This window comes from Acanthochromis polyacanthus, chromosome 20 (assembly GCF_021347895.1).
Source record: "Acanthochromis polyacanthus isolate Apoly-LR-REF ecotype Palm Island chromosome 20, KAUST_Apoly_ChrSc, whole genome shotgun sequence".
Taxonomy (NCBI): domain Eukaryota; kingdom Metazoa; phylum Chordata; class Actinopteri; family Pomacentridae; genus Acanthochromis; species Acanthochromis polyacanthus.
This window is the reverse complement of record NC_067132.1, coordinates 22,481,565-22,552,282: the sequence shown is the minus strand read 5'-3', so window position 1 is coordinate 22,552,282 and position 70,718 is coordinate 22,481,565. Positions and strand designations below refer to the sequence as shown.

The 70,718-nt window shown below is 38.6% G+C and overlaps 5 protein-coding genes across 6 annotated transcripts in view; 3 read left to right on the top strand and 2 right to left on the bottom strand.

Moving 5' to 3' along the window:
* LOC110952607 (delta-type opioid receptor-like) overlaps positions 1-5,656 on the top strand; it is an 11,435-nt gene extending 5,779 nt beyond the window's left edge. The window contains exons 3-4 of the mRNA XM_022196222.2: positions 1,003-1,355; positions 2,554-5,656. Coding sequence (XP_022051914.2) covers positions 1,003-1,355; positions 2,554-3,083 — 883 coding nt within the window. The 3' untranslated portion in view covers positions 3,084-5,656. The remainder of the gene's footprint in view (positions 1-1,002; positions 1,356-2,553) is intronic.
* A 1,933-nt stretch (positions 5,657-7,589) lies between these two features.
* On the top strand, positions 7,590-12,069 carry chmp5b (charged multivesicular body protein 5b). The gene is made up of 8 exons (XM_022196224.2): positions 7,590-7,756; positions 8,877-8,981; positions 9,458-9,504; positions 9,601-9,694; positions 9,775-9,846; positions 10,035-10,143; positions 11,528-11,643; positions 11,740-12,069. Exons 1-8 carry the CDS (start codon positions 7,688-7,690, stop codon positions 11,785-11,787), a joined length of 660 nt encoding a protein of 219 aa, XP_022051916.1. The 5' UTR covers positions 7,590-7,687; the 3' UTR covers positions 11,788-12,069.
* A 42-nt stretch (positions 12,070-12,111) lies between these two features.
* On the bottom strand, positions 12,112-16,507 carry fastkd3 (FAST kinase domains 3). The gene is made up of 7 exons (XM_022196223.2): positions 16,289-16,507; positions 14,195-15,673; positions 14,022-14,107; positions 12,817-12,991; positions 12,660-12,729; positions 12,469-12,583; positions 12,112-12,360 (listed from the first exon to the last, which is right to left on the bottom strand). The coding sequence occupies exons 2-7, from the start codon at positions 15,642-15,644 to the stop codon at positions 12,262-12,264; spliced, it is 1,995 nt and encodes a 664-aa protein (XP_022051915.2). The 5' UTR covers positions 15,645-15,673; positions 16,289-16,507; the 3' UTR covers positions 12,112-12,261.
* A 4,936-nt stretch (positions 16,508-21,443) lies between these two features.
* myl12.1 (myosin, light chain 12, genome duplicate 1) lies at positions 21,444-24,820 on the bottom strand. Its single transcript, XM_022196225.2, has 4 exons — positions 24,775-24,820; positions 22,886-23,085; positions 22,320-22,481; positions 21,444-21,973 (listed from the first exon to the last, which is right to left on the bottom strand). The coding sequence occupies exons 2-4, from the start codon at positions 23,067-23,069 to the stop codon at positions 21,801-21,803; spliced, it is 519 nt and encodes a 172-aa protein (XP_022051917.1). The 5' UTR covers positions 23,070-23,085; positions 24,775-24,820; the 3' UTR covers positions 21,444-21,800.
* A 5,013-nt stretch (positions 24,821-29,833) lies between these two features.
* myom1b (myomesin 1b) lies at positions 29,834-67,472 on the top strand. 2 transcript variants are annotated; one of them, XM_051940666.1, is made up of 36 exons: positions 29,834-29,948; positions 34,553-34,710; positions 34,884-34,976; positions 37,193-37,281; positions 37,511-37,552; positions 38,942-39,103; positions 39,211-39,372; positions 42,938-43,079; positions 44,151-44,350; positions 45,148-45,201; positions 45,296-45,420; positions 45,533-45,716; positions 47,063-47,237; positions 48,080-48,201; positions 51,856-52,278; positions 54,331-54,527; positions 54,613-54,739; positions 56,388-56,572; positions 56,657-56,771; positions 56,851-57,007; positions 57,088-57,194; positions 57,335-57,379; positions 57,495-57,631; positions 57,741-57,885; positions 59,086-59,145; positions 59,326-59,393; positions 60,993-61,106; positions 63,375-63,434; positions 63,686-63,773; positions 63,863-63,901; positions 63,999-64,104; positions 64,805-64,968; positions 65,251-65,287; positions 65,498-65,520; positions 65,763-65,818; positions 65,921-67,472. In XM_051940666.1, the coding sequence occupies exons 2-36, from the start codon at positions 34,583-34,585 to the stop codon at positions 66,179-66,181; spliced, it is 4,392 nt and encodes a 1,463-aa protein (XP_051796626.1). In that variant the 5' UTR covers positions 29,834-29,948; positions 34,553-34,582; the 3' UTR covers positions 66,182-67,472. The 2 variants fall into 2 exon arrangements, with proteins under 2 accessions (XP_051796626.1, XP_022051918.1); XM_022196226.2 differs by lacking the exons at positions 51,856-52,278; positions 63,375-63,434.
* The last annotated feature ends 3,246 nt before the right edge of the window (positions 67,473-70,718 follow it).

Below are 70,718 nucleotides of genomic sequence, written 5' to 3'. Positions count from 1 at the left end.
TCCTCTGGTTGCAACAAGAAGTCTGATTGTATAGAAGTTTATGAGAAAATGGCCATACTTCTCAGTTTATCTGTTATCTCAGTGGTCATATATAAAATTAGATTATAGTCTTGATTGTTAGTTTCAGGTCTTCTTCAAAACAGGTTGGTGTTCATTTTGTAAATTACGGTTCCATTTAGAAGAAAATACGTGATGAAACGAGGTATGTTTTCTGGATTGATGAAGTGCTACTGGATGTAAGGAGTTGGCCATAAGATTTACTCTTCAAAACGTTTGTCCATAAACCAGTGGGCGATGCCTCTGTGGTCACATCCATCTTTCATATACAGTCCATTTCTTTAATCCAGCCTAGAAACAAAGTCAGTCTTCTCATGTCACTTGGCAAGCGAGTGAATACTTCTGAAAATGTGAACTACTTTTTGATTTTTTTTAAACTTCACAAAAATATATAATGGGAGAAATTCATGAAAGAAAAGAATGGAAGTCTGACTTTGATGAATGTACATTCTCCTAGCAGCAGCCTGAACAGAAGGTCCCAGTCGACTCATCTGTTCTCTGGATGATCGTAGAAAAGAATCATGAATATGCTGCCTGGTACTTACAGATTGTGCTGAATCAAGAGAAATGTGCACAGATATCGTTTAGGCAATGCCACAGGAAGAGATAAGATTAGAATGAAATTAAACTTTGCAAAAGTCACAACCCAGATTATGCTATTGTATTTTAACAAAATGTAAGCAAGGTGATTATACATGGTCTGCAGTCAGCAGTGTAGGCCTACTATACATAACAATTAAGTGTGAGTCAGAAAAATTACATTACGGATTCAAGGCAGCTTTGCAGCCTAATGGACGATGTTTAATTCATGATGAGGCAAGAAGAAAGGTGCTCTCCAGAGTCAGAAAAAAATGCTACCAAGGTAGTCTGGGTGGATGGATGACTCTCGCTGTGGCTCCTGTCTTTGTAATCACCGGACAAGCTTGTGTTCTACATGTTTAACAGGTACACAAAGATGAAGACGGCCACCAATATTTATATTTTCAACCTGGCGCTTGCCGACGCCCTCGTCACCACCACGATGCCCTTCCAGAGCACCGACTACCTTCTGAACACGTGGCCCTTCGGCGAGGTGGTCTGCAAGGTCTTCATCTCCATCGACTACTACAACATGTTCACCAGCATCTTCACTCTCACCATGATGAGCGTCGATCGCTACGTGGCCGTGTGTCACCCGGTTAAAGCACTGGACTTCCGCACTCCCATCAAGGCCAAGATGATCAACGTGTGCATCTGGATCTTGTCGTCGGCTGCAGGGATTCCTGCTTTTGTGCTGGGTGGTACCCAGACGAACAGCGGTGAGGAGGCGTTTTCTACATACTTTAAAAAAACCTAAACTTGCTGACTACTCGCTGTAGCTTCATATTTAACTGTAGACTGTGGAGAAAAGATGGACGTAGCCTTCAATCTGAAAACAGAAACCAATGATGAAAAAACATAAACCTGCATTCTTTCTATCAGCCAGTAGGGGGCAACTTTTCTAGCTGCAAAATGAAGCCTAATTGTATAGAAATCTACGAGAAAATTACCTGACTTCTCACTTTATCCTTCATTTAAACATTTTTCCAATGAAATTACGGTCTCAAATGTGAGTTTTACGTCTTCTTCACAAAAGCATGGTATTCCTTTAGTAAATTAGGGTCCATTTAGAGGAAAATAGATGATGAAGCAGGATATCTGTTGCATGGATTCCTGCTTTTGTACTGCATACCCAGATCAACAGCAGTGAGGTAATGATTTCACTATACTTTCAAAAAGTCCAAATTTGCTGACTGCTAACTGCAGCTTCATATTTAACCATTAATTTTGTAGAAAAGATGGATGTAGCCTCCAAATCTGAAAAAATAAACCTGCATTCTTTCTATCAACCAGTAGGAGGTGACGTCTGTGGCTGCAAAAAGAATATGACTGTAAAGAAGTTTAGCAGAAAATGACCAGACTTCTCATTTATTTATCTCAGAAAACATTCTAACATTCTAACATTTCTAATGAAATGATGGTCTCAGTTGTTAGTTTCAAGTCTTCTTCAATACCACATGGTGTTCATTTTGTAAATTATGATCCCATTTAGAGGAAAATACATGATGAAGCACACTATCAGCATCAGGAATTCAAAAATATCAGACGACTAAAGTATGGCCGTCTGATATCCAGACGACCATACTTTTAAAAAGTCTAAAAGTTTCAGCCAATTTTCTATGCAGCAGAAGAACACACTAATACATTTTAAAGCCCAGAAATATATTTTATCAAGTTCATCTGTCAGGAAAGAGTTTTCCATTAACCACACATCAGGTACATCCTTCCTGAATACAGATGATGTAAGAAAAAAAGAGCAAAGTGTTCCTTCATGAGTGCAGATTAGCTGTTTCATAACAGCGTGCTAAATTGGAAGTTTGACGGTGCAAAGTGGAATTTTATTTGTGATATTTATGATAAAGTAAAAGTGCACTTTGCCATTTATTGAACATCGCGTCCCTTTGATTCCTCCTGCAGATATAACTGAGTGTGCCTTGCAGTTCCCGGAGCCGTACACCTACTGGGACACGCTGATGAAGATCTGTGTGTTTGTGTTTGCCTTCGTCGTGCCTGTGCTCATCATCACCGTGTGCTACTCCCTCATGGTCCTGAGGCTGAAGAGCGTCCGAATGCTGTCCGGCTCCCGTGAGAAGGATCGCAACCTGCGGCGGATCACCAGGCTGGTGGTGGTCGTGGTGGCCGTGTTCGTGGTCTGCTGGACGCCCATCCACATCTTCATCCTGGTCAAAGCTCTCGTGAGCGTCCCGGAAACCACCGCCATCATGGCCGCCTACTTCTTCTGCGTTGCTCTGGGCTACACCAACAGCAGCCTCAATCCCGTCCTCTACGCCTTCCTGGACGAGAACTTCAAACGCTGCTTCAAAGACTTCTGCCTCTCGGCCAGACTGAAGGGGGAGAAGGTGTCGGGGAGCAAAAAGGCCCTGAGCACAGTACAGGAGGCCGCCGTCCCCTTGGAGAACCCGGATGGGACGAGCAAACCGACATGACTAGCGGTGGAACTGTCTTCTATTTCCCACATTGGAAAAGAAGACTCCCATGACCTGGGATTGACCCACGTCACATCAGCAATGTAGACTCTGATTCAGTTCATTTTCATCATCAGCTGGGGTTGAAGCAGTGTCAAAACTGATTGATGAATTTCATTCAGGCATTGAAAAGAACATTTTTAATTGTATTCCACCTTTCACATTAGTTGGCATAGAGCTTTTCTGCATAATAACTTCATCCTCCTGACCCTCAGCGTTTGTTCCCTAACAGCAGCTGATGAAGATTATATAATATTAGGTGCAAGTGGATGTAAAAATGATGATTTGACCAAATGTGATCGAAGTGCATCTTCAATAGTATTTATTTTTGTCCTTCTAGCTGGTATTCATTGTTAAGAAGAGCTCTCTAATTATATGGAATATTAAGCTGCAATCATAAGTCAATTCATCAAATAACACATTAACCCTCTGAACTCCAATACCTACCAGTAGACTTTGAAGGCACCAAAATTACACCATTTATCAGAATAGGGAGCTATAAAGCCATTGAATTGTCAGATTTTCGACTTTGTGACTTGAATGAATGAATAAATTAACCAAATCTAAGCTTTAAATTGTGATATTTCATGAAAATCAATGTGAAATTTACCTCAAATCAACAGTTTGCAATAGCAGAATCTGTGAAAAACAAACAATTCTGCACTCTTTGGCACAATCAGGGAGCCATTAGTGACTCAGCTGTGACCAACAGTAACATGATGAAAATTTTGAAATTTTTCCAGGAAAACAAAGTTGAACTACAGGTGGTGTTTACACAGAACAGATAGGAGACTAGTATGGAAATAAATTTAAAATGTAAATAGTGAAATATTGTGAGTATGTGGGCCTATTTTTGTAAAATATTTAATGACATTTCTTAAAATTACCAGCATTATAACTTAAAAGGAAATGCACAGAAGACATGTTTTAAGTTCTTTCTACTTGTAGCTGTGGATTTGTTCTTTTAATAGAGGTCCAGAAGTTTAAGTTGCTGTGACAAATGATACACAGCAAGTAAAAATGTGAGCAAAAACATGCCTAGAGACTGTTTGGAGTTCAGAGGGTTAGTCTGCCAATAGTGTGCTTTTCATTTTTTAAAATTAAAAATGGCAAACATTTACTGCTTCTACATTCTGAAACAGGATTTTTTTTTTGGTCATACGTTGTAGTAAATTGACTGTCTTAGGGGTTTTTTTTCAGAAATTTCTCATATTTTATAAGCAAAACAATGAATCAACTAATAGAGAAAATGATCATCAGATTACTCAATAATAGAAAAAAAATCATTATAATATTCCTCAACAAGACTTCAGATAATAATGTCAAGATTTCTCAAGAGAGCTGTTGATCATTTGAAGGGAAAATAAGCAAGAGTTTAATGAAAATGCTAACACATATTAAGTTCCATCTTGTCTTAATTAATGTCTCTCTCAAATGTTATTTTTCAGTCATTTTCTCCTCTAATTTATCTGTTGCCAGATGTGCCTTCAAGAGTTCAGGATCAGATGTTTGTAGCAGCAGAGAATGATTTTAGATGTGACAGCTAGAAGGAGTCAAACAGCACTAAATGTATAAAACGCTTGTTTGATTTAACCTGTCAGTGGGAGCTGCATGGATCACTGACAGCAGAGACATGCCAAAAAAAAAACCTTTTCACGTCTGTGAAGAGTGTGAACGGTGCTGATTGACCGGAGCGTGAGAGAAGCGGAGTTTGAAGTTCAGCTGGAGGTTAAAACAAGCGACGTTCGGCTGCATCAAAGCAGGTTCATCACCGAGGAACGTTGGAGGGAAAATCCTGGACTCGAATGTGCATTTAAAATTTGACAGAGGGCTCTCTATCAGCTTTGACTCTGGCGTCGTGTCCAGACTGATAAGTTGTTAAATTAGTGGTCTGTAATTAACTAATCACGTGCTGCGTATGGCTTTTACCACGATACACATAGTCCTACTGAACTGTCCTGCTATTATTATTATTATTATTAATATTTGTGCACTCTGAAGACATGAATAGCTGTTTTACCAAGTTGTGCACATAGTTAAAAACAGTGTTTTCTGACAGCTGTACAGTCGGGTTGTAAAATCCTTTAATTTGTATAAAACCTTTGCACAGACGTCATTGAACTAGACTCTATTTGTAGCATGTCAGTGATCATTGCTGTGGCAGTAAAGGCAACGTCAGCAGCCATATATGCTCTAATATGTTATTTTGAATGTACTGCAGATATATATTGCATTATATAAAAATGTAATTAATCATAGTATAAAGTCCGCTATCTCATTAGAAAACAACAAGTATACAGGCATAAAAATAGAGATATCACAGATGTTCTATTACTTTATAATTGATAAAAGACACTATTCTAAGAAACCACACTGTGGCATCTTTGCTATTTTTTTATTTTTATTTTCAGTTTGTGCTCACTGTTTGAATCTAATCCTGTATATTGACTTCTTCTGCTGTCATCTGAGCAGAACATGTATTGATTGAAACATCCTGTCTGTGAAGTGCTTAGTATTAAAGCAAGTTTAACAAATCCGCACTGACTATTTTCTCGTACGGCGACACGCTCATATTATTGTCAGCTTTGATTTGCTCTATTATTGTGATAGTCATGAAACTTCCTTAGATATTAGCTTTTTAGATGTGTCATTATAAACCAAATGCAGTCTGTCATTGTGACTTATTTAAATGGTAGTGTCTACGGATATGGTCAATTTGCCCGACAGATACGGACCCATACGCGAGTCTCTCGAGTCAAGAAGCTGCTAACCACTGCAAACTGTTGAAAGGTAAGCAAAGGTTAAGGTTAGGGTTAGTGTTAGGGTCAGGTTTAGGGTCCGTACCTGTCGTACCGATGCTACGGGTCCGTACAGCTAGCGTCTACCGGGAGTCACGTGACCAGATCTCGCGTATCTGATTGGCAAATGGCAAGTGCCGTATCCGTAGTCCACAGGCTACGGGTACGGGTCCGTACCTCTAGCAACAACCTATTTAAATCACTCTTTTTTTTTCAGATATTTGAGTGTTGAGAGGAAGCTGCAGCCTGTTGAACTATAAGTCTGCTGCTCCCTCCAGAGGAATGAGAGTGTAATTACCAAAATATCATGAAGAAAAAGAAGCCCTTCCATGATTGATAGCTGCATTTACTTAATTTGGCATGAGCAGAAGCTTCGCAGCTGCCGTCTGTATTAGTGTTTGCATGATTGATAGAAATTTCCCCAACAGCACATCACTTTACTTTAAAGTAAAACCAAGTATGTAAAGCTCATATTGTCAAGAACTGCTTCCAAAATCGAAGTTTTGAGACTAAGAAGATCTATTTGAGGCCTTCAGAGCAAAAATTTGTTTTAAACAAACTATTTTCATGCCATTTCTCCCTCAAGAGGATAAAAAAAAGAGACATTAATAAATTTCACGAGTTTTAAGTACAACATCGGCTAAGTAATGAGGATTTTGGCACATCTATAAACAGGGACACAAGGACAGATTGTAAAACAGAGACAACCTTGAATTACTTTATTCTTTATTTACAGCTTTTACCACATTACGTGTGTCTGGAGACGTCCTTACAAGCCCTTATTTCCGATGCTTTTATGCAATATTGATTTATTTTGTAATAAAAACACTGTGTAGACTGCCATCAGTTTACATCGATAAATTCTTTTTTTCTGCTTCATGACCCCTCAGATTCTTCAGTCACTAATTTACATTCATCAAACTTCCCTTTATTATTTATATGACTGTATTATTATTATTTATCTGATTGTTTGTGTTTGTTATTAAATTCCTCTTTGTAAAGATGTTTTTAAATGTGCTCCAGCATATAAATAAACCCAGTTTAACCAAATGCTTTATTGACAAATTCTGCAAATAAGTCATGCTTAATTCAGTTATAGCAGAAAATCTTGTATACTTTAAGTAAAGGATCAAAAACCCTAGACTTACAGGTTGCATATGTAGGTGTGTCTGCAACTGTCTGTCTATAATGAATATTTAACACTAAACATTGGAAATAAATGTATTCTTTTTGCAACTTAGACACTGTGTGGGAGTGTTTCTGAATATTTTCTCTCCTTGAATCTCTGTTAAATACATGTCCCATGAAAAAGATGCATGTGTGAAGATCATTTTTGTCTTAAATGAGGTGAAAGACACAGAAAAGTGGCTGTTACTGTATGAATAAGTGATGCAAAGAATAAATTAACGCATTGACAATGGAACAAGCTGTGTATGTGAACAAAGTCATGAAATTTGGCTGCAGATCTAAACAGAAATGGTCCTAAATATACCACATGAAATGATAAATGAATAATGACATTAAATCCTCACTGTGGTTATATGTGTTGAATTGTACATGTCGTGCTTGTTGCCTTCTGCCTGGGAAAATTAGAATGAATAGATCTAGAAGAAATACCAGGAGGGCGTGACCGAGTGAGTCAGGATCATGTGACCCCAGTTACGTCACGTCGCTGGCTCTTCCGGGTATTTTTCCTCAGCTGGACTCTGACAGGAAACAACAAACGCTGGTTTCTTTTTTTACACTTTACGCCTTAATTTTGCCGACATGAATCGTATATTTGGTAGCGGTAAACCCAAAGCTCCGCCGCCGAACCTAACGGACTGCATTGGAAGCGTGAGTAAAATTCTAAAGTAACTTTTTAATCCGCTGTGTTGAACAAAGTAAACAGAGAAAGAGCCATTCTCGGCTAACTGCTAGCTAACTGCTAACTAACTTTGTAGCCCAAAACAGGCCACGGTTTGACTTATTTTATTAATTAGCTTAAATAATCGAGTCCAATGTTATATAAATTAGTAGTTTGTTAGTTTGCGGTATTTCATCAGGCGTGTTTTTAAAATCTAGCTTTATGTATTCACAGTGTAGATCAATAAACAAGGCATTTAAACAGAACAATCAGTTTTTCTGTTCAGGTTCTGGATCAGCATTATGTCATTATGAGCAGGGGATTGTGGGATTTGAGACATATGACTGGTATGGAGCAAAAACTGTGTTATTCAGTGAGAGGAAATGCCTGACTTCAACCTGTTTGACTGGTTGGCTGTGTGGACAGAGCTATTGTTAGCTGGCAGGAGTGGAGGAAGAAACAGGTCATTTTAAATATGTACAGTTTGCCTCAATGTACGCGAGAAAAAGGTCTTTAAATTTAACAAATACAATAAAAATGATATGAATTAAAACCAATTTATATGAATGCACAGTTAGACATAAAAATAATAAAAACTAAAGTGGAGATAATCCTTTAATTTGTTGAGTTTTCATGTATATTTTAGCTAACTTTAGTCACATTTATCCCCATAATTAATACAATATCTTAACCTTAATATTTATTATCGTCAGGTAAAGTTTTTTTTACATAACTATTTAAAACATCTTTAATATTCACATTGCTCAGGTAAATTTACATAATAAGTAACACTGTAGGGTCTTAACCTTTATTTCAAACCTAAAAATTTCTCCTCTGTGGGAGTAGTAAAAGTTTATGTTATCTTATTTAAACTCATTGGGTTAATTAGTAACAGCAAGCTTAATTTTTTGACCAGAAAGCAGTCTGGCTCAACAACCTCAAACATGTCGTATCAATGCAAGTGGCTTGGCTTTGCCTGACATGTATTTATTAGATTAATGCATTGGTTCAAATCAGCTGTATTTGTGTTTTAAGGGCTCCTATTAAAATTTTCACACTGTTAATGATCAGTAGTCATGTAATGGTTCTGTTTCTGTTTCCTGCTTTCAGGTTGATTCTCGGGCAGAATCCATTGACAAGAAAATCGCCAGACTAGATGCTGAACTTGTGAAGTACAAGGATCAGATGAAAAAGATGCGAGACGGACCTTCAAAGGTGAGATTTACCTTTCATTGCTGCTGGTAGAGCAAAGAGACGGTGGGGTTCTTTTCCTAAAATTGTTGCAACAAGGCAAAAACAAAAGTCCACTTAGCTCAGATGTAAACACAAAGTAAGGATTTATTTTATTTATTTTATCAAACAGACACACAAGCAGAGGAAAGTGTCATTGTGTCTCAATATATAATCAGTTATTGAAAAAGAAAATGTGCAGCTTTGGTCTCATTGATGAGACAAAATACAACCTGAAAGCTGAATTATGTGAGAAAGAATTTGTAAAAATACAAATCTGGCCACACATTTTAGAACATTTTTGACACACATTCAGAGACCCTGTATTTAGTTGTAACACGTAGATATGTTAATTCAAATAAATGCAGCTTTTTACTTGTCTTATGTTCGTGTCTATTTCATGTTGATCATTCACTGAAAAAAAAATCACATTTTTATTTTATTTTTCTTTCGTTCACTAGAACATGGTCAAACAAAAGGCAATGAGAGTTCTGAAGCAGAAGAGAATGTAAGTCATTTGATCTCCCAAAGTCAGTGTTTAAATTATTGAAATTATCAAATTAACCCTGTAAGTCTGACTTAATGTTATCATTTTATCTTCCAGGTATGAGGGCCAGAGAGACAATCTCATGCAGCAGTCGTTCAACATGGAGCAAACAAACTACACAATCCAGAACCTTAAAGACACTAAAACCACAGTAAGAGATGCAGAACTGTGACCCAGAAAGATCCTTATTGAAGAAAATGTGGTTTGTACTAACAGAAGGTTTCTTTTTAGGTTGACGCCATGAAGCTTGGCCTTAAAGACATGAAGAAGGCGTACAAGAACGTGAAAATTGATAAGATTGAGGTATTTGCTTGTTGATTTATTAACTTTTTTGACTGTAACTAAAGATTGTTTGTATTTGTTGGTAAGAAAATGTGACTTGTGAATGTGAAATTTGTTCTTAAAATCCTCATCAGTACACTTAAGAGGGCCAAAGAAATACTCTGGCCCTGTTTCAAGACGCACATTTTAATTCTTTTGGTTATATTTAGGATCTCCAAGATCAGCTGGAGGACATGATGGAGGACGCCAATGAAATCCAGGAGGCGATGAGCCGAAGCTACGGCACACCTGACATCGATGAAGATGACTTGGAAGCAGGTGAGTAAAACACCTTTTTTACTATTTACTCCAAAGCTGCAGTCGTCCTTTATCCTGATTTTTCTCCTGAACACATCTAAATGAATATTACCACTGTGTTGTTAGTAATAGATAAGAATATTACTGTATTAGTAATAACTAATCCCGATACACCCAAGAAAAAACTGTGGCTTCTGAAGTGCATTCATCCCACCCTGCACTGTTTGAATATATCACCTCATGTGTAATAACCTGCTTTATTGTTATACACACCTCAATCCTTTTCCTACACCGTGCCTTTATTTTATGTAGTGACTTTTATTTTATGTAATGACTTTGTGCTCTTTTATTGTATGCTGCTGACCCAAGACCTGCTAAACTGCCTTTTGTTGATGTTTAACAATGAAAATAGACAAAGTACAAACAAAAAGAAAGACAAAGATCCATTCGATTGTACACTGGTGACTTTGAGACCATATTTTTCAACATAATTTTTATTTTGAAGCCCGAAACTGGATTTTCTTCATATGAATCATTTGTTTAGCATATTGGCATACAGAAACAAAAATCTAAAGTTTCAAGAATGATTTCAAAATAAAGAATTTCAGAAAAGAAAACGGCACCTGCTAAACACAAAGTCACAACAGCCAGTACCGAGTATGGCCTCCGTTTGCTTCGATGCAGGCAGCAATCCGTCGGCGCATGCTTTGGACCAGGCTTCTGATTGTGGGTTGGGAACAGCCCATACGCCTGGCTACATCACTGTAGCTCAAACCGGCCTCCACCATACCCAGTGCCCAGAGACGTTGTTCATGTGATAGACGGGGCATGATGCTGTTCACTGGACTAACAACGGTGGCCTTTTTTGGGCCTTTATATAGGCCTTCAAAACCCATTCTCAAATTGTGCAGATACTCACTGAGTATTGCTTGGTGTGTATTTGGTTCACTTTTGCAAAGTGACCAACCCATGTGCAATGAATCATGACAAAATGACAACTCGTCATTATCTCAACTACCAGGGCAGTAGATCATCAGTAAATCCACAATGAATAATTACAACCCCCCTACAAGTAGAATTCTGCGTACATTTCTACCTCAAACTTTCTATTGATTGTCAGTATATAATCTAGATCTAAAATATTATATTTTTATTTATATATATACATATATATACTATTACCTTTTCAAGCTGTGAATGTGATTAAAAACGTAAGTGCTTCAATAATGTCTTTCTCCACATGAATATAGACGATTTTAAACTTTAACACTGTAGATTCTAGCACCTATTTTCATTCCACAAATAGTTTACAATTGACCAGGTGAGTTTATAACCCCCCAAAATAGACAACCAGTAGTCACCAGGTTTGCTTTGAGGTGATCTCTAACCGTTGCCGTGTCCACAGAGCTGGACGCTCTGGGAGACGAGTTCATGTTGGACGACGACAGCTCCTACCTGGACGAGGCCTCGACTGCTCCCTCCATCCCAGAGGGTCTGCCCGGCGACAAGTCAAACAACAGGGTACTGAACAGCCTTGCATTCAACTTGTTATACAAATGTTGTCACTATTTTAAGACAGCTGCTTTAATAATAGGTATTGTTGTCTTTGTGTTTCAGGATGGTGTCCTGGTGGATGAGTTTGGCCTTCCTCAGATTCCTGCATAAAGGTGCAATCAGAACCTGCAACATGCTAGTTTTACATGTATCATAGCCTTATTTTGTATTTATCCAAACACTCCTGGCCTTAGAGGGCATCAATGAAACCAAAGCTTCTTTTTCCAGTGAATGGTAGAAACTGTAACATCTAATCAGGCATCTTTAATTGAAGGTTTTGATTATTATTCTTTATGTTGTGCTGATTGTTGGAATTGGGGCTCTTTTATCTTTGTACAGTTTCTGCGGCACTGAGCTGCAAAAAGCAAAATAAATTATATTTTTCAAACAATACTCAACTTTGTGTGACGTTGAAGTCATTAAAAAAGATCATCATTAGTACAAAAGTCGCTTTATTGTCAAGTTAAATGTGTGGAAATGTAGAATCAATAACTTAAACACATTCATTTGGCAAGGACTGTTTTTAGCAAAAATAAATATGGGCTAGTTTAAACTAGAAAAGGCAGCATTATTATCATTCTATCATCACCAGCTCAGCCTGTAAGTGTGAGGGAAGAGTTTCTGGTGCAGATAATCCACCACACTGGACTTGTTTTGCAGCTTTTCAAATTCGTAGTAAGGAATCTAGAAAACACAAACAGTTTCATGAGGTTAACAGGAAACCAAAGCACCATAAGTCACCGCTATTCTTGAGTTTTAGGATTCAAAAACTGTTGATGATGAGGGTCTAACCTGAACCACTTCATATCCCAGGAGCCGTAGATGTCGCTGCTTGATGGCCTCTTTTCCCAGCAGCTGCCTCTTGTTTGTAGTGAACCTCTTCTGTCCATCGATACAAAGAGCGATCCTGCAACACAGTGGAGCGTCTCTCAGAGATGAACATCCACTGACGTCAAAAACCCTTTTAACACACGATCACTTACCTTTTGTACACCTCATCGACATGACTGGCAGGCAGCACACATCCCTCTTCATCCAGTTTTATCTCCACGTCTGCAACAACAAAAACAAGCGTTACGCCTTCAGTAGGTAAAATACAGGAAACATTTAGAAGACAAACGGCTGTATAAAGGTTGTTACCGAGTGTGTAGCAGTACGGCGTCAGAACTTTGGATCCAAAGTACTGACGATCTCCGAGCAAATCCTCCAGTCCGTTTTTTACAGAGTTGTACAGATGTGGATCCACCGGAGTCTCCAGAGAGCGACCAGACGTGAGGAAGGACTTCACTCGGTACTTTGGAAGGAGCCTCGGGCCCTGATGCAGGAAAAAAGACACATGAATCAAAAGCAGTGTACAGTATTGCGATTTCCATTCAGTCAATTAAGACCATTTGTCAACTGTTTAAATTTCACAGATATTCCTTATTCTTTGATGGGACATGAGTTTTTCCTCATTTTTAATTGATATCTGACCAACAATGCAAAGATAGATAAAATATCGGTAATAAAAGCTCTCTCAGACCTTCAGAATAAAAGCACATCATCCTAATGTGTTAGCATTTAAGGGTTGTGGATTTCAAACTAAAAAACAAGCATATCAGTAGAGAAGTGCTTGCTTAAATGGGATCAGAAGGAAACTTGGATTAGTTTGGTTTCTTGTGTAATATTAGTAATATTCAGATCTTAACCTTGGTCATATGTTGTAAATTGCTACTACATAAATTAAATCTGACTGAATTTATAGATGTCTTCTTATTACAAGGATAGTTTTTTAAGTTATTTTTTGGAGAAATACTGCTATTATTCGTATTTTACAAACTTTACAGGTATATAAATTGGTTCTAAAGATTCTGTGTTAGCATGAGAAACTGATTGCAAGATAGGAAAGGATAGGATCTTTATTTTGTTTTTGGAATATGGAAATAGATCTGTTTCATGTATGAATAGAGAAAGTAACTTTTCTTTTTTTTTTCATTTGTACACTGAATGTAACAGAAAATTAAAGTCAGGGAGAACAGTTTTACTGCTTATGAGGTTTGACTAGACAATGACATGTAAAGCCATAAAACAGTCAGATGTCAAATTAGGAGCACATAGAAGTTGTGATGATTGGGACTGGGGGGAAATATCTAATTTAAATGAAGTCAGATTGACTTTTCTGCTGTCTGTCTGAAATGATTCTAACACCAACAATGGAAGTGTAGATTTTATCACAGATAACTGCGATGCACTGAACCTCACACTGATGACATGCTAAGGCAGAGGGTGTGTATTCAGGTTTCTCCTTGTTCCTTTGTCATTGAACTCACGCTGTTTATCTCTTGACGTCATTTTAAATACTTTACCTCGTAGGAAGGACACTCCAGCTTCACAGTGATGTAGAGCTGAGTCAGCTGTGCCAGAACGGCCCGCTCAATGATCGTGTCCTCCTCTACAACAAAAAAAACACAACTTGTACGTAAATTGTGTATTCATGGAAAGGTTTTCAGCACTGCAGGTGTCTGGCGGCAGGTTTTACCTTGAAGCTGCTGCAGGAAGTAACTGCTGAAAACTTTGGAGACGAAGTTCACGGGGAACCTCTGCACCAGGATGCAGGCGTGGAGCAGGTTGAGCAGCGTTCGGGGCTGGAAGTGTGAGAAACGTGTGCGCAGGATGGTTTCTACTTTCCCAAACACCTGGCCCGCATTGGGTGGGAGGTAACCCAGCTTCCCAAAAGCCACGATCTGCCGGGCCACCTGGCTGGAGCTGTAGTCGTCTGCTCGGTACACAAAGCTCTCAGCGACGGCATCAAAGACGGCTGGAGATAGGATGTTCCTGCGGCCGAAGAACTGCATCACTTTGGAAACTGTCTCTGGGTGAGAGGTGAAGGCCATCGTGGGAACGTACTTCTCCATCGCCTTCACAAAGTAGTGATCGCTGTGACCAAAGTGCATTAGTGCCCCAAGCACATCGGTGAGCTCCTCATCGGTGAAGTGAGGAACGTGTCGCACGGCCTGCTTGCACAGATTGATCACCAGAGGCATGGCCTGCGTCTGATTCAGGGTCACGAGGGCGCTGAGCAGCCCGCTGACAGCAGCAGGATCCATACAGGAGGTGACTGTCATCGCGTGGGCGTGCATGGCGTTCAGCAGGTCCCTGTACTTCCCATCTTCACCCACAATACCTTGCAGAAGTTTATAAACAGCAACAAGTTCTGCACGGCTCCACTGAGCTGGCTTCTGCCTCTGAATGTCCTCCATCACCTGCTCCAGCATCACACTACCTGGACCCTCTATAGCCAGCATGGCCTGACCCAGAGTACACAGCTCATCCACACTCATCTGGCCCCTGTCGAGCCTCATCTGGCTCTCAGACACCAGCCGCACCATCAGCGTACTCCAGGGGTCCAAGTAGAGGCGTGTGCAGGCCAGGAGAGCTGAAACCAGCCCGCCATCTGTCAGCCGTGCAGAGTACTGCTCCAGCTGGAAGCACAGTGCCCTGATGGTGTCCTCCTCCAGCACTGTGGGGTCTCTCAGAGCGTTGTCCTCCTGCTCCAGTTCGGCCACACGGTGAAGTGCTGCTGCAGCCATGGTGTCAGACATGATCTCCACGGAGTGTAGCAGTTTGAAAACCTGTCTGGAGGTGGAGCAGATCCCCAGGCGCTGCTGGAAGCCCTGCTCCTCTGCAGCGGTGGGCCGGTGGAGCAGGGTCAACTGGAACCGGGGGACTGAATCTCTGTGGAGTCCCACAGAACTGCTGGCAACGAAGGACGGTTCCCTGACAATGGTGGTGGTCAGGCTTCTTATCCCACAGCTGGACTGGAGCCTCAGGCAGCCCTGTCTCCGGATGCACTGGCCGGCTGATGTACGCAAACAGGCTACACATAAGGACTGGCTGCTGGTGCTCAGGAGCCTGGTGGGTCCAACAGGAATCCGCTGGATGCCGAACTGGCCGAGCTGAGGGAATCTGTGGACCAGCTTCAGAGCCATGACCCGGGTCCAGGACTCCTCAGTCCCAGCTGAGAAAACAACAAAAAAACACCACAAAAACTTTAAAACAGGAAAAGAACGCACAAATTAACAATATCACTGGCCAGGAAAAACATCTACAAAAAAAATCTTTCATTCCCTTTGCAATAGCTGTTCTTAATAACACAAAATAGACTGCACTGTGTTTTTTGTTATTTTATGTTTTTTTTTAATTTGTTGTGCTGTGTTTTTAATGTGTGAGGGTGTTTTAAATGTTTGAGTGTGGCTTTTAATTTCTGTCGTACAGCCGTGACAAAAGATGAATCTGTTTTTACTTGGAACAGACAATAAAGTTAATCTATTGTATTCTATTCACCTAAACTAGATCATATTAATCGAATACTGTACTGAAATAGAGAATATTAATCTACTTTTAGTTAAATAATAAGAGCAGTAACAGCACTCAGCCCCTACTCCGTTACTCTTCTGTTAACTAACCAACCTTGAAGGCTGCTGCTAGCTAACATTAGCCACTTAGCTGTTAGCCTCCTGGCTAGTCTACAACAGTCGCTCTGCTGTTCTTGACTTTAACGTGTCGTGAGGCTGCAACGTCAGCTCAGAGTGATAACTAACACAAAAACATGACAAAAAAATTAAATTCATACCTGGACCCGCAACAGCTGCACACAGGCGCTCACAACGGAAGAGCCACCGAACGTGGGTCCGTAACAAACGTGAGGCGTTCACGTTACCTCGGAAATCGGTAACTTTCAAAAACTATGGCGAAAACCGGCCGTATAACATAAATGTTACTGGAAGGTTATGAAACGTGAATTGTCAACACGAAGAGAGGAAACCTTTAGTCTCAGTAAAGGCAGTGGCGGATCTTCCGTGGGGGCACTGTGATCTGATTGGCCACCCCGTGTGCCCCCCCCCAAAAAAAATTTTTTCGTTTGAAGTTTACATTACTGATACTCCGATTTCCGACGCTCTACACCTGAATGCACCAATGACGTTAGTTAACCACGCCCGACGGGTACGTCGGTGGGGTTATTGCATTCGGTGCGGTGTGGAAAAAAACGTCATAGTTTAGTCTGTCGTCCAAAATGTCAAAAAACGTCATAGTTTAGTATTTCGTCCAAAATATGAAAAAAAATGTCATAGTTTAGTATGTTGTCCAAAATGTGGAAAAAAGTCATAGTTTAGTATGTTGTGCAAAATGTTAAAAAAAACATCATAGTTTATTATGTCTTCTAAAATGTGGAAAAAAATGTCATAGTTTAGTATGTCATCCAAAATGTCAAAAAAAAAAACGTTATAGTTTAGTATGTCATCCAAAATGTCAAAAAAGTCATAGTTTAGTATGTCATCCAAAATGTAAAAAAAAAACCCATCAAAGTTTAGTATGTCATCCAAAATGTCAAAAAAACCATCAAAGTTTAGTATGTCATCCAAAATGTGAAAAAAAACGTCATAGTTTAGTATGTCGTCCAAAATGTGAAAAAAAAACGTCATAGTTTAGTATGTCATCCAAAACGTGGAAAAAAACATCATAGTTTAGTATGTCGTCCAAAATGTCAAAAAAACGTCATAGTTTAGTATGTCATCCAAAATGTCAAAAAAAACATCAAAGTTTAGTATGTCATCCAAAATGTGGAAAAAAACGTCATAGTTTAGTATGTCATCCAAAATGTCAAAAAAGTCATAGTTTAGTATGTCATCCAAAATGTCAAAAAAAACCATCATAGTTTAGTATGTCATCCAAAATGTGGAAAAAAACGTCATAGTTTAGTATGTCGTCCAAAATGTGGAAAAAAAACGTCATAGTTTAGTATGTCATCCAAAATGTCAAAAACGTCATAGTTTAGTATGTCATCCAAAACGTGGAAAAAAACATCATAGTTTAGTATGTCATCCAAAATGTCAAAAAAACGTCATAGTTTAGTATGTCATCCAAAATGTCAAAAAAGTCATAGTTTAGTATGTCATCCAAAATGTCAAAAAAAACCATCATAGTTTAGTATGTCATCCAAAATGTGGAAAAAAAACGTCATAGTTTAGTATGTCGTCCAAAATGTGGAAAAAAAACGTCATAGTTTAGTATGTCATCCAAAACGTGGAAAAAAACATCATAGTTTAGTATGTCGTCCAAAATGTCAAAAAAACGTCATAGTTTAGTATGTCATCCAAAATGTCAAAAACGTCATAGTTTAGTATGTCATCCAAAACGTGGAAAAAAACATCATAGTTTAGTATGTCATCCAAAATGTCAAAAAAACGTCATAGTTTAGTATGTCATCCAAAATGTCAAAAAAGTCATAGTTTAGTATGTCATCCAAAATGTCAAAAAAAACCATCATAGTTTAGTATGTCATCCAAAATGTGGAAAAAAAACGTCATAGTTTAGTATGTCGTCCAAAATGTGGAAAAAAAACGTCATAGTTTAGTATGTCATCCAAAACGTGGAAAAAAACATCATAGTTTAGTATGTCGTCCAAAATGTCAAAAAAACGTCATAGTTTAGTATGTCATCCAAAATGTCAAAAACGTCATAGTTTAGTATGTCATCCAAAACGTGGAAAAAAACATCATAGTTTAGTATGTCGTCCAAAATGTCAAAAAAACGTCATAGTTTAGTATGTCATCCAAAATGTCAAAAAAACCATCAAAGTTTAGTATGTCATCCAAAATGTGGAAAAAAACGTCATAGTTTAGTATGTCATCCAAAATGTCAAAAAAAACCATCATAGTTTAGTATGTCGTCCAAAATTTGAAAAAAAAGTCATACTTTAGTATGTCATCCAAAATGTGAAAAAAAAACGTCATAGTTTAGTATGTCGTCCAAAATGTGAAAAAAAAACGTCATAGTTTAGTATGTCGTCCAAAATTTGAAAAAAAAGTCATACTTTAGTATGTCATCCAAAATGTGAAAAAAAAACGTCATAGTTTAGTATGTCGTCCAAAATGTGAAAAAAAAAACGTCATAGTTTAGTATGCCATGGGCGCCTGTATAGCTCAACGGGTTAAGCAGGCGACCCATGTAAAGGGGCTGGTCTCCGACGCAGCGGCCCGGGTTTGATTCGTACCTGCGGCCCTTTGCTGCATATCTTCCCCCCACTCTTCATCTAACCCGTCTTCTGTCTACCTTCTCTGCCGCTATCGCACAAAGTTGAAAAAGGCAAAAAATAAAACAATATATTTTTAGTTTGTCATCCACAATTTTGAAAAAAAGTCATAGTTTAGTATGTCCTGCAAAATGTGGAAAAAAACGTCATAGTTTAGTATGTCATCCAAAACGTGGAAAAAAACATCATAGTTTAGTATGTCGTCCAAAATGTCAAAAAAACGTCATAGTTTAGTATGTCATCCAAAATGTCAAAAAAAAACATCAAAGTTTAGTATGTCGTCCAAAATGTGGAAAAAAACGTCATAGTTTAGTATGTCATCCAAAATGTCAAAAAAGTCATAGTTTAGTATGTCATCCAAAATGTAAAAAAAAAACCATCAAAGTTTAGTATGTCATCCAAAATGTCAAAAAAAAAACCCATCATAGTTTAGTATGCCATGGGCGCCTGTATAGCTCAACGGGTTAAGCAGGCGACCCATGTAAAGGGGCTGGTCTCCGACGCAGCGGCACGGGTTCGATTCCTGCCTGCGGCCCTTTGCTGCATGTCTTCCCCCCCACTCTTGTTCTCACCCATTTTCTGTCTACCTTCACTGCCGCTGTCGCACAAAGTTGAAAAAGGCAAAAAAATTAAAGAAATATATAGTTTAGTATGTCATCCACAATTTTTTAAAAAAAAGTCATAGTTTAGTATGTCGTCCAAAATTTGAAAAAAAGTCATATTTTATTATGTCATCCAAAATGTGGAAAAAAATGTCATAGTTTAGTCTGTTGTCCAAAATGTCAAAAGAACGTCATAGTTTAGTATGTCGTCCCAAATGTCAAAAAAGTCATAGTTTAGTATGTCGTCCAAAATATGACAAAAACGTCATAGTTTAGTATGTCGTCCAAAATGTAAAAATAAGTCATAGTTTAGTATGTCCTCCAAAATATGGGAAAAAACGTCATAGTTTAGTATGTTGTCCAAAATGTGGAAAAAAACATCATAGTTTAGTATGTCGTCCAAAATGTCACTAAAACGTCAGTTTAGTATGTTGTTTTGGTGAGCTGAGCAGCCTTGGCAGAGTACTGCACTCAGTGCTTTTGTAGTTATGTTCTTTCCAACATATTTATGCCAGCATGCCCTTCATTGATGGTCATCTTCACCAAAACTTCGTCCAAAATGTGACAAAAACGTCATAGTTTCGCATGTTTTCCAAAAGGTCACTAAAACATCAATGGCTTTATCTAGTGTAGGTCACTGCTGACATTTTTACTGGCCTTCAAACTGCCTTTACAAAAGGATATTTTTGCCCTTTTGATCTGATAATATTGACAATGAGTTGTTCAAAATACTAAAAAGGGCATTCTGAAATCAGAGTAAATCACATGTCCAGTAACAGTTTTGAGCTGAATCAAACATTATTCTTTGCATTTTCCTATCTATAAAACTGACTCGAAAAAATGCACAAAGAATTCCAATGCACCTGTACTGTAACATAGCCATGTAAATGGCAATAAAACTGTATTATATTCTGTTTTACATGTGTAGTTCTAAACTGTTCAGTAGGATTGGGATACCTGTGATTAAAAAAAATGCTAAATTTAATTGAATTTTAATCTTCATCAAATCATAGGTATCTCATGTCTGTTTAAACATTTATTTATATTTTGCACAATTGGTTTTACCATCACATGGATTCAGAAGATGGAGAAGATATTTTAGTTTAAAAAAGCTTTTGTGCAAATTGCTTAAACAGCTGTCAATAGGAAGCAAAATAATATGTACTTAAATTTAACTGTTACCACTGCATAGTAATTACATGATAAAATCATTCAAGTTACAATAATCAGAGATCACAGATTGTAGCTCCTAAGAGTAGCGTTTGTAAAGCTGGTTTCTCTCAAAATAGAGACCTTTGAGTGCTCTTTATTTCTTTAACCCCTGGACATTTTATTTATTACACACCTAAAATATGAAGGCATATTTGGATGTTTTTTTGTTGTGGGTCTGAATATTTAAAGGAAATTACAACCGGAAGAGGAGGTTTTATTGCTCTTTTCAAAGAAAATCTAATACCTCAGTGATCCCATACAGGCAGTTTTACTGCTTGCTCTTCTCTAGCCACCTGGGTTGTGATATATCTCACGTACAGCACCAATAATCAGGATTTGGTCATCTTGAAATGTTTGTATCTGGAAACTGACCCAATCAAATGTCGTTTTAAAAAAATCTGTGTAAAAGGAAAATAGGTGACCTGATCCTGGTTTGTAAAATGTGGCACTTCTACAGAATGCTGGTCCAGACTCGACTTATTGAGCAGCTGGAACATGATGCAACTACTGGATGAGAAAACCTTTATCATTTGCGTTTAACATGTTATGTCAGTAATGTTGTTACACAAGGCCACTCCCCTGTATGACAGGTCTTTCACCACCACTTAGAAGTGATTATAGTACTTCAGCAGTTTTATTTTCAGTATAAGGGGCTAAACTTCACAGCCTTCTATGTTTCAGTGTCCGTCTGTAAATTCTGTGCTTTGCCATTAAACAGAAAGAATTCACACTGTGCGAGTCAGCACATGTTCAATGAATTTAGCGAGGAGGGAGCTAAGACTTGTCAAAACTCGACAAGCTGCAGAGGAGAGAAAAAAAAAAACATGCATAAAATATTTTCTAGTACCCCCAGGGGAAAATAAAGACAAAATAATGCATGATTATTTCAGTTGTCATTTATGGAAGGGAAACAGCAAAGTACAACTTGATAGAGGGCTTTATTTAAAAAGTTTATATTATAAAATGTAAAAATTCAGCTAAACCGGATCACATGAGTTGCAAAGATTTATCCCTTAGAGCTTCCAAAGTGCTGCCACTTCACATCTTTACATGAAAAAACTTCTTCTCATCAGAAATGTGGAAATTTGGCAGTACTGGAAGTTCACAGCAAACAGAGTGGATAGTTATTGCTTTGGTTTGTGTAAAACTGAGTTTTTACTGGAGAGTTGAGACATGCAGCAACGGTGATCTAGCTGACGGCAGAGAGGCGGAGGGGAGTCAGAGGAAAACGCTGGTCTTTAATCGTCCTTATCCTTGGCACCGTGCTTTAAGATGCGTGTGAACTCCACGTAGTTGAAGTTACTCTTCTTGTCAATGGGAGCCTCCCTGAAGAGCTCGTCCACCTCCTCATCTGTAAACCGGTCACCCATTGTTGTGAGCAGCTCTCTGAGGTAATCTTCCTGGATGAAACCTGCAGAGGAAAGCAGTCAAGTCAGAAGAGAAGGCAAAAAAAATGAATAAAAACATAAGAATCTTCTTTAAATGACAAAATCCCAATCTTTGAGAAACCATTTGTCTTTACAAAGTTCAGCTGTAATCTTTCACGCACAGTGCCAACTCAAAGTACTTTAACTCAGGTTTACATTTGCAACAGTATTTAAGGAGCATAAGCAACAGAAAATCAACTAAAACAGAATAAGGCACAATATTAGTTATTTCAAGTTGTTATTTTCCTATTTATTTTTAAGCGACAAAAGTTTCATAGCTAGAAGGATAAATGACCAGAAATGTTGTTATGACGAACTGTCAGAACGTACCTGTCCCCTCCTCATCAAAGCAAGCAAATGCATTTCTGATCACATCCTCAGGGTCTGTGCCATTGAGCTTTTCTCCAAACATGGTGAGGAACATGGTGAAGTTGATGGGTCCAGGAGCTTCATTCATCATGGCCTCCAGGTACTCGTCAGTTGGGTTCTTTCCTGTATAAACAAAGATATGATTCGCTTAAAATTAAAGGCAAAGATGCCATATATTCAGGCTCTACTTCAAACTACACAACTTGTATTCATTAGACCTGACTGGACAGAAGCAATAGTCAAGTGTTTCTAAAAGCAGCAGCATTGGTAGGAACAGATCACAAAAACTGCACCTTTCTATAGATGACTTAATTTTTTTTGACAACTCATGTTTCCATGTTTCATTAAAACTGAAAGATTTCAAATGCATAAGTGGTTATACTTCAAAGTGACATTAACTGTTGATGAAGATTTAAATATGCTGGCCTGTCACCACGCCCAAATGACAACAGCTGAATGGATTCCATCTTCATCCTGACATATTTGTGATCTGATTCCGGCTCATCCCGACTATCTTAGAGACTCACCCAGTGAAGCCAGCATGTCGTGAAGATCCTCTTTGTCCACAAACCCATCACGGTTCTGGTCGATCATGTTGAAGGCCTCCTTGAACTCCTGAATCTGAGACTGGTCAAACATGGCGAAGACATTGGAAGTTGCGCGCTGAGGGCGCTTCTTCGTGGTCTTTCCCTTAGCCCTTTTGCTAGACATTGTGAATGTTTTATTTCTGTGGAAGTAAAGAAAACAGAGACAGTATGTTATATATTCTGGTGCAGCTTGGTATTGTAAGAGGAGAGCTTATTCTTTAAGGCGAACATTATTAAATTAAACACGTGTAAATCGAATTTCTGGATTAAACAAAAGTTCAACAGCACTGCTATGTTTAGACAGGTCTTTCTTATATAAGGAAAAAGCAAATATGGAGAATTATATGGTTTTACTTTCTCCTACATGATCACTTTAGATTACATAAAGAAATTACAGACTTAATCAGATATTTTTTATAAATTAAATGATTATCTCAGCTTTTACCGATCGTCGTTAGGCAACAGGAAACTAAATTCAGAACTTTTTAATAAATGAGTGACTGCAATCCTAATCATAACTATTTATATATTTCTAGGAAGCAGAAAATTATCTGGACGCTTCAGATATGAATGAAAATATGAGACAGGACAGACAGACGTTGACAGTACCAATGGCAGCTAATGAGCCAGTCTGATCACAGGTAAAGTAGATCATGCTGCTGCTCAAAATAAGACTTCGTCAGCCGTGTTCACAACATAGTGGCAGAGTAATTTAATTCTCTGGCAGTGAATCCCCAGTGTAGTGTCCCTCTGAGCTATAAATGGAAATGTTCCTCATCTTTCTGGGTTGATCTGCTCACTGGCTTCACTGCGGGCAGGAAAATTACTGATGTGAGGACAGATGCCCTTATCAGGACATATCCTGACAGTGGAGTCGACCTGTTCTACATTTACATATTCATGTTGACAGACTCCTACATTTTTGCCATTCACTGTTGATGGAAAATGGACTTAAGTGGCTTAGTAAGTATTAAAGAGAGCAGGGCTTGATGCAGTGTAGATATGCTGATATTATCTAGGACACTAGTAAGTTCATGGCCTGCATAAGCACTAAGAAGTACAAATTTAAATGCTCATGTTCCCCAAATGCAGCAATTTTGAAGTACTTCATTGAACCAAGAGTTCAAAAAAGTCAATCTACACAAAAGCAACAGCTTCTTACATTCAAGATGCTGACAATTTATTTGTTTAAAAGTTACCAACAATTTACTCATTTCCATGATCAGTCTTGCTTCATTTAGTGTCTTTTGACTGATTAACTCGCAGTTTGATCAATTAAAAACATACATATGTTCAAGATAAAAACAGTTATTGCTATTCTAACATTTTGCCAGGGTTCAGCACCGTGCAGACCACCCAAACTAACACTTAACTTTTCATAAAATTAGTTCATCGTCGAGGTAATGAATTTAAAAACCTGATTTTGCCACTACACCTATCAGCGAAGCATTAAATACCTGCACCGTATTAATGGTCTGCGGCCTAGCATGAGCTACATTAAACGTTAACATTAAACACCGAGCTGCCGTTGAAGAGAGACACGTTTATGTGGATGTTTTCAGTTTAGAAAGCTATTAACCAACTATAAAAATGGTGAATACGCGTCTACTATCAATCAATTTCCTTGCGTTGTCTGTCGAGTCTTTAGCCGCACTGCTAACAGTTAGTCGTGTTTTCAACGCAATCAATCGAGCGTTAAAAACAGTGAGCTGGCGTATTATTTAGATATAAACATCCGACAGCGAGGATATCGGTGGATTATATAGTTAGCGAGGCATTTAAAATGTAGCTAGCTAATACAGAAATGTAAAATCAGAAGACGGTCTTACCGTACAACAGCTAAATTCTCGTCAGCTAGCCCGGTGCTGCTTTTTCTCAACCACCGCCCTTCACTTCCTCATAATACTGCTGGGTTCCGTACAAAACATCGGAACAAACCATCTATAGAGAATAGGGGTGATTCTGATGTATTAATCCAATCTTACTCGTTTGACGAACAATTATTGCATTTTTATGACTACATTGTAAGCATTACTATCACTTACAAACGAAAATGTAGGATCTAACAAAGTTATGCCACTTTAATCCGTATTTAAATTCCGTTATCTATCTTCACACCCCCGATGGAGAAAGTGTAACTTCCACAACACTCCCCTGCCTGCATTGACATTCCTGGATATGCCCTTTTAAGGGAAGAAAGAACACATCCTTCCTAGCATTGTACAGTTAAGGCAGGGAAAAGTTTAAACTGGGAACGTGAGCGTTATCATAAATAAGACAAGCTTAAAATTATAGCATAATATCACGTTATGTTTTGAACAATAGGATATATGATGCCCACTTGACGCAAACAATAGTTATTCCTTGGTTGTTTATGCTGTTTCCAGGAAAATAGTAATACACCTAAAAGTTTTTTTTTTAAATTTAATATGGTTACTTCTACCTTTATTATGCTCTTTTTAACATGCCAAATATATATTCCCTACCTGGGGGACATTCCATACCTGGGGTTAAAGTGGGTTAGCTTGTTTTATAGCCTGGTATATGCAAGTTCAGACTAGTCTGAAACCCTGGTACACTATTTGGGTTATAGCCCTTTAGGTCAGATTTTACCCACAACATTCAAACACTCTAAATATTCAAGAACACAGTGTTAAGTTTTTGATTTAATGATGACAAAACCTTATCCAGTACAATACACATTTTGAATCACTTAAATGAACCTGAAAAAAATATATGATTGACTTTGTGCAAATGAGCTATCCCTAAATTTAGCTCAAGGGAAACAAATGTTATTGGAATTCGAGTCACTCGCTTTTAAAATTTTCTGAATTTCTAATACAGCCAACAAGCTGTTTCAGTTTTCATGGTGTCGTGACTGACAATAATCTGTTCTCAAAGCCTGTACATGCTGTTTGCTTTGTATTTATTATTGTTAAATGTAATTATGCAGCTTTCTTCGCTAGTTTTTATTCTGAAAAAGGACATTTCAACTCTATAGCCTGGCTAAGTGAGGTGAATGAAATGAGAAGTCAAAGTTCATTTAATAAAAACCATAATAATAGAAAAAATTTGAGAGGATGGTTAATTATAGGTACTGACAGTCAAACGTGGGCCAGACAACAGTTGGCATTGTGGTCAATGCTGTAAACACAGGCTTACTGCTGCAGGACTCGAAGAGCAACATGTGGAACCGTTGACTCACAGGTTAAAACAGGCCACATCTGTCTCTTTTGACCAGCTGTCACATCACTGTCAGAGCTGATAACGGAACAGTTGAACATTCTCCATGAGTCATTTATAGCTAGAGTTATATGCTGTAACCAAACAGATAAGATGGAGCTGTATAGACCTTATGCATCACATCAAAAGTGTTAGTGATGGGTACAATGGGAGGGATTCTATTTTTAAAGTTATGTAAATGGCCACAGATTTCACTAATGGTTGTCTGCTCTGTCGTGTTTATTATTGTGATGTATTATTAAAGAGAAAAGTGGCATCAGACAGACAAGAAAAGAAGAATTTCATCTGGAAGAGGGCTGTTTATTAAATTAGGCTAGCTTGTCTTGTAGTCTGATTTCTAATACAAGCAAGAATTGTGGATCAAAAGTTAAGTCGAGTCTGTGTTTGGTTAAGACAGGTAATTATGTGCCTGAAACATTAATAAAAAAAATCACTTCTTTCATTGTCTGAAAGTGAAAATGGCCTCAAACATCTCAATTTCTCAACATTTCTCATCTGAAATCTGATAAATGCAAATTAAATTCTTCAAACTGAACCAGAAAACAGGAAAGTTAACCATTTTGGCCCACCTCTGTGAGTTTGTAGCATATTTCAAATCAATAGACATTGTAGTGCTGCAGGAAACCACTAGAGAGCGCTGCTTTCATAGGAAACCTTTGTTTACTGTGTGATATTTAAACCAATTCATAAAACAGTTTGTCCCAGCATGTAACCTTTAGTCCTGTATGTGGACACAATGAATATGTTCAGATCTTGATCTTCACATAACCTCGGTGGATGAAGCCAAAACAACACAGGACATAAAAATAGTCTAAATAGATCCTTTGAGACGTCCATACAGTTGGAATTTCCTGGACAGCTGGACTCAGTGAGATATGTCAAACATGAACATGGTCTATTTATTCAGCTAAAGAGAAGATGGAGTCAGTAAAGTTATTAGTTAAATTTATTAAAATATTAAAATAGTTGTTAGTATAATGCACTCTAAAGCAACTCTTCTGATATCTGCGGACTTTAAATTGAGCATTGAGTTAAATCAACAGCTTTCTAACAAACACAACTGAACATCATTACAGGCTTTACAGTTGCATGGTGGCAATATTAGAATACATTCTAAACTGTATTGGATTAAATAGACGTACTTACTGCAATAATAACTGAGGACAAGTTTCAATATTCCAGTTAAAGGTGATGAAATTCACTGTATACTGCAATGATGTGCTAATAGCTAAAATAGACTTATGCTGTGTATATAAATACCCTGAAGGGGATGAAGTCATTAGATGACTGCGTATCACCTTCCTTCACTTGAGATTTTCTTTGGATCTGCAGAGTTTCAAGGAAAACACTTGGCTGTGAGTGGCAGCTGCTTCATAATTGGAGCTTATTGTTAGATCAGAGAAAACCCGAGAACGTTTGTGATGAAAGCTACAGAGAGCTTTATGTTCTATTCTTTGATGTTCACCCATCTGCTTTAATCCTGTAGGTTACTGTACTTTTAGGTGTCTGACAGGGCACTAAGACCTGGGCTTTATGATATATATTTGATACACTGTCATATGATTATTATTGCTGCACATTATAGCACAGGCTCATTGGAAACTGTGTCGCTTTCAGGGGTACACAGGATAATATCAGGTATTTAGAAAACATTTATTTGCAGTGATTGTGTATGTAAAGGGCTAACAGAACAGAGAAAAACTACTACAACAAGAGGCTGACTGAAAAACATTTTCTTGCCACATGAGAATATCGACATCACTGTCCTGTCATGTCTCAGCAGTAAATATGGAGCAATTAGCTCATTAGCTTAGCATATATACTGGAAAGAAAGAGAGACAGGTCACAAGGGTATGTCAAAATTTTTAAAAACTAAACAAAAACAAAACCCCTAAAATGTACTAGAATCTGCACAAAAAGTGTAAAAAAAATATCCAGCTATGGATCCCAGGGAGTTAGAGCACCCTGTCTATTAAATAACTCAGATTTTTTACAAAATAAATGTGGTAATTAATAGGCTTTTTCTGCATTGTTTTGTTTAATTAATTTTTCTATTAATTTCTATTGTTGTTGCAGTTGTAGTAGAAGAATTATTATCATTATTATTAGTAGTAGTAGTTGTTGTTATCATCATTTTTTATACTAGTTGTAGTAGTAGCAGTAGTAGTCGTAGTAGTAGAAGTGGTAAAAGTATTATTATAATTCATATTATTAGTAGTAGTAGTATTAAAAGAATTTTTATTATAGTAGTAGCAGTAATAGTAGTTGTAACATTATTATGAGCTGTAAAAAACGTCTATAATTCCATTTCGGTAAAGCGTACTTATGGTTCCTTCATGGATTTGAAGCAGGACATTTACTAGTGAAACCAGAAACAGACTAACTCCTGTTTATCTGCTAATTAGAGTAGCTCTCCTGCTTTTCACTTTATCTCAGGAGTTCAAAGCCACCATGTTGGCAAAGATTTGGTGGCTTGTAGATGCATTAAAAAACGTACCCTCTATTCATTAGACAGCATGAAGCATTGTGGTGTATTAGCTCCCCTCAGTGTATAATCGAGGGCTGATCTCTTTTAATGAGCTCACACCTCACATTGCTGCCATAACATTTCAGTTATTCTGTCCTGCTGACGGCTGACCGCTGTATTATGTGAAACAGTGGTGGATCAGGGCCAGAGAGGAGGAATGCTCATCACAAAAGCTCCAGAAGTGTTGCAGCAATGTGATGTTTTTACCACGGAAACTTAGCTGATGTTTGTGTTGAAGTCAATTTCCAGAACAATGTCCAAACATTTCTGGCAGCCGAATTAAACTGACCAACCAAATATCCTTTAGCACAATTTATTTATGTTTATGTGTTGTTCTGGCATCATCACGATTATTTACCTTGCCTTTATTAGCTGTTTATGACCCCAGGGGACGAGAGGGGACATTTGTGTACTTCCACAAATGACACCGAAAGAGAGAGTGACAAAGAGACACTAACTGGCATTCGTTGTATGCCAAGCAAGTAACAATAGCGTAGCTAAAGTTAGCAACAGACACAGCTGAGATTACTGCAGCAAGACGCCAAGACAAAAGCAGCTGGAGGTTAACCAGCAGTGTCATAGCGTTGGATATAAGCCAGCAAGATGTTAAAGAACTTGGAAAGAAATGAGAAAATATTAAATACTGAATTAGATGTATTATAATGAAGATAAAACACAAGTGAAAGTATCAAAAAATGTTGGATTATTATGTTTGAATGATGTAACGTTGATTTTTATGGAATTGGACTTTGTCATTTTTGTAAAACATGGACTATGCATTGTGAAATAATGAATGTAACATAAACATGCACTCATTCAAGCACATTTTGTCCATTTCATACATAAAAAAATGGATAAAGAGGCCGCTAAAGTTGCACATAAAGATATAACAATGGCATGAAATCCTAACACAAACAGTGAAAAGCTTCCTTGTGTTTACCTGCATATCAGGCAGGTTATGCTCATTGGTGGAGACCTGCACCCATAAATGTGTTGCCCTCCAGGAGTCGACTTGCCCCCCAGCTCTGCGCTCGGCTATTTTTACCTCCACCCTCACCATAAAAGGCTGCGACTGCTGCTTGGACACTCTGGCGAGGGCCAATATTATTTTTGTTGTGTAGACCGCAGCACTGTACGCAGCTACCTGTAGGTTTGCTGGGATATCAGGCTTAAAGTGTGGAGTTGGGCCATCTTTTCCTTTAAAGCTTGGAGTTTGAGGGGTTCTTGTGCGGGGTAAGTGGCCTCTGAAGGGGTAAGACGTGAAATTTAAATTGCATATGCCTGACTAAGCATGCTGATGAACTGCCTGATTGCCTGAAACTTATATCATCTCTTGGTTGCAGGTTTTGAATTTAGAGGTTCCCTGTTGTTTTATTTTTTTGAGCAAGGAACTATTGACTATTGACTCTTTTTTCCCCATCGTGAGCGCTACATTAAGACTCCAAATGCTCATAAATTTCTGATAAACCTGAAGTAAATTATGTTGCTCTTGCACACTAACCAACCACACAGACGAACACGTAGACAGGAAGTAACTCAGGGTTCGTACGAGGAGCGGCCTGCATCATGTCCGGCTCAATACCGTTCTACCAGAAGCACCAGCGCCACTACGACCGTGGCTACCGTAGCAAAGAGACGGAGTCCAAACTGAGCCAGTACCAGTCCAGCAGCAGGTACGCCGCCGCCACCGCCTCCGCCGGCAGTAGCACCTCCTCCGCCATCAGCACCAGGAGCAGGGGGTAAGGAGGAGGAAGGAGGAAGATCACACCTTCATCATCAGGAAAAGCTCTACTACCACCTCCCTAACACCTCCATCTGATCGAGTCACCTCCATCACCCCTGTTGGATCACTTCCCCCCCCGTCACAGCTTTGGGATCATCTTACCTTGTCACCAAGTAACCATCTTTCTCCCCCAATCCCTTGAGTTTTCTTTCACTTTGATGGACCCCTCGCACACATCTGAGGATCTTCAGACTGACTGAAAACAGCTTTGAATCCTGCATGAACCTCTTTGCATGTAACCTGCGTGATTCAATGCATCCTGATCAAGCCTTAATTTAACACAATCATCCATAAATGACTAAAATCCACATGGAAAATAACTTTTTTCTGTCCTTTCTGAGCAAAAACTGTCGTTAGATAAGCAGTAAGGATGTGCAGTGTTATGCAATGGCAGTGTTATGGTATATGGCATTGACTGAAATAGCATCTTGACCTGTGCATAGCATGCGAGAGTGAAAGCACGAAGTCTCCTTCACTTGAAAACTCGATCCCTATGTGGTGGATTCACTTCGTCTTTAAAGCCTAATCATTATTAAGTCTTGGAAATGTTGTTGTTTTTTGTTTTATTCTCAGTAGACGTGAGGGGAGTTGTTGTTGTTTGTTGAGGGCGTTGGTCGGCTGGTTTCTAGGGAGGCTATACATGGATCAAATGGAATTATAGGAGTTTTTGTCCATGTTTGTGACTTGAATGTTTGAGTTCATATAAAGTAGAAAAACGGCCATAATTTTAAAGGTATATAGTCACAAATCTGCTAAATAAAAAGCAAATACACCAACAAATATGATAGCCGGATCAGTTCAGATTCCTTTACATTTGCAGGATGGGGTTTTTCTATCCCAGGAATAACAAAGTGATTCCGTCTTTTACAGTGTCTGGCAAATCTTTAAATACACTGGCCTGGAGCGTGTGAACAGGTCAGAGGGCTTAGGTTTTACTAACACCACCTGATCTTTGCCTTTACACTCATAGCTGGGCAGAACACCAGAACCCAAATCTGTGCTGAGGCGAGGAGAGCAGGATTATGATGTGATGATGATTTAACAGTCGGGGTGGTTACTGCAGAGCGAAGATGCATGTTTCGTGTCATGGCTGTCGTATTATAAATCAACCTGACAGGAGCCTGATCCTGGAAAGTCAAGTGGCTGTACAGAGCTGGAGGGACGCTGACCCAGATAGATACAGGAAAAATGAGGGCAGCTGGCCTGTCACCTTTCCTGCCCCTGCATCCTTATCGAGTTCTTGTTATCTCACACTTTGAATCCCCACCCTCGGCTCTCCAGAGCTGGAGATAGTGTTCCCACAGAGGAGCTGGATGGCGCCTGATGGAGAACATACGATGGACATACGCTGGTTATTGGAACACGAAATAATCTTTCATGTCGGATGTAGATAGATAGATAGATAGATAGATAGATAGATAGATAGATAGATACTTTATTCATCCCTTTGTGTAATGTGGTAGCTCACATATGCAAGAAAGATAAAGAAATAGATGCACAAAACAACAAAAATGGACAAATTGCAAAGAAAAAAAGTTGCAAATTGCTGATATTTACAATAAACATGAAAAACTGCTGCTACTTGCAATGGAGAAAAAAAGAGTATTCCAAAGTGAAGAGCAGAATAAAATGTAGCACATTTTTTAGGATTAAATAGTGCTTTGTGAGTTTTTTTTTTGGATTGAGTTAAACTCCTGGATTAGTGATTTATGACTGAATAATTGCTCTTTCAGTGGTGCCCTTATTGTCTTTCGCGTCACACAGCCTTTGTCGATATCGAAAACATTTTAATTAGGGTGTAGAAATGCAATAATCACAACTAAACCACCTCCTTTCCCTCTGAACCTTAATCTACCTCTCATCCTCCCCCGGCCTTGGCTTTGTCCCCACATGTTTCTGCCATATTGTTTAGCTGCTCTGTCTGGCTGATTGCCAGGCTCATGGTATTCTGTATGTCTCAGACTCAAAGTGTCCTCACACTCTGGGCTGGAGGAGAGCCGGCTCAGCCCCATTCCCAAGAGAGCCAAGCCAACCTACTTGGCTGTGGATAAAGAGAACCAAATCATCGGCTATGTAGTGCCAATCTTCAGGGGCAGGTAACAAACGCTCCACAACTGGAAATCCAACAGTGTTAATTCAGTTTTCATGACATGCCTTTACTCCCCACATCCATCCCCGGCTGCTCTGCTCCAGCTCAGAGTTCGCTACAGGATTTTCAGATTCAGAGGAAGCGAGAGTGAGGGGCACTGCATCATACATGGCCCGCAGGGATTTGTTCACCAGTGGTCTGGAGATGGAGAGGTCAGAGCAGATCTCCAGGAGGGAGGCCATGCGAGAGTCGGCCGAACGCATCTCCCTGAACAAAAGGGTCAGTGGAGGATTTCTCGCTGAGGAAGAAATGCTTCTTAGTTTTTACACCACAGAGCTGGATCTAGTGTAGTGTTTGTTTGATGTGTGTTTGCAGAAACCTGCAGATTTTAAAATTTTCATTTACAGTTTTGTTTCATTTTATCATTTGTGTCATCACTGTAAACCGCTCATTATAGCAGCGAAATAATGCCGACATCAGAATAAGAATAAGAACAAGAATAAGATAAAGAATTAAAACAAGAATGACAATACAAAAAAGATCATGAGTAAGAATAGGAATAAGAACAAGAATAAGGTAAAGAATAAGAATAGGAAAAGGAGTAAGAATAAAAACGAGAATAAGAATAAGAGCAAGATTAAGAATTTCAATTAGAGGACTAACAAGAATAATAAGAATGACCTTAATTCATAGAGCCCTGTCAAAATAAAGTCACAGAGTCATAAGATGATCAGACTTTACAGATGAAAACCCAACATGGTGTGTAAGGATATTAGAAGTCAAGTAAAACTTGGAAAGATTGTCTTGTTAAAGTATTTCTTAAGAAGGGACTTAAAAGAGATCCCTGATTCAGCCATCCTGATTTCTTAATGCCAAAAACACAGGGCCCCAAATGAAAATGTTTTATTGACTTTAGCTTTTAGTTTTCAATTGAGGTGAGTTTTTTAAAAGACAAAAGACCTCTGTCCAAAGATCTCAAAGTGGAAACTCATGCATAGGGTACTAAAAGGTCCAAATTATAGATGGAAGAGAATCCTAAAATCTATCTTAAAACATACATGGGAGCCAATGTAAAGAGGAGAAAACAAGAGTAATGTGATTACATCTTGTGGTTCTAGTTGTACGATACATTATGCTACAAAGACCTTTCTCTCTATGACATTGCAGACTAACTTTATACCTAGCAGAAACAGCAGTAGAAGTCTCTTTTAGCCAGTATAGATGAATTTTCTTAGTTGTGACGTTACAAATAGGCTTTGTGTATTGTATGTCACCTCACGGAATCATAAAACAAACAAATCTCAGTCATGACCATTCTACCTCAGCGTATATCATGTCATGTTTTTGTCACTAGTGACGTCACAAAATGTCTTTCCTTACTGCGACATCACACTGAAAAATCTGTCTTCACTTAATATCGGGCTACAAAACACTCTACCAATTCCATAGTAGTGTAAGTGACCACTGTTAATTAGTAGTGTGTAAGAATACCAAGTGCCTGCGGCTAAGTGGTTGTTATTGCACAAGAGAGTTATTTATGTCCCGGGGTGATTATGTGAAGTAGGATCCAGTCATTCAATGAGCATCTTAAAAGCCACAGTTACCCCCCTAACAGCTTTTATCAGTCCTACACTCTGCCAGATAGTCATCTCACTGGGCGACAAATTCCTCAGGAGATCGAGTTTCCTGAGACACAGGAGGGCAGTGTCCCAGTGGTGTTGTCATTTTACGTGCTACCAGATAGTGCTCAACTAGACGAGGCCTCAACACCCGTTTATAGGACATACTGGACGTGAAAGTGATGCATGTGTAAAACAAATCGTTTTTGCTGCATTTGTGTATGTACAAGATGGTTTCTGCTGCAAGTTTGCGTTGTGACTTCCTGGTGAGATCGTGAGGAATTGTTTTGGTTTGACAGTTAGTGTTGGTCAGAGGTCAGACTGTGATCTGCTCTGCTATGTTTAGATCCATGAACACGAGGAACACTTCAAGCGCATGAACGAAGACAGCCTGATGCACCCTCCAGAGTTTGTGATTAAGCCTCGCTCCCACACTGTGTGGGAGAAGCAGTGTGTGCGGCTGCATTGCACCGTCAGCGGGTGGCCCGACCCCCGAGTCGTCTGGTAGGTCTCAGATCACCTCAAACCTGTCACCCCTGTCCTCTCAACACCCTCCTTATTGCCCTGACATCCATCTCGTCTTCACAGCTCCTCTTTTGGTTCTGTTTCATCCTTTTCAAGCCTTTTCTGCTTCCCTTCGTCTGTCCTCTCTCATGTTCTCTGCCTCCCACTACAAGGTACAAAAACAATGTGGCAATTGACCCGCTTGCCAACCCTGGCAAGTATAAACTTGAGAGCAGATACAACGTGCACTCACTGGAGATTAACAGGTAGGTGTAGCATCTCCTATCCACAGCACTTTAAATACACTGTTCTCAAAAATCCACAGATATATAACTTACACCATAGTTTAACATCAACACTATGTCAGTATTAGATGCTTTCATAAAGCTTATGTAACCAGAAAAGTTGCAGCTCTTCAACTCTGTAGCTGAATTGAACACAGCTATTGAAATTATTTACCTTGATAACAAAGATGTAGAGTCAGTTAAACTTTTTATAGTATTTCTGGAAGGATAGTTCAGATTTGTAGTTGCTATTGTTTGTGAGTTTTGAGATAAGACAAAATAAGATCAATATTGCATATGTCAACCCTACACATTCACACCTACGGTCAACTTACAATCATTTATTAATCTACCAAGCATGTCTTTAAGCTGCGGGAAGAAGCCAAAGCAAAGCAATACAAGCACAGACTGAACATGAAAACTCTACATTCTATTACCCCAGTTCACCAGCAGGTTAAAACCCACAACTTTCTTACCGTGACACGATAATGCTAACCAAATTGGCACCAAAATATCCAAATTTAGTTCAAAACAAGCAGTAGCTAAGGCTGGGCGAGAAGCACCAACCATCAAAACCAACAAAAAGCACCATAACCAGTTCTAAAGTGGAGGCATTGTTGGGTTCTTGACACACTGGAGGCTCAGCCTAGTCCAGCAGTCTTCAGATTTTAACCTGGTAAATGCACCATAAAGTTTTTTCATGGGAAAATGAATCTAAAATATGAAACAGGTGCTCTCGGTGAAGTAAAGTCATCCCGCTTTCTCTTTCATGTCCATAGGCACAATAATCTCAAGTACGGGGATTGAATTTAGTCTTATTTATTTATCTATTTCACACACAAAGCCATACGTAAATGAGTGCCTTGAAAATATTTGTTTTCATGAATCTTTATCTAATAATAATCTAGATAATTGATCATTTAGATAATTAGATCATTTCATTGTTGTTAGACTATTTGTTGCCATGTTTTATTGTTTTATTGATTAAAGAGGTCGTGTTCTTTATGGGGAATCATCCAAACAAACAATAATGTCACTGCTGCAGGAATGTTGCTGTAAGACTTTTATCTGCAGTAAAATACTTGATTTGACAGAAAAACATTCAGACTTTAATAAACTGATTAGACACTAATGAATCGTAAAATACAATCCCCACATTTTTGATCAACTATACAGTTTTTAATTCATTAACAGACCGTCAGATGAATGGATCCACGACTGTTACTAAAGAATTCAACTTACTTTTGTAAAATGAGGCAAACAAAAAAGAATTTCGCTCTTGGTTCTAAGAACACCTCTGCAGCAAACATTCTTGACTTCTCTTTAAGACACATTTTCTTACGTTGTCTATTAAAACTAACAGTCTAATATTAATGTAAACATCAAACACTAACTTTGGATATCAAGTGAAAAGTTGGCACCCTTTAAAAAAGCATTGTTTTCTATACCAAGCAACATATCAGGTCTAATGAAAGAACCCATTTGAAATGACACGACTGTAGAGCTGAAGTCTGTATGTGTGAGGCGAAAAGGTATTGATACTGAATATAACTTTGTTCCTGTCTGACTCACACCAGAGACGAGTGAGCTCATTAACTTCCAAATCATTTTCCCGGCTGCCATCCCAAATAAAGATGAAATGATAGTCTAGATCAGGGGTGTCAAACATACGGCCCACGGGCCAAAACCAGCCGGATGATTTTGCAAAGTGTAGAAATTACAGAGATGAAACTGAATACTTACTGTGAAAATATTTAAAGACATTGAACGTTATGTAATATAATGTGAGTCAGCTGAGTTTGGTTTGGTTGAACCCTATTGTTGATGCACTGGCACAGTGGAAGACACCTCTAGTCTAGATCCACATTAGATAATAATCATTAAACAGCCTCATATTTTAGTAAAAGTGCTGGATTCATATTCATGGTTCCTGCTCTGCACTTTGAAGCACAGATCCTCTCATGCACAGAGACTAACAACACCTGGTGTGAGTGACATCACCAGTAGTGTCTATTTACTGCCAGAGTATTCCTGGCCAGGAGTTATGGAACGCTGTACAGTCGGGCTTCACATAGATGGTGTTATTTACATGGCAGGGAGGGCCGAGGTGGAGGAAGGGCAGCATCCACCCCGACACGTGAGTCCTCCAACGACAGAATGTGCTTGAGCATTGATCAGCTGATGTTCTCCTCTTTCAGATGCGATTTTGATGACACGGCGCAGTATCACGCCTCTGCTATGAACTCCAAGGGAGAGCAGTCAGCGTTCGCCTCCGTCGTCGTCAAGAGTAGGTTCAAGAAAACCCACCAATCCCCGAAAATCACAAATATATCAAATCAAAAACAGAAATACATTTATTATATACACTCCAAACCACCTGTGTAAGGCTTGTGAGTGTAAAAAGTTGTACTATCTCATATGATTTTAATAAAATACTGTACATTCAGTGCATCACCGGTGTCACTCAACACTCTGTACGTGCTACATGTTTTATTAATAGCTGTTGTTCTCTGCAGGGTTCAAAGGTGACGTTGATGAGTCTCTGCCATCTCCCAGACGTAAGTGTGAATTTAAAAAAAAAATCACCTATGTCTAAGTAAAGCACTGCAAACAAACATTCATTTAAAGCCATTTTTCTGATCAAGGAGTCCATACGTGTGTCCCTTGTAGCTTCGTTTTGGTCTCCACCAATTCTGTCGCTCAGCTGCTTGACTTTCTTTACCAGCTAATTGCTAACGTTGTGTGTGTGCTGTTTGGAGCTGGGCATGGATCATATATTTGGCTTATCAGAGCTGCTTTGCTGAAAATGTTCACCTGCAGCTGACTAATTATAAAACTACGAATTTGCTAGCAGTTTAAAAACCAAACCATTGAGTGAAAACGGGCTTTAAGGCTCCGTAAAGCTAAACAGCTGTGTGATAATGCTCTGTGAGTTTGTTGTAACAATGGAACATTTTAACATCACATGAAGATTCCAAGCTATAATTTGATCATTAATCTTTCAAAAAATGACTCAGTCTTGAATTGCTAATGACTCATAATGGATGTGTGTGGTTGTATGTTGGATGTACGGATGTTGGGTGGAGTGGATGCCTTTACACTAACAGCTTCTCTGTTTCCTTGATGCTGCGGCGACATTACAGGTGCCATTGAAGGTAAAAGGGTCACATGAGTCTGGTTTGAAAACACTGTGAGACTTGAAGTTTCCACTGACTATGTGTCCATGCATGACCACTTTCGTGTGTGTAGTAATTTCACTATTTCTCCTGAAACTGCAAGATTTCAAGTGGCTATTCTTGAAAAATGTACAGATTTTGTGGCATTTTTGAGTGAAAACCAGCACTGCTGCAAGTAGGATCTCATGTTATTAAGGTAAAAAGCCAATGCAGTGTAGTGTTTTCATGAGCTTCAAATGTGTCTGTGTTATATAAAAGTGCAGTTTGTTGTCTTGATAGCATTGGTCCTGATAGATGTTTGGAAGTAAAATATGTTGGTAAAATCAGCACACAGCTAAAGTTAAACGTTGGTGTCTTTAAAGAAGGGTTTCATATGTTTGTTGTGCTTCATTGTTCGATGCATGGCAATAGATTGCTGTACTTTCTTGGTTCTTTCTGTGAGCACCGTACTGAAATCACTTTTTTCCGTGTGTATTTGTGTTTTCGTTGTTCTTCCGTGCACATCTGAGACACTTCTTCAGCTTCTTCCTGTCTGGCTGCAAAAGTTTTGATGTAGCTTTATTGTTCCTGTATTTTCTGGGTTTTCTGTGGTTTTGATCATTGATGCGATGATGTTCTGTCTCTTTTGTGTGCAGTTTAAAGGTTTGTCCTTCCTCTTGATTTGATCACAATCGTCTTTGCAGCAGACTTTATATTGCTACAAGGAAGTTAGCGGTTTGATAAAAGTAATAGCAGCCACATCTCTGACTCTGTGCCATGCTTCGTCCACAGAGGGCCCAGTGTCTGAGTACGGCATCACCTTCCAGACTCACATTGTTGATCAGTTTGGTGTGTCATTTGGAAGAGAGGGTGAGACCATGAGTCTGGGGTGTACAGTCATCATCTACCCTGCCCTGAACCGCTACCAGCCAGAGGTCGAGTGGTACAGAGACGGTAGGTACTCGGACGATTACATCTATGGTATCAACTCAGGTCAACCTGATGTCTGTTCTGAGTTGCTGCACAAAGAGTAATTTTCCCAACGTTCTCTTGACTTCCAGATGTTCTGCTGTCTCCTTCTAAGTGGACCCACATGCACTGGAGTGGAGATCGAGCCACGCTGACACTCACACACCTGAACAAGGAGGACGAAGGTCTCTACACTCTGAGAGTCACCACCAAGTCTGGATATGAAACCTACTCTGCCTACGTCTTTGTCAGAGGTTAGTGCTTCTGCTTTATCTCATTAACCCTCTGAAACCCAACCAGTTTCTGCTGTTTTTTGCTCTGGTCACAGTTTTTACTCATGAAATATAAAGTTGTGCATCTCTATGGAAACAACACAACCACAGCTAGAAGAATAGAGAGCTCATACACAGCTATAATGCAATAAATCATAAAAAAAGAAAATCAAACGTTTAAATTCTTTGATTATTTATTTTAGCAAAAATTAAAAAACTTGAAGTCTACATGTCCAATATTTTCCAAGTGCTCACAGGTGTTGCCAATGCTGGAAAAAACTATGGTAACACTACATATTATAGATATTTTACCCCGTTTGTTGTTTAATTAGTTCCTTTCCTTGTCTTCTATCTGCTCTTTGTATAAACACAGCCTGCAGTTCAACTGAAAGAGCAGAAATGTTTCGTTTTTCCCGGACTCTGGTTATTGCAATCAAATTATTTTTGGTTAATTTTTAAACGAGACCTGTAGAATAAGGTGATTTTAATGCAATGTCACAATTTCAAGCTCAGATGTGTTCATTTTTCCAGATGGAGCTACGCAGCACAGATGTTTAGTTCAAGGACCATCAGAAAGTTGAAAGTCAGAGGATTTTTTCAGTTTTTACAGCTTCATTGTGTGCCATTTTGATGATTTCTTTCAAAGATAACATCAATTTCAAACCCACTAGTGGGTTTAGAGAATTAACAGACTCAGATTCTCATTTATTTGGATAGAGCAGAAGATTGGACTGTAGCTTAGTGTCTATTTTGTTTGGTTTTACATTTCCAGTCACATAGATTCTGATGACCAATATAGAAATATCCTATAGCCACAACTCACTTGCTATTTTATTAAATAATGTGAATCATCCAGATCTTGATCCAGCATTGCCTCCAAAACCTTCTAAGCTACCTAAGCGCGGACTCATTCGCAGTCATGCTGACAATTCTTCAAATGTCACACGTTAATAAAGCCAGTTCTAAACTCTTAATAGCCTCTGATTGTTATATATGTCAGATATCTGCTGTCAACACAAGCTAAATGCAGCCTCATTCCCTCAGCTTTGTTTTTTTTTTTTTTTAAATCAAGAATCTCTTTAGTTCAAGGTCAGAGTCTCCACAGAGCGTTCCCTGGCACCCGATGGTATCACCTCATTTAACAATCAAAATGTCTGAATGTGAGTTCACGGTTTTAAATAGGATGTCTCTAATAGAGACGCAGCTGAGTGGCAACTCTCTGGCATCTGTTTGAATGCCGTGGAAAAAGTAGTCAGCTTATCTGTGCTGCCTTCAGGGACAATCTGACCTTTGAGGCTCCGGCTTCTACGCATGCTGAGTATGAAGAGAACAGAACCTGCTGTTGTCCAGTTAAAGCTCAGTAAAAGAAGACGCCAGGTACAGTCTCCATGACAAAACGCTATACGATCCCGACGGCAGCGGTTCTATTCTCAGAGAGCTCAGAGATGGAATGAGTCTGGCTCTGGGTGCAGATGGATACCGCAAATATCTGCTTCAAGGAGAAACTACCGGCTGCCCAATTTCTTGACTGCAGTCTGGATTTATTATTGTAAACATTATCGGTCTTTGTTGTTTTTTCGCTTCTTATGAAAGACTGAAAGTGAAATTACCATACAGAAATGTTTTCTGATTACATTTTTACATAAAGCTTAATTATGTTGATGATTTGAAAAGCAAGATATTCTCTTTATTGTTGTAACATACAGACTTTATGCCTCCACATACCCCTTAGGCAGATTTTTTTGTTCTAAATTATTACGAAAACGTTAGACAAAGCTCAAGTCATCAGAAAGCTACTTTTTAGTTCCCAGAATATTCTTCTTAATGGGAGAATTAAGCTCTTTAAATGCTTTTTCTCTAAAAATGCTCCTCAATGTTCCATTGAGAACCTCATTCCTATCTTATCATGTAACATCATGAATACGTTTCATGGAAGAACCTTCATGTTCCCTCAACAATGTCCCCAAAAAACCTCAGAAATTTGCAGACAGAATGTTCTACCTTTCTTAATATATCACAGTGCAGGAACGTTTTCTAAAAACACGTTCTGTCCTCTGTGGCCTCCAGAACATCTTGCAAACATTTTTGAATGTTCTGAACGAGGAGGGGGTTCGTTAATCCAACAAATCCCCTCCGGCAAGAAGACAATGTTCCACAACACTGGCTAACATTACCCACAAATTCTTATATCTTAAAGAAAACATTTGAATCTAATGTTCAATGAACGCTTTAAGAATATTTATTATTTCAAGTGACGTTACCGTGAGGTAAACGATGGAACATTTTAACATACGGAAGATATTTGAAAGATGTTGTCAGATTATGTTACATATAAAAAACAAGAACCAGCGTTCAAAAAATGTTTCCAGGATGTTTTCGAGGCCTCAGAGGACAGAATCTTATTTATAAAACGTTCTGCTAATGTAACATATTAACAAAGGTAGAACATTTTGCCTGAAATATTCTGAAAATGTCTGAAAGATGTTGTTGAGGGAACACATTACTGAAAGTTCTACCATAAAAAATTCCGATAATATTACATGATAACAAAGTAGTGGAGTTCTCAATGCAAGGTTTGGTAAATGTTTTAAGAACAGTTTTTGAGAAAAGACTTTAGAGAACTTTATCCTGCCGTTAAGATTATTTTTAATCACTTGAACTTACAGAAATTACTCAGAATGTTTTAGGGATGTTCCTGCTATAAAACGTTCCCACAATGTTAAGCTCTCACTGCAGCGTTCTGGAAAGGTTATCAGAAGATTGCCTTTAGAAAAAACATTGTTCTGGACTAAAACAGACCATCCTGCTCAAAATATTACTGCCGAACTTTCACAGAAAATTTTTTGGAGATGTTGCTTTTGGGAACTACAAAATATTCTCACAATGTTACATGATAACAAAAGAAGGGTGTTTTCATGCAACATGCAGAAAATGTTATAAGAACATTGCCTTTAGGAAGATCATTCTGGGAACTAAAATATATTTGCCCACTGAAAACATTACACTACAACTTTGCGTTTTTAGAACTAAAAATTGTAGCTGATCCTTCCAAACATGCTGTAAATGTTCTAATTAAAATGCTCTTACGCTTATTTTTACATCTTATAGAGACAATATTTGAAATAAGAAACATCCTAAACACCTTCATGAAACATCAGATTATAATGTTTTCTTTTAAACATTACTAGAACCTGTAGTTGATGTCAGCCCATGTTGTGGAAACATTCAAGTCTGCCCTCAGCGGCCTAAATTTACCCACCGACTGCAGCCGTTGCTGTGTTCCTTTAAGACTCACCTCTTTTATCACTCCATAGTTTCCTGCTGCTAATTCTGTCCTCCTGCTCTGAACTTGTCTTTGACACGAGGACCAGAAACATTCCTGCATCAAAGCCTGCAGCCCCACGGTTCACCACAGGCCACTCTCACTGTAAAACAAACACCCATGATGCTGCTGTAAATGTAACGCTGGGTCGAAGGTGAATGCAGACAGTAAATGACACGTGTTCAGTGAGTTTACTGACAGTCCTGCTGTGGTTGTGTCTGTTAGATGCTGATGCTGAGGTGGAAGGAGCCCCCGGAGCCCCTCTGGATGTTCGCTGTCTGGATGCCAACAAGGATTACATTATTGTCACCTGGAAGCAGCCGGCTGTCGATGGAGGCAACTCCATCCTGGGCTACTTTGTGGACAGGTCAGTTGTTGAAACTCTCATTATCAGGTTGTCATGTGGTCTAAACAGCCTGTGACATTTTGCTTTTTTTCCTGTTTGCAATGCCATTTCTGCTTGATTATCTCACTCCCAGCACTCCTATGCTATAACTTTTCTGTTCTTGGTCATGAAACAGTGCATTTTATAATTCTTGAAAGCTACTAAACAAATTAGACCAATACAAACACAGAAAACAAATACCAACTACAGAAACTTGCACATCTTATCAATAAACAAAACATAGGAAAGAAGACGATACAGTAGATACCCAGCTAGCAGATAACGTTTCCACAACCTGGACTACATTTACCCATAAGCTCTAATGATGTTTTAAAGTTTTAATCTAATGTTCAGAGAATGTTTTAAGGACATTTATGGTTTCAAATGATGTTCCTTTAAGACAAAACATCTTGTAGGATTCAGGGGATGTTTTGAGGATGTTCTCAGGACCACTGATTATGTTCCATAATAACAAAGGAAGATTGGTCTCAATAAAGATATTTTTTATGAAATGTTTCTGTATGTGATGTATTAACTAAAGTTGAACATGTGCAAGATGTTTTGGTGACGTTTTTGAAGGAACATTTCATAGAATAATAAAGAAAGGACGTTCCCAGTGCAACATCAATTTTAAGAATATTAGGGCCTAATCGCCTAACAATGCTATCAACCAAAAGTTTGGTTTTTAGTTAACTTCCTTTTACCAAAAACATTAGGGGACCAAAAAATGTATTTCAATCACTTGGACTTTGCAGAACTTTTCCAGCTAGTTTTTTTTTAAAGTTCCACTTTTCACATTACAAGAACATTTCCTAAAAACACTGTCAATAACATCTTGAAAACATTTCTAGAATGTTCCAATTAAAATGTTCTGTCCTATTTCAGTTTTAGTCTTAAAGAAACAAGCTAATTATTTGAAATAATTATCCTTACATACTATTTATGGATGGATGGATGGATGGATGGATAGATGGATAGATAGACCATCCATCCATCCATTCATCTTCACCCTTACTGACTGTCAGTGACTGATACTTCTATATTTGTGTCCAGGTGTGAAGTTGGAACCACCCACTGGATCCAGTGCAATGACACTCCGGTCAAGTTTGCCCGATTCCCCGTCACTGGTTTGGTGGAGGGTCGATCATATACCTTCCGTGTTCGAGCCGTCAACAAGAGCGGAATGAGCCGTCCATCCAGAGTGTCTGAGCCGGTGGCTGCCATGGATCCAGCAGACCGAGCCCGAATGAGAGGTACTGCAGCCTGGAGGTCTGACATCACTGTAGGTCTGCTCAAAGACAAAATAACTCTGACAATGTTATCAATATTTAAAGGTATAAATAGCAGAGTAACTAGTAGAGCTTAGTTCTTATAATGTTTGAAAGACGACATTTTAATCTAATGGTCAAAGAATGCTTAAAGGATATTATTCTCAAGATGTTTTCAAGGACTCGGATGACAGAATACTTTTTAGAAAGCAGCCTTGTAATGTAAAATAGTAACAATGTAGAAAATTTTCGAGGGAATATTATAGAACCTTCTTCCATAAAACGTTCCCGCTGTGTTCTATGATAAAGGAAATAAATTCTTGGTGAAACAAAAGTTCTGGGAACATTTTTAGAGAAAAGTCTTCAGAGAACTTTCTTCTGCCTTTAAGAAGAATCCTCTAAGATCTCAGATAAATTCAAAAAAGAAAAAAAAACTCGTCAAAAATATAACTAGAACATTGCAGAACTTTCTCTTAATGTTTTTAGAACAAAAAAAAATTCTAGCTGGTTCAGGTCATGTATTTGTTGACAATAACTAAAACATAACTTAAAAGAACGATAAAACGGGAATCTCTTCATATATTTTTAATTAGTCAGTTTAATTCTTCCTACCACAAATGATGAGTTTGTTTAGGTTTTTAAAGGCTTTTCCAGCACCAAAAAATATGTTCAATAAAAAAACAAAAACCACTGGAGCAAGATACAGAAATGCTAAAACCTGTAGATCAATAAAAACAACAAGACTGACAATGTTTAGGTGTTGATCGTCTTCTGGTTCTCAGGTACTTCTGCTCCCTGGACCGGCCAAATCATCGTGACAGAGGAGGAGCCTGCAGGTAGGACATCACATTTTTATAAACATTCATACCATTCATTGACTTTAAGGTCATGTTGCAGCTGTGTAATAATTCTTCATCTTCTCACCGTCAGAGAGTGTCGTTCCCGGCAGACCTCTGGAGCTGCAGGTGACAGAAGCAACCAAGAACTACGTGGTCCTGAGCTGGAAGCCACCTGGTGAGAAAGGCCTTGAAGGTGTCATGTACTATGTGGAAAAGGTAAGCTGCACCCTTCAAACAACACCTTCTGTCTTTTCTTTTGCGTCTAAAATCACTACCTACTGATGTTTCTGTGATCAGTGACAGCTTGATTTTCCTCTTTGTTTGTCAGTGCATCTCTGGCACCGACAGCTGGCAGAGGGTGAACACTGAGATCCCCGTAAAGTCTCCTCGCTTTGCCCTGTTTGATCTCGCTGAGGGGAAATCCTACAGCTTCCGTGTCCGCTGCTGCAACTCTGCCGGCGTCGGCGAACCATCGGACCCAACGGAGGCCACCACAGTTGGAGACAAACTCGGTCAGAAAACACAAAAACATGCAGGCTTGTGTAGACGCATTAGGTGCTGTAGATGTTTGGATTCTCATCCATCACAGAAGACCATGAAGGAGGCAACAGATTGGTTTCAGATTTGGTATCAAACATACAGATAGAATCATGCAGAGCTACTTTCAGCCACAAGGAAAACAATGAGTCTGGCACAGATCTCAACATTATGCCAAGCTGGGAGGGAACGTTCCTTCAACACTGGATGACATTGGGGGCAAGGTCTCATATCATTTGAAAGACAATGTTTTAATCAGATGTTCACAGAAAATTTAAGAAAACTGTAATGCTTCAAAGTCAATCCAATGCTTTAAAGTCAGTGTTCAGATGATGTCAGGAACACAGATTAAGTTTTTTTCTGAGGAACATTCTCAAACCAACATTCAAAAAATGTTTTTGAGGATTTTTGTAAAAACGTTCCTGTAATGTGACATATTAAGTAAGGTGGAACAATCTGCCTGCAATGTTCTGAGGATATTTTGGAGATGTTCATGACGGGAAACATAATTGAACGTTCCTCTACAACATTATAACACTCTCACAGTGTTCCGTGGTAACAAAGGAATAATCTTCTCAAGCCAGATGTTGTCAAAGCCTCAAATGACACAATGTTTTTGCACAGAACATTTTATAGCATTTCTGTAATGTGAAATATTAAAAGTAGAACATTTTGCCTTTCTGTTGAGGGAACCCATTATAGAACATTCTTCTATAAGACGCTTCCACAATGATACCAAATGAAGGATGCTTCAATGCAACCTTCAAAAGTGTTTTCAAGATGTTATGGAGACCTCCGATGACAGAACGCTCCATATAAGACATTCCTTTAATGTGATATATTCACAAAGGTGGAACTTTGTGGCTGTAATGTTCTGAAGATGTTCTGGGGATGTTGTTGAGGGAACACACTGTAGAATCTATAAAGCATCCTAACAAAGTTCCACAATGTGGCATGATAAAGTAAGAACGGTCTGAGTTCAACATTTAGTTTTGGCAAGGTTAGGGCGTAACAGTTTAACAATGTTGTCGCCAATCATTTTTAGAACATCTTTAGTTATTCTACATTCAAGAAGAACATTCTGGCAACTAAAAGAAATTCTCGCTAGGTGGTCAGTTTGAATCTACAAACCTGCCAAGTATTCCGAAAGATGTATACAAATGTACTGAGGAGAACTGGTTTCAAATGGAAAGCGAGGTCAACTGGAGTCCAAACAACAATGGATGTCACTTTACTTTAGTGTCCATTACTCATGAACGTTGCTATATATGCAAAATTGTCATAATATCAGCTAGTAAATGAACACCGCTCTCATCCACAGACATCCCATCGGCCCCAGGAAAAGTTGTTCCCACCAGAAACACGGACACATCAGTTGTTGTATCCTGGGAAGCGTCTCGCGATGCCAAAGAGCTGGTGGGATATTACATCGAGAGCAGCGTTGTAGGCAGCAACGTGTGGGAGCCATGCAACAACAAGCCTGTTAATGCTACCAGGTAAGATTATTCCCTTTTTTCTGTTATCTAAGGCCTTGGCTTTACCTGCAAACAAGGGGGTAACTCCCATTTTGGCACTTAACTCTATACTATTAAGCCTCGTATCAGTGTCCACAAAAGCCCAAACGTTTGCCGCCATGGTCATGAAGGACTGTCCAACACATTGATGACTGTCTGTACGATGGGTGCCTTGGATGTTGTACTGGAAGAAGTTCAAGAAAATGAAAATGTTGAGGACATTTTTGGCAAATTTTCAAGCCGATTCTTAAGGAAATTTGTAACCGAGGATGAAACATTGGTTCACCACCAAGTAATCAGAGCAATCAGTGGAAACACAACTGTTCTCTGCTTTCGTAAAAGGTCAAGCAAGTGGCATGCACGACGAAGTGATATCTTTTGTTCCTTTAGGGAGTGAGGGATTGCTCATGGTTGACTTCTTGCTGAAGGATCAAAGCATTATGGAGACTACGATGCATCAGAATTGCAAAAACTGAAAGAAGTAGTCAAGGAAAAATGGCTGGCATGCTGCTGCTCCAGGACAATGCACCCAGCACAGGTGGTAGAAGGAGCTAAATGTGGCTTTGAACTGTTGCTCCATGAACCTCACTCACCTAACCTGCAGCATCTGACTTCTGTTTCCCAAACTTAAGTCCTATTTGAGTGGTAGCTATTTTCAGAGTGATGGTGAAGATCTAATGGCTCAAGATGTGACCATGAAGTGTAGAATCAGAAGACCACGTTGAAAAATAATGCAAGAACAGTCTTTCTCCTGTGACGTTTTCTGATGAAGTTGAGAAGTTTTTGAAGTACCCTCATATACATTTGTTCACATGTATTTGCAGGTTTATCTGCCACGGCCTGATGACAGGAGAGACATACGTGTTCAGAGTGAGGGCAGTGAACGCCGCTGGACTCAGTCAGTTCTCTCCAGAGTCAGAGCCTGTTGAGGTGAAAGCTGCAATTGGTGAGTTTCAGAGCAATAAGACAATGTAGTTGTTAGAAAGGGCTGAACTTTTTAGGTAATCCTCTTGTTTCTATTCAGATTTGTGAATTCAAAGAAAAAGCACATCTGAATCACTTAGATACCAAAACAAACAAACAAACAAAAAAACAGCTGTGGATGGTGTGATATACATTTCTGAGTCAGTTTTGCCGTTTTGTGTATTTATTGGGACAACATTGAATAAATTTAAGCATTTCTATGATATTTAATATTGCAAGAAATATTTAGGCTGTCTAGAAATCATCGGTACAGATGCAACACATACTTTACTGGCCAATTTTGACAAATTAGAAACATCTAATGTTGTGACCTTTGTATAATACTGTAATGTTCTAAATAAAATATCCACCTACATGAATCAGTTCAAAGCTGAAATTAAAATAACTCATTTCTGCTGCTTGTTAAAAATGTTTTCTAAAGAAACCGAGAAACTTTAGAAGTTCAGAAGCAGATTTAGACCAAGAGAAATGACCAAAAGGAGAACATTTCTACACAAAAATGACTCCTGAAATGCACTGAACACCACAGACTGATGTTAGATTTTTGCTCCAAATGGTAGAATTTCCTTTGAAAGTATAAAAAAAGTGATGCAACATTTAGCATTTTGTTGGTGTTTGTATTATATGCAGTGTTTTTTAGGCTCTTTAAACATGTCTTCAGCCCTTTATACCATCACCATCTATACTTCCACACTCTCTCCACCATGGTTCCACTCTGTTATTCTGCACTCTTGTGTGCTCCACCCACCACCACCACCCCGTCCAGCCACACATCTACCCTCCTCCACCTCCTCCTCCCTGCACAGCCTGAGGCGGGGTCGGGGTCAGGACTTGTAGACTTCCTCTAATTTGGGTCAGTGCGATCCAATTCAGCGGTGGTTACAAACCAGCCCAATGTCACAAACCACCATCATGCCCGCCACCCTCCCCCTTCTTTCTCCCCTCACCTTTCCTGGGCACAAGACGTGTCGGCAACCCCACATGGTGCCAACGGTACCGACACTCGGACCTGTCCCACCCCACCGGTACCCCCAAACTGTTTCTCCGTTCTAACCTGTCTGTTGGCAGCTAACCTGGCCGTGGGATTGTTCTGTTCAGCTGATTCTGCTTGACTAATGGAAATAACGCAGGAAATAATTACTTAAAAATGCAGACAAATTAGAGTTACTGTGCATTATACATGTATACTGTCATCTGGACAGTTTCCCTCAATAAAAAATATGGAATATTCCAAACCCACAATGTATAATTGAGACTGACAGGCCACTAAGTTCAGTTTTTAATAGTAACTTCACATGATAATAAACATGAGTGAGCATATAGAAAGGACAATGAGTCTATGTTACTTTATGCAACAGAAATCTCTGCTTTTTTCTTTGATTTCTGACAATTTATGTGGCCTCCTAAGACGCGAGCTTTGGTTGGGTGTGCATTTTAGATTTCTTCGAGTTATTTGGGAAAAGGAGTAACCAATAAATATAATAATCAGACAATATCTAGTATCTGATTATCATTATTACTATGAACAATGTGCTCTTTTTGAAAAAAAAAAAGATCTTACAAAATAATATACTTCAGTTCAAATATAAATATTCAAATGTGATTTCATTTCATAAAGACAAACAGTTATTTTCCTACTTCCTGAAGGTAATAAATAGCAATAAAGAGCTATGTGATGTGAACAGATTTGGGAAACCTTTTAGTGAATACTTTTTCTGTTTAATGAATCATCTATCAAAAACACTTGGTAGAGATAAATATTTATTATCATAAAAAAATGCATACATTCAAAGCAACCTACATAAAAAACCTGATGGTATAAGTGTAGGAAAGTTATTTATTTCCTAGTAATGTGGTAAAAGATACCCTTTTTGGCTTTGTTAATTTGTCCATTAAGCGTTTCTTATTTAGTGGAACGGCCATGGCACTGTGGTGTATTGATGACAGATTTCTGGGGTTTTATGCATTAGAAATGTAACCTATATATTGAGGTTTTATGCAGTAAAATTCTTCTTTTCTTTACTCATATTACAGTTTGAACATGTACAGATGAATTAATTCAATACAAGAACCTACCATTGTATAGTATAAAGTAGATTTACAGCGTCTGAGCAGGCTTGTAGGCGAGGTGGTGTGCTCAAGTTGCAGCGAGTTACATCTAAACCATTTTAAAGTCAGGAGGGGAATATTCTCTTATTTAAATTTGACTAGCAGGCATGAATCTTTAGGGGTTTCATCAATGACCAGAGAGGAACTTTAACATACAAAGAGGAACAACAACAGTAAAAGACTATGCTGCCAACCTAATCAAGATCCAAAGAATGCACCCCCCCCGCTCCTTGTGCATCTAAACATGGACAAAAATAGTTAACTGAGTGTGTGTGAGTGACTAAGCGCCTTGCCCAGTTTCCAGGCAGATAAACGAAGGCCTCAGTGCCACAACCCAGCATGAACTTCAACTACCTGCTTTCAAAAGGGACACAGAATAAACTGGTCACATCAAACTCATCCATCCTAACTGACTATGAGGTGACAGAAACAAGGCGAGTGACACTTAGGTCACATAGACAGTCATTGTAAGACTCAACAGCAAAATCTACATGAAAACACTGACAAAGTTAAACACAAGGGGGCGTTGTTGGGCTGTAACAGCTACTGTACGCGATAGACAAAAACAACCAACTGTCAATGGGAAGTTCTGACAGCTGTGGACACATATTTGGGCTTTCTATGATGACGCATACAAAACATGAACTCTAGGAACATTTTAGTTATTTTAAAAGTCGTTCTGATCATTTGAACAACAAAACTATAACTCAGAAAAGTCTAGTCCGGCCCTAACACTTAGTATGCAAATCAGTAACAGAAACAATGCTGCTGGTGTAGTAATTGTCAGAGATGCTCTTTCTGATCTCCTGCATGTGTTTCCTGAATTAAAATCTCTCTGCATCATAACTGTTACGGCTTTTAGCCTTTGGATGTCACTCATTCACTGGCTGGCTTTGTGCTGAGCGGCATGTTCTGTTCTCCCTTTATGAAACACATTTAGCAGGAATGCCAACGTATTTGTACAGCAGGCTGTATCACATTCATTTTTGCTTTGCTAAATCATAAAGAATTGATTTTCTGCCGATATTAATAACCCTTATTTGCAGTAAATAGCCCATTCCATGCAAGTAAAGTTGCTATTCAAAGTTTTTGTTGTTCAGGAAAGCACTACTTCATGTGTTGGATCATGGTGTGTTGCTGAATTCAGCCTCAAAGCACCACTTACTTCATCTTTTGAGTGCAAATCTGAGAAGTGATGGAATCCATTAGCGTCATCACTGAAGTTTTTCATAAAGGGTCGGCACAAAGCCACACACCCACGCACTGTTTGGCTGCTCTACTTTACACGCCTGCATGCTCTCATAATCCCAAATGAAGCCTCCTCACGTGGATGTCACTCGTTGGTCATCTTGTCTTCATTTTCCTTCCCAGTCAGATGAAGACATTGTACTGTATCTGATAGGGTGATGCTATGAATATTGCTTATTTTTTGGATATGAGCTGCCGATGTGGATCTTTGGCCTGTTTTAAAAAGCTTCTTCTTGCTTCTCTCTGCTAACACCTGTAGGGGGCGGCATCCCACACGGTGTGTTGTCGAAGATGGGGCCGGGGGGTAACGTGGGCCAACTAACCGAGCACAGGCCACGCTGGACGGGCACGCATGAAACTGTCCAGTCCCCCCCTGACACTATGCAAAAGCACAGTAAAGCTCAGGCTGACACTGAAGTCAGACAGGGGGCCGGGGCAGCAGAGCTCTACCCCGCAGAGGGTAAAAACAAAGGGGGCAAGAGAGGCAGCGTGTCCTGGGCCCCTGACCTGGCAAAAACGATGCCCTCAGAGTCAGGCTCAGTTTCTGACCCACTTACTGACACAGTCAAAGCTGCACACTTAGACCCGGTCGCTGCCAAGGTTCAGGATGAGGCTGTGAAGGCACGTAAGTTCTCTGTAGACGATAATCGGGAGAAACCGAGGCCCAGGAGAGGATCAGCAGGTGAGCACTGGTCCTCCAAATGAAGTGAAATACTTAATAATGAATATATTCCATCCTGACTTCCCACGTTGCACCAGTTCTGTGACATCTACAGGTACTTTACATACAATAATCAATAAAAAGTAGATGAGCTGCACTACTGGGTAACATCCTTTCAAGGTAAGTGACAGTAAAGCACCACCATAACCAGGTTTAACTCAACACAGTCTTGTTTTCCGGCCACTTCTCACCCACACCCTCCTGACTCGGTGGTCTGGCGTCCGTCACCTCCCCGTGGACTTTTAACACACAAACACACAGAAGTGCGTCACAGCTCTTGAAAAGTGGGTCATCCATCCAACACAAGAGCAGGACACTTGTGACCCGAGGCTTTTTTGGGAGCGACCTGTGGACATCGTCAGACATTCACCTCTCGACACTCTGGCCTAAAAGGTGGAGGGGTCGAGTTCATGTGACTATTTGTGTATGACAGGCAAATTTGTTATCAGCATGATAAGTGATCCTGCTTTTGTAGAGACCTGTTGCTCACAGACGCTCCCTCAAGCTAGACTGTTTCCCTTTTCACCACAAATACTGTGTTTTAACTGCTTCATGCTTTCTTATTACTTGCATAAAGGAGTAGTTTGACATTTTTATGTTCTTATTTCTTTTGTGTCAGGAGTTGTATAGAAAGCTTGATACTACTCTTTTGAAATATGAAGCCACTTAGCTTAGCTCAAAATTGGTAGAAGAACCAATTAATTTGATTTATTTTATCTAGTGAAGACATACACATTGTGTGCTGGTTGTTTTGGCAGCAAAACACAGTTAGTCTGCTAGCTTGCCTGGTTTGCAAACTTAATTTATTCTACTGATTTAACAAGCAATATATATAAATGTGAAAATAATTAACTGTAAGGATTGATTTGGGAATCACCATGGCAACTTGATCTAACCATGTTCAAAGTAAAGCTATGAGTGCTGATAGAAAAAAATTGCATTTTCTTTTATTGTAGCACCACCAGTTATCAAATTACACAATTTTGATTTTGACAACCTTAAGAAATCCTCCATAACCAAAGTATAGTGTCAATACATGAAAGAATGATGGAGAAATTATGCTATTTGACAACTTTAACCCCAATTTTGATTGGCTATAGTGAGCAGTTTTGAACATCTAAAATTCATCTGATGACCTTTGTAAGGTTGAACATCATCTTGACCGATTTTGATGAAGACTAGAACTTTTTTTTTCTTCAGAAAATCCAATTTGGTGAAAATTTACATCATAATGGCGACTCATTTTTGAAAACTGGTCATATGGTATAAAAGTGAAATGCACAAATGCACATTCAACTGCGACCCATTGGTGAAGCTAGACTACTCAAGACAAAGACTTGGAAGTTGGTGAAAAGAATCAACGGACTCTCTTTAAACAGACTGCCAGATTTCACAACTTTTTTACTAAATTAATCATCGGCAGCCATGGTGTCCAATAGCAAAGGATGTATGAGAAAAGGTAGAAACCTAATGAGTGCCAGTTGTTGAGTTTTAGAGTTGTTGGTAGGTGGATTTTGTCAGAACAGAACCAATATGGTTGCTATCCACTGTTACTAGTCTTTATCCAAGTGTAAGGTAATGTGCAGCTGGCGTCATATTTAGACATAAAGAGTGGTAAGTGTATATGTTTGGCAAAGTTTCAATCTATTCCTTTAAGCAAACCACGATACAGAAGTCCAATAAGGAACATTAAAGTTGTAAATGTGTTTTGTTCTGTTACAGCAGGTATTCACCAACAGCTATCTTTAATTTCTTCACAATCCGTATTGACCATGACTTGTTGTTGGTCAGTACTTGCTGTAAACAGCTTTCAGTAATGACACACTGAAGCTCAATGTTTCCAAAGCTACGGTTAAAGAATTTAGCCAATCAAAGGTTTTAATTAATCAGTAGTGCCGTATTTTAAAGGAAGTTTGGGAATTAAAAGCATCGCTTCATTGTCGTGCTTCAGTTTCCCATTACATCAGCCTTCCTGCTGAGGCACTGTTGGTTAATTGGAGTCTTCTGCTGCAGCCTCTCCTGCTCCACCCTATGGCATCACCGTCCTGGAGTGCGTTCGCGACTCCATGGTGCTCGCCTGGAAACAACCAAACTTCATCGGAGGTGCTGACATCACCGGCTACTTTGTGGATTATCGTGAGGTCATCGATGGCGTGCCGGGCAAATGGCACGAGGCCAACATCAGAGCCGTCAGCGAGAGGGCCTACAGGGTGAGCTGATAGGAAACGCCTCTCAATGGAAGCCCTGGGTTCAGCTGTAAGCTCTAAGGTTCTGTTCTTATTTTTGTGCCTCCAGGTGTCCGACCTGAAGGAGAACAAGAAGTACCAGTTCCAGGTGAGGGCAGCCAACATGGCAGGTGTCGGCATCCCATCGCTGCCCAGTAACACCTTCCTGTGTGAGGAGTGGACCATCGCTGTACCAGGTTGGTTAGACCAGATGTTTCACCCACTGAAAGAATAGTTTGATGGACAGAAGATCAATGTTCGAACAAAAAAATTAAAAAGTGGCCATTTTTCAAACACACATTGCACTGATTTAACAACTTTTTTGGTTACTGTATAAAATTTGGTTGTCATTGTTGCCATAAAACATCAAACACTAATTGGTTCAAGACTATCAATCACGAGAATTGATGCTTCCATCCATCTATATGACAGGAAACTGAATATTTGAAGGTTTTAGGCCATTTATTTGACAAAAACAGCAGTTTGAAGATGTCAACTTGAGCCTTAGAAACTTGTAACTGGCCCTGTTCACTGTTTTCTGACATCATTACAGGTCAACAGATAATGATTTGACCAAAGTAAATACCTTAGCTTACTCTAGAGCTAACTCTACACATGCATCAGCTTACTAACTTATCATGAGGATCACTGCTCTGCCTTTGCATAATGCCATTTCTGGCCCAATCTCTGTATTTTTTCGGACTTAAGAAAGGAACACTGAAGATTCTTATATTACAACTTGGACAAAGAGTTTGACAGATTTGGACTTTTACCAGGCAGAGGAAGGCGAACAAAGAAACTATTGAGTTGGATTTTGGGAAATTTGGGCTTCTAGTCATATACTAGAGAATGAAAGTCATTATAAGTCTGATCGCACACTTAAATAAAAAATACCCCAGAGTACTTCAAGGTCTTTTTCACGTTAAAAAAAAAAACGGATTTCCTCATGATGTCTCACCGTATGGAGCAAAACACCAAATGGACGTGTTAAGAAATTAAAAAACTTGATTTTCTTTTTTTTTTTTTTTGGAGAGAGAGTCATTGTTTTGCAAGTAAGTCAAGTAAAAATCCCAAACATTGTGTTTCAGCTATTAAACACATTGTTCTGCTTGCAGCATGACTGGCTGCTGCGGACAAATATAAAGTGGTGTTCAGTTGTTTGTTTGACACAGCTTCATATTACATCATTTTAGACTAAATTAAAGTTATTTTGGCTCGGCCAAAGTGCAGCAGCAGGTCTTTTTTTCCCTGAATCAACAGATTTGTCGACAGATCACTGATTATAATTGCATAAATGTGGGGGGTATTAATCTTGATTAAGAGACAAAGACTTTGCATATTATCCTGCTTTTTTGCTTTGTATCTACTCTGCAATAATATTATGATGATTTAAAATTCTGTTCAATTCTTTCCAATTCAGTTAAATTCCCTTCAGTTCAGCTTTATATAAACATCACTGATACATACCTTGTCATCTCTAGGTACTTCCTAGAATAAGATGGGGGAAAAAAAATATGCAGAGAGACCCAACAAATCCAAAGTTTAGGATTGCCTTTGAGCAGCAGTAGGAAGAAGAAGAAAAAAAATCCCCTTTCATAAGGAAGAAGCCTCCACCAGAACCAGGTTCAGGGAGAGCAGACGTCTGCCCAGACAGGTTGGGTTGAGGGTAAGGTGGAGAGAGAACAGGATAGCAGATAGAAAACAGACTATCAGTGTGCCTGTTGTCAAGGAAGCAGTGTGCAGGAATTTTCCTCTCTTAACACCTATGAGACACAATCAAACCTACAGATCTGCAGTGTTTCTAGCCTTAATGTTTCTTACTGTTTTGTTTCTGGTCATCTGCAGGACCTCCTCACGACCTGCAGATCAGGGAGGTGCGAAGCGACTCTCTGGTGCTGTTGTGGAAACCTCCCGTGTACCAGGGCCGCGACCCGGTCAACGGTTTCTACGTCGACATCAAGGAAGCAGAAGCGCCAGAGGAGGCCTGGAGAGGAGTCAACAACAAGGCTACAGAGAAGTCATTCATCAAGGTTAATGTCTGTTTCTCTGACAGACTCGTGTCCAAGTGTGGCAGCAGCTGCTGTTTAATCAGGTTATTTTCTTCTATTCAACAGATTAAGAATCTTAAAGAAGGAGAGGCGTATGTGTTCCGCGTTCGTGCTCAGAATAAAGCCGGCGTTGGTAACACCTCAGATGTGACAGAACCTGTTCCTGCCGTGACCAAACCAGGTACGACGAACTGACAGTGGAAGTGATGAATATCGTGAGAACTGCAGCAATAATTTCCCTTTATTTCTTGTGTTTTCAGGCACTAAGGAGATAGTTGTGGATGTCGACGATGACGGTATCATCTCCCTGAACTTTGAATGCAGTGGCATGACCCCCGACTCCAAATTTGTGTGGTCCAAGAATTACGAGGAAATCTCAGACGCCTCCCGCCTGACTGTAGAGACCAAGGGAAACAAGTGAGACGGCACTGTTTTAATACTGCTTAAACACTAACAGATATCGTTGTTACCACTTCAATGCTGTGTTTTTTCTGCAGGTCCAAAGCTGTTTTCAAAAGTCCTGGGGAGGAAGACATTGGCATTTATTCATGTCTCGTCACCCACACTGATGGTGCTTCATCCAGCTACACTCTCTCTGAGGAAGGTAAGATTTAAAGCCCAGAGAACAACGAAAAACATGTGTTTATGTGAAGTAAATATATATCTTTTTCTAATAAAGTGGCATCAGCTGTTGCTTTTTGCATCTTTTTAATCTTATTTTATGCCTTTCCTGTTGTTTGTCAGAGCTGAAGAGGCTGCTGGAGATCAGTCATGACCACAAATTCCCCAGTGAGTGTTTCACAACTCATCTCTGCTGCTTTTAAGTGTCTTAGCTTTTTGGGGTTTATTTTGTTGTTTTTTTGTGCTGCTTCTCACTCTTTCTTCACCCTCCTCTTCACACCAGTTATTCCCCTGAAGTCAGAGTTGGCTGTGGAGCTGCTGGAGAAGGGCAGGGTTCGCTTCTGGCTGCAGGCCGAGAAGATTTCACCAAACGGCAAAGTCAATTACATTTTCAACGATAATGCTGTCTCTCAGGGGGAGGTCAGTGAGAATCATTGCTGTTTTATATCTTTTTTTTGTGTACTAACTGTAGGTATTTTCAGGCAACAAAAAGAATGCTTCATGCAGTGTTGTCTTTATTGTCTGACAGAAATACAAGATGAACTTTGACAAGAACACCGGTGTGATTGAGATGATCATGGAGTCTCTGACTCCGGCAGATGAAGGAACCTACACTTTCCAGCTGCAGGACGGGAAAGCAACCAACCAGTCCAGCTTGGTGCTGATTGGAGATGGTGAGTTCAGTCAAACAACAGTCAAAAAAAAGAAAGCTGCAAGCAGAATAATGAAGAAAATTACACCTTCCTACATGTCATCTTGCTGTGAAAACACACCGTAGAACTTTCATATTAACTGAACGTTTGTCACATAATCCTGTTTTCCTATTCCCAGTAGTTGATGCAGACTACGATTTAATATAGAATACAGATGTGCAAAAGCTAGGACTCCTACATATTATTATGGAAATATTACTGCATGGGATTCAGATTAATGTACATGCATGAGTAAACAGTGATAAACGCTACAGTAAAACCTCTGTCATTTAAAAGAAGCCAAACTGAATAGCATTAAGCCCTGGTACACTATAAAAACAGATGTTCAGCTTCAACAGAAAACTAATGACTACACAGAGTTAGGGGAATTAGTCTACACTCCACAATTGTTGGTGTATTAATTTACCAAAGACTTAATAATGGGTATCCTAAAGTTTTTAAGGACTTTAAATCTTGAACTCTAAGTGGAGCAAAATTAAGTTATTAAGTCAATTAAATGAATTTACTACAACTTAAATTTTCTTTTAAATCAATTAATGATGTTTGAATTATACACAATGTTAAGCTGGTGTCCAATGTTACGTCAACACAACTCATCAAGTAAGGAACATAACAGGTTTATCCAATCAATAAATCTGAATCTTGCAACCATGCATTAATGAAGATTTATTCTTAGATTCATTGTAGTTTCAGAAATATACAGCAAGGATGCTGTTTTTGAGTTGGAAAGCCTCAGCTTATATTTCCAAGTTGACTTCCACCACCTGTGGAAATCCCTTTTCCATGGTTCCCCATTTTCATCCATCTAATCTAGACTTTCTGCCCCAATGTGCCCTTTGTCACTAACAGTCAATAACTTAGAGGCCTTTTTAAAAATAATGCTGGCAACAACCAGCTAAAGTTAGAGCCCTTCAATAATTCATCTTGGGCATCCTCCATAGGTCTCTGTGAATCAACAACCTGCAGAAGTGTAGTTTTCCACAAGACAACACTAGGGGGCAGTAAGAACTTCTGAGAAATTGTGTTGCTACTGAGCAGCTTAAACTACATTCATTATTCATTCTTTATCATATAACAGACTGGCTTCTGCAGAGCTCACGGTTAGATTCCAGGTTGTGTTGAACTATAAAACACTATAAACTTTTTATTTTTTATTTGCAGTGTTCAAGCAGTTGCAGCAGGAATCAGAGTTCCAGAGAAAAGAATGGTTCAGAAAGCAAGGTATGAAACACAACTACCTGACATGATTGTTTTCTTAATTAAGGAACTTGATGTTTACTTGATGACATGTCAGGGAACAACAGAGAGAAAAGGTGAGAATAACTAACACAGGAGAAACTGGAATCAGAAAATGCTTTCTATGCTGTGATTCTGGTCTTTATGACTGTATGTTTGTTGCAGGTCCTCATTTTATCGAGTATTTGGGCTACGAGGTGACACCAGAGTGCTGCGTTATACTCAAGTGCAAGGTGAGTTAGACAGAGAACGTTCCCACAACATTAGCAGACATTACCTCAAAGCTCTGATGTTTTTAAAAGAAAATCAAATGTTCAAAAACTGTTTTAATACAGTGCTCATTTTATTTACTATAATGTTTAATGTGATTATTCAGAGATGCTGTCAGGAAGACAGATGATGTTCCGTGATGACAAAGGTGGAATGTTCTCACACCAACATTCAGAAAACGTCTCCTTGATGTTATCGAGGCGTCAGATGGTTTTTAAAATGTAATGGGATACATTAAGAAAGGTGTAAAACTCTTCCTGAAATTTTCTGAGAAGGTTTTGAGGATGTTCTTATTAGAACACGATACAGAACGTTTCTCTGTAAAACATTCTCACAATGTTCTATGATGGGAAAAGAGGAACATTCTCATATCAAGATTCAAGTAATATTTTCCAGATGTTTGAGGCCTGAGATAAGAGAAGGTTTTATAACGTTCCTGCAATACAATATATAAAAGGTGGAACATTTTGCCGTTTTGTTGAAGGAACACACTGTAGAACGTTCCTCCGTAAGACGTTTTTATAATTATGACAAAAAGAAAAATGTTCTCAATACAACGTTCAAGAAAGAAAAGATGCTGAGAACTTAAATGACAAAAGATCCTTTGTAAGATGTTGCTTCTCTGTGATATCTTAACCAAGGTGGAACATTCTGCCTACAATGTTCTGAGGATGTTTGAGGAACACAATGTGGACATTGTTCTACAAGACATTTCCACAATGATAACGAAGGAGATGACGTTTTTGAAACATCAGATGACAGAACGTTCTTTACAAGATGCTCCTTTACTTCGATATATGAATAACGGTGGAACACTCTGGCTGCAATATTCTGAGGATATTTTGTGGATGTTGTTGAGGAACACAATGCAGAACACTCTTCTAATAAATATTCTCACAATGTTCCCTGATTTCAATGGAGGAATGCTCTCAAATCAACAGTAGAACAGTGTTTTCCAGATGTTATTGAGGCTGAAGATGACACAATGTTTTCCAATATAGAATGCTTTATAATGTTCCTGTGATATAATATCGTAAAGGTAGAACAACTGGCTCAAGCTTCAGATTACAGAATGTTTTTAGGATGTTCCTGTCATGAGATATGTTGACATAGGGGGAACATTCTGGCTGCAATGTTCTCAAGATGTTCTGGGGATGTTGAGCGTTCTTTTCTAAGACGTTTCAATGATGGTGACAAAGAAAGGATGTTCTCAATACAACGTTAAAAAAAACAACATCTGTAAGTTGTTATTGAGACCTCAGAAGAAAGAACGTTCTTTACGAGATGTTTCCTTATATCGGTGAAGATGAACGTTCTTCCTTCAGTTTTCTGAGGATGTTGTTGAGGGAGCACGTTAAACAAACATTCAGTTTTGAGAACTTTAGGGCGAAACAGTCTAGCAATCACCAAACATTTTTAGAACATCTTTAGTTGCTCGATCTTTTAGTTGAACATTCTGGGAATGGAAAGAAAACCTTTTCGTAAATTTTAGTAAAACTTTCTCAGAACATTTTTAGAACCAAAAAAAGTTCTAAACGTCCCTCTGCTGTTTTGTGTTTCAGGTCGGCAACATGAAGAAGGAGACGTCTGCGCTGTGGTACAAAGACGGACACCAGATCAAATCAGACGAACATCTGGGCTTCACCGAAGGAGTGCTGAAGCTGGAAATCGCTCAGGTGAGAAAATGAGAACAGAAACCTGAGTGAAGCGTGAATTTACGTAAATATATCTGTGTATATTTCTGTGCTGTATAATCACCACTGGCATATATGACTGTGAACACTGCAGCTCTGTTCATGTCTGAATTCTCAAAAATGTACGGATCCTTCCATTTTGGACTTCGGTGTCAAGTAAGTTGGAGTAAAGAAATGATCAAGAGATGGTTGTTCAGCAGTGGTGGAAGAAAAAAGTCAAAGTGAAGAATGAATGAAGAACTTTAAAATCACTTCATTGCAAATACGTGAAAAATTCTGCTGAAGTAAAAGTACAAAGGAATTAGCAGCCAAAATACAGTTTAGGGATTGAAGTAAAAATGCTGTTTTGGCCTCTGGATATTGCGTAATGAGCTTATTATTAGTGACGCATCAGTGTGTCAGCAGCTTGATACGGCTAGACCTCACTGGAACTACTTTATATAATGTTTTATATTCATTATATACAGGAAAAGAAAAATATATTTGTGAGGTTTCAGATGATTAATGGGAAAGAAAAGATGAAAAAGTTCAGATATACAAATCTCATTTCAGTTTTTGAACTTTTTCTCCAGTTTTTGAGTTTTGGTGAAATTCTGGTTGGTTAGATTTTCTTTTTTAATTAAACCATGTGATAAGTTTATTTGGTGGAGGTGTTAACAACTCATAGACATCTCATATGTAATGCTGAGTACACACAGCTATTTGGAAGAAATTAGAGGCTAATAAAGTCAGAAACTACTGAAACTATTATTATTTCACAATCTTGTTGTATTATCCACTGTATAAAAAGTCTGAAAAATAACTAAGTCTGAGTCTACGTGGCAGATAAATGTAATGGAGTGGGAGTATAAAGTAGCATAAAATTGAGGTAGATGAGTAAAGTACAAGTGCTGCAAAATTTCTCTTAAGTACAGTACTTGAGTAAATGTACTTAGCTACTTTCCACCACTGTTGTTAAAACATTTACATTTGACTAATTTCACTAGAAACTCAAACTATTTTATTATCAATAACCAGTATTAACTTTCTTTAAGTTATTTTAATAAATCATATGGGGGCATTCCACCTCAATTCACCAAATTAAAACAAAAAAAGTTCACATCTGACCATCTCATATTTGTTAGATTTTTTCTGTGCACATGTATGTTATAAAGTAAAATGTGTGAACTCTGGGATCAGAGGTAATATTAGTTTCTGAGTTAAAACATCTAGAAGGAGGGTGGGTCGGTTTCACAATGCCATTATTGCTAACAACTTTCCTAACACAGTGTTTCAACTCTTTGCTAACAAGGTTAAAAATGAATTAAAAACAAATTATGATAAAGAAATCAAACATAAGTAAAATATACATGTGACTGCTTATGGTGCCAATTTTCATAAAATTATTTGAAGTATGAGTAAGGAAAAAATTTCTTTTAGCCCAGTAACAATATTATAGAACTCTTCCAGTTGGGACCACTGTTGGATATTATTGTTCAAATAGTGGCCAGAAATGCAAAGAAAACCCCTGTAATTTTCTTATTTTTTTTCTTAAATTATGTCTCCAACTGACACCAAACTCTGTATTTTTAAAGCTCTTATTGGTGTCAATCACAGGAAGAAAAAAAACTGCCTTTCATTGTGGAAAAATAAAGATTTTACGGTTGGGAGAATAATGGAACTAAAAAAAAAACATGGACATTTTTTGACCAAATTTGCACCATCATATAACTGGTTTGTAAAGTTCTATCAAAGCATTGAAGACTGCATGTACAGATCAATGGGTGTGCCAAATTTCAGGACTCTACGTTATTGTTATTGTTATTATTATTATTATTATGGTAGTTCAAACATTGTTGCACAGCTTGGTGTGAAGAAAACAGCGCAAAAATCCACATGGCGCCACCTTCTTTCGGAATTTTCAATTTTGACACTCATGTTACTTGAGAACCCAGATTTTACACATGATGAACTCAATAAATATTCACCACTTTAGAAAAATAAATCAAACTGAAAATGGTCAGGTGTGGGTATTCGGTCAATTGAGGCGGAATGACTCATCATAAATTACATTTCGGAACTCCATCATCCCCTTCTTTCACTGTTCTGTCATCTTTTCTCTCACATCTCACTCTCTAAACTCTACCTCTCTGTCTCATAAGTCACTTACATCCCACTGTGCCGTCTGTAAGCGTCCGTCCAGTCCAGTGGTTTGACTTCATCGCAGGTAAAACTACGTATAAACATCATTTCACATGTGTCCCATTGCAGCGCGACATCCCTGCAGACGCAGCCAACAATACCGAGAGCCCAATCCCGAGACGACTAAAAGTTGGGATCAGTTCTCTGTTGTCATCACGGGCCAACGGCCACTTCTGGTTTTGCCTGAGAATGTTTTTTGTTGAAGTTCACGTCCGTCTGTCTGTTTGTCCAGTTGGCTTTTTTGCTTTTGCGTCATATATGTGTTTTCTGCAGCACCCCTAGCAGAAGAGAAAAGCTTGCCTTTTCAGATGAATACAAATCACATTCTTTTTACAAAATGTCGTCGGGGCGAATATTGACTTTGCTGCTTTTACTGTCAGATTTCCAAGAAAGACGCTGGAGTTTATGAAGTTGTTCTGAAGGACGACAGAGGAAAAGACACGTCTACACTGAACCTGACAGATCAAGGTGAACCTTTAGAACCAGACTCTCCTATCCCCAATACAGAAGCTGAACAAGTAAATCACTAACCATGCCCAATTTTTGGTCTTTTTAAGGTTTCAAAGACTTGATGAATGAAGTTTTCAGTTTTATCGGTAAGAAGAAACATTTAGTCTGCAGATAATGTTGCATTTAATTCGTATTAAACTCAAAATGAGCATTTAAATGATGCTTTTATGTTTGTCTTTGTAGCCAATTCCTCCACTCCACTGAAGGTCACAAGCACAGATGAAGGCATCCGACTCTACACGTTTGTCAGCTACTACAATGATTTACTCCAAGTCACATGGCATTACAAGTGGGTTAATTTCTATACGAGCAAGCAGTTAGAGCTACCACAAATACTGGAATTCAGCAGATTTATTTAACCCTCTTGTTGTCCTGCGGGTCAAAATCGACCCGTTTTAAAGTTTAAAAATGTGGAAAAAAATATATTTTCATAGTGAAACTTCTAAAGTCCACATTTTCAACATTTTTTTGAAATTTTTGAACATTTTTGTTGAAAAAAAGTTTCTTTAAGAATATTCAGAAAAAAAAATCAACCAAAATCCGGCCAATTTCAGTGGATTTTGGTAGATTTTTTTCTGAATGTTTTTAAAGAAAATATTAGAAGTTTTACTGATATATATGTAATCACTTTAGATATTTTAAGGATTTTTTGTGAAGATTTTTACAAATTTTCTGAAAATATTTACGAGAATTTTCTTGCGAAATTCAGGGGATTTTTTAAAAAGTGAACTTTTAAGGAGTTACTGGAATTTTCTTCCTGAAGGTTTTGCAAATTTTCAGAAATTTGGGGATTTTTTTTGCTGTATTTTTCAGACAAGGAAACTATTTTTTGGTGCCCGTAAATGAAGGCAACAGGAGGGTTAAATAAAACTTGTCAGTTCAAAGTTTAAATGCATTTGTAATCACATTTCTCACCTAAATACATTTTACTGCTGGCTATAGATGTTTTTAATTAAAGCATCTTTGTGTGTTTGTTGTCTGTCTGACAGGGATTCAGCCATCGCCTTCTCGGACCGTATAAAGAGCGGCGTGGTCGGGGAGCAGCTGTGGCTTCAGATCACGGAGCCCACAGAGAAAGACATGGGCAAGTACGCCATCGAGTTCAATGACGGAAAAGGAGGCCTCAGGAGGACTCTGGAGCTCTCTGGTCAAGGTGGGACCTCCATCTGAACCTCTGTGACTATAAACTTATGCAATAGTTTTATATCAGAGCTTTGAATCTGTACTTCTCATCTTTAACTGACTTTAGCAGCTTCAGTCCAACCAGCCAAGTTCTAACATGTGCTAATCATGTTCTCAGATTTAGGCTTTTTTATGATTTAGTTTTCTTGTTTGCGTTGTTTTTGCATCTATTAATTCTTACACAAACAAACTATAAATCCAGATTCCACCAAACCACATTCAGATTCTTACTCCGCTTGTTTGTGTTTTGCAGCATTTGATGACGCTTTTGCAGAATTCCAGCGACTCAAGTAAGTCACTAATCACAATTTGGAACTAGTTTGAGGCAAAAGAATGATTTTGGGTTTATTCTTGAGAAAATAAATGCATGAAATATTTTATTCTCCATCATGTTGTCAGATTTGTTGCTTCATTAAAAAAAAACATCTAAAAACACATGAATGCTTTCACTTCTGATTCTCTTTTCATCTGACTTGTTTCATTTTTTTTTTTTCCATCAGAGCTGCTGCTATTGCAGAGAGAAGTAAGTGACACTCTGGTTTCCCTTCTTTTATATTTCCATGTAAACCTGAAGATGTTGTTTTATTGTCATGATTACACATTTGTTGTAATACTTAGAATAGTTATGTGTAAGTTTCAAATACTGCAGCTTGTTTTATTGTAATCAAGCCAAGTGAAAGTTCATGTTACTTTACTTTATGAAGCACATTTCTGCTTTTGGAAATCATGTTTTTTAATCATTCAAGTTACAATTGTGTCTTTAAGATCGCGCTCGAGTGGCGGGAGGTCTTCCTGATGTGGTCACTATACAGGAGGGCAAGGTGAGCACAGAGCAAAGACTCCATCTGCATGTTTTCTGGCTCTCAGCGTGACTTAAATCTGTGATATTCCTTGCCGTGTGTCGCACATTTTCTTCCTCTCAGGCCCTCAATCTCACCTGCAACATCTCGGGCAACCCGGTGCCGGAGGTCACCTGGCTGAAGAACGACAGGGAGATCACGTCTGACGAGCACTGCATCCTCAAGTTCGAGTCGGGCAAGTTCGCCAGCTTCACCATCACCGGCGTGAACACGTCGGACTCTGGCAAGTACAGCATCCTGGTGAAGAACAAGTACGGCACAGAGAGCGGAGACTTCACCGTAAGTGTCTTCATCCCCGACGAGGCGGGCGGCAAGAAAAAGTAGAAGCGGTCCAAATCTTGTCGTAAATATGTATAAATGAAAAAACAATGGAAAGGTTTAAAAAAAACAGAGGAAAAAAGGGCGTGAGGATGTGTTGTGTAGAATATGAAATCAACTCCAGAGGTGCTGAATCTGAACATGAAACGAGTCAGAGAGAAATCCAAGAGGTGTAACTTCAAAATGAGAATTGATATGTGAAGTTTTGGTCCATTACTGGTGCAATTTTGTTGTTTGTGTAACGTTGTGGCACGCAGAGAGGCAAATGTTGACTTTAGAAGAAGAAACTGAACATTATTTAACCCTCCTGTTTCCTCATTACCAAAAAATACTGTTTCCTTGTCTGAAAAAAATCCAAAAATTCAGCAAAAAATTCCCCAAATTTCTGAAAATTTGCAAAACCTTGAGGAAGAAAATTCCAATAATTCCCGAAAAGTTTTATTTAAAAATCCCCCAAATTTGGCCAAAAAATTCTTGTAAATATTTTCAAAAAATGAGTAAAAATCTTCCCCCACAAAAATCAAAAAAATATCTGAAGTGATTACATATATACCAGTAAAGCTTCTAGTATTTTCTTCAAGAACATTCACAAAAATCAACCAAAATTCAGTGAATTTTGCTGAATTTTGGCTGAATTTTTTGTGAATATTCTTAAACATTTTCCAAAAATGTTGAAAATGTGGACACCAGAAGTTTCACTGTAAAAATTCATATTTTTTCCACATTTTTAAACTTTAAAACGGGTCAATTTTGACCCACGGGACGACACGAGGGTTAACAAGGGAAAGCAAAAAAATGTTGTCAGAAGGATGCAAAACCGAATCGCTGAGAAAAATCATGTTGAATGTCTAATAAAATATGTTTTAACATTTGCTACACACCATGTGGACTTCACTGCTGATGAAGCAAACATAAATGACTGCAAGTCTTACTGCAAAATTTAAATTCTGCTCCACATCTTGCAGAGAAGCCTCAACAAAACCTGCAGCAAATGTATTAAAACATGTATTCTACCTGTATGTTTGCTCCACTGAATCCACAGTCACTTTAAATGTAACATCACATCACCGTCTCCTGAACTCTGTACGTCTCCTCATTATTATCGATGTTATTCACCGTTTCCCCGTCACGTCCCCTCCACAGTCCACCAGCACTGATTATACAATGACTGTCTCCTTTATTTGTGATGCCACTGCAATGAAGATCACTGTTAATACCAGCGGTAGTGATTATTGCCTCACTTCCTGTTCCCCAGTGTCTTGATGAGACTAATAAAAGAAAAGCATGTACTTCCCCACATCCTCCTCCTTCCTTTATGAGTCGTGTCACTTTGTTTTCAAACCCTCTTCCCTTCACCGTTCACTCTCTCGTTTCTCCTTTTCCACTCCATTTATGCCGTTTAGATTTTGATTTTACTGACTTAAAGAGCACAAATAATTAGTCAAAATACATTAAATTTAGTTGATTAAACTAATTTTTTTTCACTTCACAGAATATTTACACCAGGCAGGAATACAATAAATCTGACAAGAGAGAAAAAACTAAAGGGAAAAGTATTCCAACTGCCCAGAAGAGATGAAGTAATATCAGATACTCAGGTCACAATATGATACCATAAGAACTTCCTGTTTTATTAGAAAGTAACTAGAATAGAATTTATCTATATGAAAAATATACATATAAATCTGAAATATGCTGCAGAAGTTTTAAAATCCGTTGAATAGAGATGAAATCCTGTGATATAAATAGATCATTTATATTATGAGAGCTTTCTATTATTTGCACTTTGAGGTGTTATTGCTGTGGCAGCCAGTGGTAGGTCTGTCCTCACTGAGCTTCCTGGGTAAGTAGGACATCACTTCTGATTTTAGAGCTTCATCATCTCGCTGCCACGTCTCACCCCGTTGTGTCTCCTGTCAGCTGGAGATCACAGAGGGGACGCCTGATCTGGGCGTGACGTCATACTGGACCGACGCCGAAGGAAACGTGATGTTTGGTCCAAACACGCCGAAGGAAAAGATGAAAACCGCAGTCGCCGGGAGCAAAATGCAGAAGCGAAAGGGTGAGAAGGTTTAAACGTGAGCAGCTTCTCCATGACTGAAGTGAAACGTTCACTCATGAATAATGTGTTGCAGAATCTGTCCCTAAGAATCCGAATGTGGAAAAGGTGGAAGGCAAAGAAGGGAGCAAAAGCAAGGTGGTGAAAGAGGAAAACAAGCTGGAGAACACTGAAAATACAGAAGAACTAAAAGATTTGATTGAGAAACAACCAACTACTGAGCAGCCGACAGAGGAACCAGAGCCACAGAATGAAACCACTGAATGAATCCAGCAGATTTGATCCAATCAGTTTGATGTGCACTTATAATAGCATTGATATTGTATTCTCTCCCATATAAAGTATGAATAATAACAATTTCTACATTTAAACTAACAGAGCCGATCTTTTAACAACCACGCGTCCTTTACTGTTTCCACTTTTTTATTAAATTTGAACATTTTGCATGTTTCTTTTTCATCATATATGCTTGAATAAAGGAGCCGTTGTAATGTTTATCGGTTTTAGTCTGCTTTGGATAATGTGCTAGAAGATTTAAAGACAGAGTGGCGTGGTGAGGCTTAAAGAGGCACATTAGTCTCTTGTTCGAGGGGAGAACAAAGCAAACATGAGAAATTCTCGCGGTGAAGCAGAGCAGAATTAATTCAAACCAGCAAGTGTAAAAGTAGCAGAGGTCCGGTGAAGACAAATGTCCTGCAAGCTGAAGTAGGAGCTCAGTTCTAAATGCATTTCAGTTGAATTTAGGAGCTCATATTTTTGCTCATTCAAAAATATTTCACTGGAAAAGAGCAAATAAGATGTAATAAAGGTTTGGAGTTGATACATTTAGAGCAAATACAGACACAAAACCAAACTTTACAGACACACAAACAACAAAAACAATCACGGAAATCCTTCTGTAAATCAATGAGTCATGAGTTAAACTGGCGATTAATGAGGAAATGAAAATGACTGCTTCCCTCTCCAGAGGATGGAACGTCTCGCTGGTTCCTGCTTACATTTATTTCTAGTACAGTCTGGTGACACAGTGGATTTATCTGAGGGTTCATGCTCAACTTGTGCTGCCAGATTTCTGACAAAGTGCCTCAAAGCAAATCCCTGACAACCTCCAGCTACCTGCAGCCGACCGTGACCTCTGACCTCTGAGCAGAGACAAAGTGAATTACCTCACCGTCTGCTCTTTAGTTCAGGGCAAAAACAAGAGGAAGTGTTAATAAAACATGAATGATGATGCAATCTAAGCATGATTGATATTGTTGCCTTTGTGGACTGAATTGTTTCATAAATTGGATTATTGACAGTCTGATTTTTAGGGTTGCATCTGTCTTTATGTAAACCTTTTTTCAAGAAATAAGTCTATATATAAGATTTATAAACATTATTTTAGATAATCTAAATGGATGTTAGAACACCTTGATGATTAAAAAGATGTTTTATTATCTTTGAAGCTGAAGTTAAACAGTTTTTCTTGTAAAATACGGTTTAAAGTTGAACAGAAATATCTTCATTTCAGGTTTTTTGAGCTATAATTCTCACAATCGTGGTATAACTTCAGCAAATATCTAACTGTTTTTGGACTATCCAAAGCAGATGCTGAACATACTATCGAAAATATGATCCTGTTTCTTCTGCAGCTTCCTCGTGTTTCTAATAAGGAGAGTTTCTACGGGTTTTAAATGCATCACTTAAAGGTTATGCTGCTAAGCTACGCTAGTTAGCTCTTAGCTGGTTTGCTAGATTTTATCAGGTCAAGTTGTGCTACTTTCTTCTTTCCGCTTAGGTCAAATTTGTTTACTGGCAAAACAAAAAGAGTTTCTGTATCGGTTCATCAAAATTGAATTTTTATGAATTTCTTTGAATAATTAGATTTAGTCTGTCTCATGGGTGGATTTAATTATATTCTTAGGATCAATATCCTGTTTAAAGCTTCATGTCAACAACTATAATCTAGTTCAGCCTTCAAACAGATGACCTCACATTATCTTTAGAAACTCTTTAAAATGTTTAATATGATGCAGAAATTACAGTTGAATCAATATGAAGCTGTGCTCAAGGATCAAGTTGTTAATTTTTAAATGAACACCTTAGAAAGCTCTTTAGATCTTGGCATGATGACACACTTCAGCAGCAAAGAGGTTTTAATTATTCACGTCTAATCTGTATGGATGTGAAGGTGTGATAATTGTCGGGATGTGCTTACTTTTACCAGGTAGCTAATGTTCCTCATCAAATTTATTAAGATTATGAAAAACTACAATATCAATTTAATGCATCATTTGTATGTCTGCATCTGCTGATACAAACTGTTCATTTTTTTGGTACACAGTAGAACCAAACAAAAAATCTAACTTACTGCTTTGTTCTTCAGCTTTTGACCTTCTTGTGCAGGTGAACTTTACTTGGTTGTTTTGGATTTAGAACTGAAGCAATTGATCAGTTACACAATCTGTCAAATTTATATATAAATATGTATGTAAATATTAT

What these genes read in the sequence shown, in the direction of transcription:
- myl12.1 (XM_022196225.2), bottom strand. Translation starts at nt 23,069, where the DNA reads ATGTCTAGCAAAAGGGCTAAGGGAAAGACCACGAAGAAGCGCCCTCAG. An exon ending in CGACATGCTGGCTTCACTGG is followed by an intron (nt 22,482 to 22,885) that starts GTGAGTCTCTAA and finishes TTGTTTATACAG; the next exon opens with GAAAGAACCCAACTGACGAG. An exon ending in CTTTGATGAGGAGGGGACAG is followed by an intron (nt 21,974 to 22,319) that starts GTACGTTCTGAC and finishes TTTCCTCTGCAG; the next exon opens with GTTTCATCCAGGAAGATTAC.
- myom1b (XM_051940666.1), top strand. Translation starts at nt 34,583, where the DNA reads ATGAACGAAGACAGCCTGATGCACCCTCCAGAGTTTGTGATTAAGCCT. An exon ending in CTACACTCTCTCTGAGGAAG is followed by an intron (nt 57,195 to 57,334) that starts GTAAGATTTAAA and finishes GTTGTTTGTCAG; the next exon opens with AGCTGAAGAGGCTGCTGGAG. An exon ending in TGAAGTTTTCAGTTTTATCG is followed by an intron (nt 63,902 to 63,998) that starts GTAAGAAGAAAC and finishes TTGTCTTTGTAG; the next exon opens with CCAATTCCTCCACTCCACTG.
- fastkd3 (XM_022196223.2), bottom strand. Translation starts at nt 15,644, where the DNA reads ATGGCTCTGAAGCTGGTCCACAGATTCCCTCAGCTCGGCCAGTTCGGC. An exon ending in CTTCCTGCAGCAGCTTCAAG is followed by an intron (nt 14,108 to 14,194) that starts GTAAAACCTGCC and finishes TTTTTGTTGTAG; the next exon opens with AGGAGGACACGATCATTGAG. An exon ending in TGGGATATGAAGTGGTTCAG is followed by an intron (nt 12,361 to 12,468) that starts GTTAGACCCTCA and finishes TGTGTTTTCTAG; the next exon opens with ATTCCTTACTACGAATTTGA.
- chmp5b (XM_022196224.2), top strand. Translation starts at nt 7,688, where the DNA reads ATGAATCGTATATTTGGTAGCGGTAAACCCAAAGCTCCGCCGCCGAAC. An exon ending in TGAAAATTGATAAGATTGAG is followed by an intron (nt 9,847 to 10,034) that starts GTATTTGCTTGT and finishes GGTTATATTTAG; the next exon opens with GATCTCCAAGATCAGCTGGA. An exon ending in TGAAGATGACTTGGAAGCAG is followed by an intron (nt 10,144 to 11,527) that starts GTGAGTAAAACA and finishes CCGTGTCCACAG; the next exon opens with AGCTGGACGCTCTGGGAGAC.